This window comes from Stylophora pistillata, chromosome 4 (assembly GCF_964205215.1).
Source record: "Stylophora pistillata chromosome 4, jaStyPist1.2, whole genome shotgun sequence".
Classification (NCBI taxonomy): Eukaryota; Metazoa; Cnidaria; class Anthozoa; order Scleractinia; family Pocilloporidae; genus Stylophora; species Stylophora pistillata.
The window spans coordinates 10,004,462-10,075,683 of record NC_142522.1 but is presented as its reverse complement, the minus strand read 5'-3'; the positions used below and the strand labels follow the sequence as shown (position 1 = coordinate 10,075,683).

At 39.7% G+C, this 71,222-nt stretch overlaps 5 protein-coding genes, 1 long non-coding RNA gene, 1 other non-coding gene and 2 pseudogenes across 13 annotated transcripts in view; 5 read left to right on the top strand and 4 right to left on the bottom strand.

The window, feature by feature from the left end:
* Positions 1–7,017, bottom strand: part of LOC148732407 (uncharacterized) — a 7,926-nt gene extending 909 nt beyond the window's left edge. Inside the window, exons 1-6 of one of the 2 annotated variants that reach the window (XM_088755786.1) lie at positions 6,476–7,003; positions 6,298–6,357; positions 2,560–3,331; positions 1,343–1,420; positions 911–991; positions 232–312 (exon numbers count right to left, since the gene is read on the bottom strand). In XM_088755786.1, coding sequence (XP_088611912.1) covers positions 232–312; positions 911–991; positions 1,343–1,420; positions 2,560–3,331; positions 6,298–6,357; positions 6,476–6,478 — 1,075 coding nt within the window. In that variant the 5' untranslated portion in view covers positions 6,479–7,003. Of the gene's footprint in view, positions 1–231; positions 313–910; positions 992–1,287; positions 1,421–2,559; positions 3,332–6,297; positions 6,358–6,475 lie in introns of those variants that run through there. The other variant, XM_088755787.1, reaches the window with a different exon arrangement.
* Positions 7,018–11,549: 4,532 nt separating this feature from the next.
* Positions 11,550–29,939, bottom strand: LOC148732406 (uncharacterized; annotated as a pseudogene).
* Positions 23,684–39,922, top strand: LOC148732405 (uncharacterized). The gene is made up of 2 exons (XM_088755788.1): positions 23,684–23,777; positions 37,182–39,922. Exon 2 carries the CDS (start codon positions 37,232–37,234, stop codon positions 38,354–38,356), a length of 1,125 nt encoding a protein of 374 aa, XP_088611914.1. The 5' UTR covers positions 23,684–23,777; positions 37,182–37,231; the 3' UTR covers positions 38,357–39,922.
* A 100-nt stretch (positions 39,923–40,022) lies between these two features.
* Positions 40,023–46,028, top strand: LOC148732404 (uncharacterized). The gene is made up of 2 exons (XM_088755767.1): positions 40,023–44,160; positions 44,865–46,028. Exons 1-2 carry the CDS (start codon positions 40,214–40,216, stop codon positions 44,896–44,898), a joined length of 3,981 nt encoding a protein of 1,326 aa, XP_088611893.1. The 5' UTR covers positions 40,023–40,213; the 3' UTR covers positions 44,899–46,028.
* A 1,543-nt stretch (positions 46,029–47,571) lies between these two features.
* On the top strand, positions 47,572–51,242 carry LOC148732401 (uncharacterized). 6 transcript variants are annotated; one of them, XR_015999562.1, is made up of 6 exons: positions 47,573–47,750; positions 48,601–48,661; positions 48,978–49,015; positions 49,313–49,369; positions 50,293–50,370; positions 50,685–51,242. It is a non-coding gene; the product is annotated as an uncharacterized LOC148732401 (long non-coding RNA). The 6 variants fall into 6 exon arrangements; XR_015999564.1 differs by having other exon boundaries at positions 49,308–49,369; XR_015999563.1 differs by having other exon boundaries at positions 47,572–47,750; positions 49,308–50,370.
* LOC148732403 (small nucleolar RNA snR60/Z15/Z230/Z193/J17) lies at positions 48,829–48,902 on the top strand. The gene has a single exon (XR_016000893.1). It is a non-coding gene; the product is annotated as a small nucleolar RNA snR60/Z15/Z230/Z193/J17 (small nucleolar RNA).
* Positions 49,524–49,596, top strand: LOC148732402 (small nucleolar RNA SNORD24; annotated as a pseudogene).
* Positions 50,990–56,989, bottom strand: LOC148732400 (uncharacterized). The gene is made up of 4 exons (XM_088755785.1): positions 56,415–56,989; positions 56,225–56,284; positions 54,693–55,521; positions 50,990–52,971 (listed from the first exon to the last, which is right to left on the bottom strand). The coding sequence occupies exons 2-4, from the start codon at positions 56,240–56,242 to the stop codon at positions 52,589–52,591; spliced, it is 1,230 nt and encodes a 409-aa protein (XP_088611911.1). The 5' UTR covers positions 56,243–56,284; positions 56,415–56,989; the 3' UTR covers positions 50,990–52,588.
* A 6,323-nt stretch (positions 56,990–63,312) lies between these two features.
* On the bottom strand, positions 63,313–67,146 carry LOC148732399 (uncharacterized). Its single transcript, XM_088755797.1, has 3 exons — positions 67,018–67,146; positions 66,838–66,937; positions 63,313–64,565 (listed from the first exon to the last, which is right to left on the bottom strand). The coding sequence occupies exons 2-3, from the start codon at positions 66,919–66,921 to the stop codon at positions 63,726–63,728; spliced, it is 924 nt and encodes a 307-aa protein (XP_088611923.1). The 5' UTR covers positions 66,922–66,937; positions 67,018–67,146; the 3' UTR covers positions 63,313–63,725.
* Between the last annotated feature and the right edge of the window lie 4,076 nt (positions 67,147–71,222).

Here is a 71,222-nt window from a genome sequence, read left to right as displayed (position 1 = left end):
TATGCAGTGGAAAAATTATCTAGATTTTTTTTCCCTCAGAACTAAGTATACAAGTCAACGATAATGGTGAGACCACAAAGCTTAGAGGAGGAGAGTGCATTTAAGAGAAGAAATGCAGCATCAGAATGACTAATGGCACACTTATTCCATGAACTGTGTTGTGTAACAACAAGAATAAACATGTTCTGAACTTTGTTTACCAAAAGGCAGGATGTACAGTGAGGTCCTCACCTGATGGAATCAGATCAATTTTTGGCTGATCTTGTCTAAGGTCACCTGTGAAAGACTCATGCTCAGCAGCCTCCAGCACATCTGACAGAGAAAAAAAACCCACTTGGTTGTCCTTTAATATGATATAATGCCTTTATTTAATATATAACATCTATTTACATCCAGCAAATTGGTAATTAGAATATTATGTAAGGTCCCAAATTCTGAGAATATCATGGTCACTACACTTGATCTTTAATCAAATTTGACTGAGAAAATAAATGATTTAAATTGACAACTGTACAACTAAAGAAAAGGTTTTTAGCATTTATTGGATAACCCTATTCTAGGAAAGGATCGAGAGTTGTATTTTGGAAGTGTCAGCCAAGCGCATTCAAGTGGTTTAATTTAAAAATTTCCAGGTCTCACTGTTGTAAATAGCAAATACAAAGGTCTGCTAAGCCTGGGTCAAGACGTTATTTTATATACTTATAAAATGATCTATTGATGATTGTGATAACAACTAAAAAGCTACATAAATAGACAATGTGTCGGTAAAACGTTCAGTAGCCGGCGCTGAAAATTGTCTCATTTTCAAGGCTACAGAAAATGGGAGTAATTTTCTTTTCTTCTTTCCTCCTTTTTTTTTTTTTAAATTCAATACAGATATGAAGGAAGGAAGGAATGACTGACTCTTCACCTAATGGAATTAGTCCATTATTTGGCCTGTTATTCATAGCTTGTCTAACGGGAGACTGCTCCTGCTCATCTGCTCCATTATCTGCAAAAAAGGACAATGATTAGTCATTTATAAGTTCTGAAAATAACTGACCCTCTCTCTTTTCGGCTTAGCTCTCAAACACTAGTTTCAGGAAGGTCCTGCCAGTAACTATAAATGGTACCTAACAAAACCAATAAATGCTGGGAATTTCTAACGAAAATTGAGAGGCTCTTTACATCTGCACCATGCCAGAACACGATAAGTCAAGAATGTGCACTTCTATGCTAAATATGGAAAAATTTGAGCGGGTTTCTTCTTTAGTGTGAATGCCTCTCCAGCACTAACTGAGCTCTCACCACTATCAACTAAGTACCATGGCCAAGTTGTGAAAGTAAGTCCGACCAGCCATACCTTGAACAGTTCCACCATTGTCCTCTCTTTCCTCAGGTCTTATCACGCATAGTGGCACATGTTCAGGTGAACCTACGACTGACAATATATATGTCGACTTATCACTATAAATAGCTGGTTTGCCAATTGGTAAAATGGTGTAATACCACAATTTTAACTTAATTTAAATTTAATTTAGTCCTTTAATGTTCACTGCATTAAGTTTTGTAGTGGGGAAGGACTGGAAAGGAATTCGAACATAGGAACCATTTGTGCTAATCCACCCTCCCACCCATCCCACCCCAGGGGAGGACATCCATCACACAGTAATCTCGTGTGTGGGAAATTAACATCTCCTACCCCAACCCTGCAGGAGACAGGACCTCCATTTATTCGTTGCTATCCGAGAAGACTAGAATATCTAACCATTTCTTGATGTTATAGAAAGGTAGTAAATTCTTCTCAATTATTTTAAGACCCTGAGTGTTGGTCTGGCCGGGGCTCGAACCCTTGACCTCCCGCACAACAGTCCAGTGCTATCCATTGAGCTAACCGGGAGGTGGTGTGATTTGTACTGATAGCTAAGATCCCTATAGCTAGAGTAAATCTGAGAAGTAGTTTTGTTTTATCACTTAAACATGGTTCAATTATCCCTAGTTAATAAGGGGTGCTAGTTGATTATGCCATCACCCTTCAAGAGATCGGTTCCTTAGATTACCCTTGAAGCATCTCTCCAAGAACATTCTATTCATTGGTTTCTTTTCGTTTTTGTTTTGTTTTGTTTTTTTTGTTTTTGTGTGTTTGAGAGAGAGAGAGAGTTTGAAATAACAAGGGGTTTTAGTTTAAATGTGTGAGTCTCACATCCATTTCTCAGATTAAATCGCATTACCTCTCACATACAATCTGCCTTGGATTTTCCAAACCAGTTTTTATTCAGGGTGGGTCTATTTTAGAAACTCAAATTTTATCTTTGAATTTATCATTAGTAATTAAACTTTCAATTCATGACAGTGTACTGAATAAATTTCCCTTTAACCTGGAAATAAGTCAAATGTTTTCAAAACAAAAAATCGTTGTGTTTTCCACTGACAACTGAGGAATCATTACTACATGGACATGACTTATCAGGTTACTACAATGTGATGTTGTGTTGCAAATTATTAAAAGGAATTCAGTGCCTAAGTTAATGCCCTAAGAAAAAAAGCTAAAAACAGAGTTTAAATAAGACTCCCTCTTACCTTCAGATTGCACTGGCGAACTATTCCTATGTGCGATGTATCTTTTAACTCCAAATACAACAGCAAAAATAAGCACTAGGGTAATCACTATGATTATTCCAACTATTATTTTTCGCTCCCTTGCAATATTTTCAGATGACGACGTAGGTCTCCTAATATTATCACTTGAAGTACTGTCTGTTTGATTTGCTGCAAAATTGTGACCAGGAAGAAGAGGATCTGCAGGTGACGTAGCATAAGTTCTAACAACACTCGCTTCTGTAGAAGTTTCTAAGGCTTTTTTGCAGAGTTTGTTTCGGTGGTTCTTGGGACACTGCCAGTCCTCTCCCATTCCAATTTCTTTACATTTCTTCATTCTTCCAGTTTTTTCGACATTGGGACAACAAAAATAGCATTCTTGACAGAAACCATTGTCATCGAGGAAATGTCTTTTTGGGCACTTGGTTCCGCATTTACGATTTTGCGATGGGGTGCACTGCTGGACGACGTTCCTTAACCCACAGTCATGGCAGGACCTGCAACTCTCAATGCCATGTTTGTCTGAATATGTCTTGTTCTGTTGGCACAGTTTGCATTTAATAGTGGTGTAGTTAGTGATCTTGGTACCACATTGTGGTATGAGTCCTAACCCTACCGGGCATTCAGGACAGGCTATACACTCCATTTCAGCCCCTGGATCATCTGGGTAATACATCAGGAAGTTTCGCGCCAGAGAACATCTTGTGGGACCCCCGGTTACAAATTGTGGCCACAAGACTGATACCAGGATTAGCTGAAATAAGGGAAAAACATGATGAGAAACACAATTAAGAGATTATGCCATTAAATGCAGCATAAAATTACTTTTTGCCTTGAGTCATAAAAACATTTCGGAAAAAAAATTTTGATTTAAATATGCTTTATTCCAACCACATCTGCCCATCAAGGTGTAGCCTGAAGAACAGGCATATGTTGTATTTTACAGGCGAATGGAGTCAACAATGTTGAAATCAATACCTTCCTTTAGCTTCCATTTGCATGAAAGCATATGGTATGTTATACATATAACTGGCATTTCTTGAGAGAAAATGTTGCTTTGTCATAATAGTCATATCTAATTTAAGTCCTTCATGTGGATTGTAGTCTTCGTCGTTCTCCATTGTTGTCTTCATGGCTTGATTGCCACACTAAAATTAAGGCATTCTCTGTACACAGGACTAAAAGAATAGACTACAATAATAACAGGGCTGGACACTAATGGTAGCCCACTAGCCACAGACTAGTAGAAATTCAGTTTTGGCTAGTGGTTTTCAATTTTCACTAGCCAGTTTGGCTAGTAAACAGACTGAAATTGTCGTAACATCTAAAAACGTCTAAGATGTCACTAGCCACTTGGCTAGTAAGTTGAAAAGTTATTGTCGAGCCCTAAATAATCTAGAAACAGTGAAGTCAATGTGAAATTTAAAGCATATCCTAGAGAATCAGAAAGAAAGTGATCACTTTTAGCCAACAAATCATAATGCACCTATAAGAGTTCAATTTGAATTGTTCTTAATCATTTTATATTAAACAATTTTATCCACGTATTTCCATATAATAATTATGAACCTCTGCACCAACTTGTAAACAGTTTTGTTTGGCACGAATTGTAAAAAGGTTTTTATTAAAATTTTGTACCTTCTAGAGAAGAAAAGAATAGAAAGAGAAACGCTCCTGAAAAAATTACAATTTTGAGAGAATTTGCAAAACTTTTTTGGCTCGGCATCTAGCATCTCAAACAACAACAGATTGCGCTGTGCGAAACCTGCCCCTCGAGGGACCTGGCACAAAGTTGGCCAATCTCAACATTAATTTGGACGCATTATTATTAAAGTTGTGTTAGCAGACATTTCAGACTCATACGGTTTTGTCAAACACTAATTTTGAATACTGATTGTTGACTGCTAACAAGAATAGGACAATCACAAGACTTTTGGAGGGTATATATACAGCTTATTTGTGGCCTGAGCAGCATCATTTGCGCCCAAGTGGAGCGAGGGTGCAAATGATGCTACGACAAAAGTCCTGTGCGCATGCCCGACAAAAGTCATGTGATTATTATTATTATGAATACACAAGCCTCCCAGTTATCTCAATTGGCTAGAGCGCCGGACTGTTGTGCGGAGCAACTTGTGGCTAAGCCTATCAGATGGAGTAGTTCAAGTAACGAATCGTCACCGGACACTAATTTTATACCAGAGCCCCGCGCGGAAACATTACCGACATCAAAATATGCTGATGACTGCCAACTGCACACATCTGACGTAGACCCAGTAGCCTTGGGACAGCAGATCAATCATGATGTACAAATAGCAAATAAATGGTTCGAAGACCATGGGATGAAAGCCAACCCCGCTAAACACCAAGGGATGGTTCTTGGCAAAACCGATTACCCTTTCTCCTTCTCAACCACAAGATGCCTAACACTTTTTGGAATAATTCTTGATAATGAAGTTAACTTCAAGGAACACATATCCTCTGTATGTAAAAAATAAATAATCAGTTCAGTGTCCTCAAAAGATTTGGCAAACTTATTTCTACCGAAATTATGCTTCGCCGTTATAAAACGTTTATGTTACCCCATTTTCACTACTGTTCTATGATATGGCACTTTTGTAACTCAGAGGACTCTGTTAAACTGGACACCTTAAATAGACGTCTTTTAAGATTTGTTTTAAAGGACTGGGACTCGAACTACGATGATCTTTTAGACAAGGCAGGTGTGTGTGGTTTAGCCAACAGGAGGATACAAAATATGATGATTTGTATATTCAACTGTCTCCATCTTGGTAAATATCCGTGCTATCTGACACAACTAATCAAGCTAAGATCTACTGCTTACTCCCTAAGGGGCACGAATATTTTATCACTTCCTAAGCCGTTTACAACCACATACGGTCTAAATTCTTTTAGCAATTCATCTGTTAAGTATTGGAACTCCCTCCCTGACCACTTTAGAAAAACTGTAGACTATAGCGAATTTAAGAGCAAACTGTCAGCGCACAATTTCTGTCAATATTACATTTATATCACATATTATTATATTAACGATTATTATATTATTATATAATGAATTATTTTTATCTTTTAACCTGTTCTTGCTGTAATTTTAATTAGGATCGGAGATACTAGCTTATAAGCTAATTTAAAATCCGAGGATAAATAAAGTTTATGTATGTATGTATGTATGTATGTATGTATCAAAATATGGACGAAAGCAGGCACAGGTCGAGAGAGACAATTTACGTTAGTTGGGACAAGATAGTTTTTTGACATAATATTTCGACATCTGTTTAAAATGATGTAGATTGATGTAGACAGGTAGCTTTGGTTGTATATATAAGTTTTAGGCTTCTATACACTTCGCATGTTTGGTAACAAATAATTAAAAGTCAACTAACCGACATGGAGTAGTTTTTTCCTTGCCAAAAAAAAAACAAAAACTGTGACCCTCCCCCGGCTGTGTATCAAACAGGTCTGACCCTCCCCAATTTGTAAAATATTTACTAATGACCCTCCCCTCCGAAGCCCCGGCTCACCCCCCCCCCCCCCCCCCAATAAAAAACGTACCTTCCCTAAGAGCAACAGCTATTGGGCTCCGCAAGTATCGTCAAGAAATCTGAATCGGATGAACCGAATCACCTCATAACAAGATTGCGAAAAGGGTCACAGCTGTTTGTACCACTGAGAAACAGGGAACAGATATTGAGAAATACTCACGTTGATGGCGCTCTTCATAGTCTTCGTGGCGCCAGGGTTGTTCCCGCTTCGTTCATTGCCCTGTGCAAAGAAAATAGCACTCATGCTAAGCCAATCTATGCTGAAAGTCTGCCAGTTGAGAGTTATTATGCTGACTACACAATTGTAAAATTCAAGGAGCGAGCACTCGCTAACTTACCATTGTGTACTACTAAGCTTGCGCCTTTTCCTAATCTGGGTCTTGAAAATTATAGCAATCTCGGAGGCAGATGGTTTCGTTGATAAAAACCTCTTCACCGTAAGGCGAGAACCTACAATATATTGCCGTTGGACCTTGATAACAGTCTTAATTAAATGATTGTCAATGGTTTCACCATGTTCCTTCATGCGAAGTTGCAATAAAACAATGACGTCAGAAGTGATTAGGAAGATTCCACGGCGGTGGTCATATGTCACGTCCGCAGTGTAAGTTCCGCTTTGATTCAAGTCGCAAGTTGACGGAAGTATCCTATTGTCCTTGTCCTGAACCCACAATTCTTCATCAGGAATAAATTGTAAACACTCTGATTTATATTCCTTACGATTCGCATCAGATCATCGAAGGTAGACACCCCAATTTCGTCCGTTGTGATTAGTTCGCATCGATCTTACGGAAAAGAAATATTGTAGAACACTTTTAGCTGGATAATGTCGTAGTACTAAACGAAAGCGAATAAACGACGACATGTACAGGCAGCAAAAGCGCGCAAACAAATACAAAGTAAGCTTAACACGTACGTTTGCCTTCCTTTCTTTCAACTGCTTTTTTAGTCACATGACCAAAACGATCGCCTTTGTCGCTAACGGCAACTGTTGCGCACGTGTTTTGGCAGTTCATACTTTCAGAGTCAGGTCATACATCTTGGGAGAAGACAAAACATATTGCAACTAACTAAATGTGATGAACACTGTGGCTTTTAGAAATTACACAACAGTTTTGCTTTTAAAAATATGCTTGTTCGACAGTTCTTATGTCATCTTCAGTACTAGTTGTAATTTACATTAAGTACAAAGTTCTAATCAGAGAATGTTTAGAAATACATTTGATAATAAAAATTAACGGTAAAAAACTACGACGTTTCGAAGTCTGCATGACCTCATTATCAAGTAAAATGTTAAAACTGATGTAAAATTGTAGCTCAGAGATTATATACAAATAAAATGTGATAACTTCATTAGAATAATGAGCGTTCATTGTTATTGATGTTTAGCATGTCAGATCGTGCAGTATATGTTTAAATAAATACTTTTGCACGTATTGAGTCAGACTGCGTGTTTAGCTTTGGTTTTTGTTCGCGAATGAATAACATTTCGTGAATTAGGCAGTCCATTTTCCCGCGGCATTTCTTGAGAACAGAAAACATTTCCTCTAGGCTAGTGGACGCTACACTGTGGGCTTCTTTCAGATGCTTGCCAATGACAGAGGCTTTATGTTCTTCTATGCGTTGATGAAGATGGCGTGTGGTATAACCGATATAATCCGCATCGCACGAATCACATTTAAAAGTGTAAACAACGCATTGGTGGTTAATTAAAGCGGGCTTCTCTTCTTGTATCTTGAGCTTTCCCTCGATCTTACGACTCGTGAAAACTGGTTGTAGGTCAGTTCCGATTTTCCGGCCAAGATCTTTCAGCTGATGTCTTACTGTGTCGGCCGATTTTTGGTCTTTAAATGGTAAAGTTATTCTGACAGGTTTTTGTGTAGCCGCGTCAAGTTCAGTTGGGGTTTCGTGACGGCTTTGGATCGTAGAACTCGTGTACCAGGCGATAGCTGAGTTGACGAGTTTCACTGGGTACTTAAGCTTAGTAAACATCCGCTTGAGATGCTGGCATTCCTTCGTAAAAGATTCTTTCGTTGATGACAGGCGGTAAGCTCGGTTCAGCATTGTATTCAGCAGAGATCTTTTGTAACGCTGATCGACATGGCTCTGGTAATGTAAGAGCAGTCCTGTATCAGTTGGTTTATGATATACGCTTGTTGTCAGGTGGCAACCGTTTTTCTCAATCATCATACCGAGGAATGGAAGCTTGTTGTTTTCAGCAATTTCCATTGTGAACTGTATGGCAGGATGGCATTCGTTCAATGTTGAAAGGAAAGCTGTTGCGGCTTGAATATTTGGCATCGTGGCTAATGTGTCGTCGACGTACCTTTTGTAGAAACTTGGTAACTTGTTGTTGCGATCCAGTTGTTCTTCAATGGAGCACAGGAAAACGTTTGCCATAAGGTAAAAGTTCGGTAAGACCTGTCTTTGTGAGGTTGAGACCATGCGTTTCATTAAACCAGTTGTTTTTAAAGGCTTTTTCAGCGATGATCTCAATAGTCTCGTCGATATGTGCCACTCAACGTGCCACTCGAATGAGTGGCACGTTGAGTGGCACATATCGACGAGACTATTGAGATGAGTGGCACGTTGAGTGGCACATATCGACGAGACTATTGAGATCATCGCTGAAAAAGCCTTTAAAAACAACTGGTACAAAGTTGTAGACAAAATGCTAATGGGACATAACAGCAAAGGAAATATGAGAATGTAAGCAATTAGAGAGAAAGTTCTAAATTAACATGATAAAGTCGATGATTTCAAGTGGGTTCTTTCCCACAGAATGTAAATAGCATTTTTTATTTTACATTGGAAAGTGGTGGATGCGTTGGTCGAAGATGCTAAAGCAGTCATTAGAACCTTAAGTTCGGCACTTCTAAGAATTTGTTAATGTCTGGAGATGTGAGGTCCTATCACTGACCAAACTCTCACGCATGCCTGTGGAGAAATGCTGAGGGATTTCGCCGAGACAGCAGGCATTACAGCCCGCACCGAAAGACTTGTAAGCCACACACGGACGGAGCCCACGAAGGATAAGATCTTTCACCCCAAACATATTACCAGTTTCAAAAGATGAGAAAAACTAACTATGTTGTTACAATATTCAGTTTGAGCAAATTAAAACATGCTGCTTCATCCGATCAAGATGGAGGCCATATCGCCAATGTATTCGGACTCGCAGTGAGCTTTTGGAATTCAGAGTGAAGTTTAAGAATTCGGAGTGAGATTTTAAAATTCGAAGTGAGTTTCAAGTAGAATTAGTGGGAGTGAGTTTTTAGAATTAGTCGGAGTGAGTTTTTAGAATTAGTCGGAGTGAGTTTCTAGAATTCGGAGTCAGCTTTTAGAATTCGGAGTGAGCATTTAGAATTCGGAGTGAGTTTTTTAGAATTCGGAGTGAGGTTTAGAATTGGGAGTGTAGTTTGGAATTCGGAGTACACTTCAAGGCCACCGTAACTACACCCTTTGAACTAGAAAATTTTGACTATTTGGGTAATTTCAATTTCAGATTTTTATATGTTATGTTCAAATGTTTTAGGGGTGTTTCAGACCGTAAGGTAAATTAGCGTGAAGCGAACCAACCGCATTCAAATATTTATAAATTGTGATGACGCTGAAACTATTCGGTATCGATCGTAACTACGCTTTCACGCATTAGTCTCTTAACCTCTTTTGAGACAGCTTTAAAATAATGAAATATTCCCTGAAGGAAAAATACTTCTAACAATGCAAACAGATCGATGATTGCAAAGAGGCACCCGTTTCATTATTTTGCACACTCGTACTCGCCTCACGATAAGCGTGTTCTCAAACAGAAAAAAATATCGTGTTTATCAGCTGTTTCAGCCCTCTTTTGCATGATGTCGAACGGTTTTGATCACTTTATGACACTAGAGGCTCACAATACCAAATATTGGTGAGTTGATGCTGTTATTAGTTGTTTTTTTTTTTTTTTTTTTTTTCTCGTCTGTTATAGTTATGATAACGGTAAACCTGGGTAGGATGGTTATGCAACTCAATAGGATCAGTACTGCATTTTTTCCGGCTTCCTAACATTCTTGCTGGAGTTTTTTTTTTTTTTTTTTTTGCCCCTTGTGGTTAGCATATACATCATAAATATTGCACTTGATGCCTTCAAAGACAACTTCGAGTAACTACTCCGTCAAACAAATATCGACCCTGGTTTTAGGTCGGTTTTATGTTAGAATAAAAAAGTGTTTTGAATAATCCAGGGCTAATAACCTATTCTGAAGCCTGTTTCCAAGCGTTCTGTCGGTAAAAGGGATCGAAATAGCAGGGGGCGGAGGAGTGATTTTGGTCAGTCGGACAGGTACACGAGCCGACCCAGACCTCTCCCGCTTTTCACTCCTCTGCTGCTATAGCCCAGTGTATACTGTCGCAATTCATTTTTATCACTGAACGCCTGAGAACAGGCTACCTATTTTGAAACAAAAGTTTTCAGAAATTTCAGCTTATCGAATAAGTCACTGATATGGCAAGGCACTGCTCCATCGAGAACTCTGTAGAATAGTAAAATAATTTTATAGACCATACGATAACGGACCGGAAGCCAGTGGAGCTATTTTAGTATGAGGGTCATACGATCAAATTTCCTGGAATACGTATCATTTCGAAATGCTTGAATGGATTGAAATATTGAAAGTAAACGTGTAGATAGACCATATAGCAGTGAGTTTCAGTTATCTAATTTCGAAGTAATAAAGGCATGAACAACGATTCTAGCACTCTCTTCATCAATTTACCTTCTGACTTTGGCGATATTTCTTATTAGATAATGAGAGGACTTGCAGATTGATTTTATGTGCACCTTGAGACATTTTAAGGCTAAAGCAACTGTAAAAAAATGACGCCAAGATTATGTGCCGAGATGGTATAACGGTCATGTTGCCAATCGAAGAGACTAAAGTGAACCTTGGACGATATCTTGGGCTGAAAAGAACAACTTTAGTCTTGTTTTGATTTAATTTGAGCTTGTTGTTACCACAGAATAAAAAAATATGACAATGAGCTTCTTGCTCAGTATGGTGCAGCGGAATGAAAGACTGATACATCATTACGTATAGCACTAATGTATACTTCAGAATTTTCAAAACTTTAACACTGTTCTGAATAACTTTGTAAGATTATGATATATTGCAGATGAAAATAAAACACTTATCTTTTAAATCATGACATTACTTCGACACAACGAGCGCTCTGATTGGTCAAAAATCTATCGTTCCATAGAAAACTGAAACATCTTCCCGTCCTGTCGAACCGAGCATCGAAATAAAGGCCTAAAACGTGGGAGCAATCAGTTAGTTTGTAGTTAACCTGCATTTTGAATGCGCCTCGTGGTTTACAAACTTTTCTCGTGTTCTCCTTACATCCCGCGTGGTTTATCAGCTAGTAAACTGATACAAAGTGTGTTTTTATTGCAAAATTAAACAGTTTCTAGCACAGTTTGACATTGTAAAATTTGCATTGACAAGGAATCAAATTACATGTAAACTAGTTTGATATTATGCTGTAAGCAATTAAATGATTAAAAAAAATGCACTTTGTAGTGATCATTGAAACAGGCAAATGATACAGAAACATAAATCATCCAAATAGCTCAGACAGTGAGGGAAAAACATATGAAATACTTCTTAACACATTAATTGGTGTCCACGTTGTTAATTGTTCATTCGCCAAACTGACCATCGAAATTCGAAAAGTGAAGTTGTTTCAGCTTTGTTTTCTTATTCCAGTTTTTTTGTTTTTGTTGTGAGCTTGTGTGTGTGTGTGTATGTGTGTATGTGTATGTGTGTGTGTGTATGTGCGTGTGTGTATGTGTGTGTGTGTGTGTATGTGTGTGTGTGTGTTTTCAATAAATAGAAGCACTCGAGGCTCTCTAACGGGTATGCCGCGACAAGGAATGACATTTTAGAAGCGTGTGACGTCTACCATCTGAGGCTAGTTTTGGGATGTCACGAAACGCATAGGGGTAGGGATAGGCTAGTTTTGGAATGTCACGAAACGTATAGGGGTAGGGATAGGCTAGTTTTGGGATGTCACGAAACGCATAGGGGTAGCGTCGTGAGACATGCAAATGAACGGTTAGGGAGAAGACTATCCTCAGGCTGGTTGATGGGCCATTTCTGGTTGCTCCAGTTCTGTACAGTTACGTGTCTCCCATGGCCAGTTACAAATGTAGCTGGCCACGTCAATTCTGCCACAACTAATGAGAGCTTCAGCAAATTTTTTGATCGAGGGCTCTGGTGTAAAAGTTTTCAATTTTCCTAGAAGACTTTCTGTGGGACTTCCATTTGCCAGATATTGAAGATGTATTAATTTCAGTTCTTCATCGGTAACTTTTAAGATTTGCCCCACCGCTCGCCAACTTTTCTCTGTTGATGTCTCTACTGGATCAAGCATCCTTTGAACGTCGTGCTGCGTTAACTTATTGTTATTTCTCAGATTAAACACTTTTGAGATTTTACAATCTGAAAAACAGAGTTTGTTTCGATAAATAACCAGGCTTTGTTACATTAAAGCTGTGACATGAGAATACGGTGAATATTATCTAAGGTCCTAAATTCTTAGAATACCATGGACACTAGATCTTTTATCAAATTTGACTGAGGAAATAGATTTTCGAAATTGGCAATTGTCCAATTTAAAAAAGGTTTTTAACACTGATTGGATAACTCTGTTCTAGGGTATGATCGAGAGTTGCATTTCGTGAGTGTTTGCGGAGCGCATTCACGTGGTTTAAGTTAAACATTTACAGGTATCACTGTCGTAAATAGCAAATGCAAAGGTCTGCTAAGGGTCAAGACGCTATTTTGTATACTTTTAAAACGGCGATCTATTAGCGATTACGATAACGACTAAAAAGCTACATAATAGACAAAGTGTCGGTAAAACGTTCAGTAACCGCCGCTCAAAATTGTCTCTTAAATGCCCTAAAAATGGGAGTAATTTTTCCTCTTTTTTTTTTCCTCTAAATTCAAGATAAATATACAGAAGGAAGGACTGACTCTTCACCTGATGGAATTAGTCCAATATTTGGCCTGTTATTGATGGCTTGCCGTCTAACGGGAGACTGCTCCTACCCATCTGTTCGATTATCTGTCAAAAAAAAAAATTAATAATGATCAATTATTCATAAGTTCCGAAAATAACTGACCTTTACCTCTTTTCCGAGCTTAGCTCTCAAACACTAGTTTAACTAATGTTGTAGAGCGTTTTCAAGGCTCGATATTTCAAGCATTTTTAGGTTTACCTTTTGTTTTATTAAGTCTCGCCTTTTCGCCCCTACGTGCTATTTTGATGAATCTATAGTTTTGATCATTTATTTTTAGTGTGTGCTTGAACTTGGCTCAGCACTTACCGTGCTAGACATTTTAATCCCTTGTTATGGTTGAGGATAACTAGTTTACTAGGTGGTCATGTTTGAGTTGGTAAAACTGACCTTGAGTTTTACCCACACTGAACATCCTGTTTGGAAGTTCCCACGGTTAGCTAACCCAAACATGTCTGTGATTTTTGTATTTAATACTGGAGCACTCCTTGCTGAAAGTAGTAGAAATAAGCAGTGGAACAAGAGAGAGAGAAAATTAGCTGAAGTAGAAGCAGCAGTATAGGAGAATAAAGAAGAAAATTACAGTCTCAGTACCTCTTGTTAATTTGCCAAGCGAGTGGTAAAACCCCTCAGCACTAAAGAAGAAAACAGTCACGCCAGTAACTATAAATAGTGCCCAACAAATACCAATAAATGTGGGAATTTCTAACGAAATTGAGAGACTCTTTACATCTGCGCCATACCAGAACGTGATAAATCAAAACTGTGCACTTCTAAGCCAAATACGGAATGACTTAAGCTGGGTTTTTTTCAGTGTAAATACCTCCCCAGCACTAACTGAGCTATCACCACTGTCAACGAGGTACCATGTCGAAAGTTGTGAAAGTAAGTATTACCAACCTTACCTTGAACAATTCCGCCATTTTCCTCTCTTTCCTCTGATCTTATCTCATATAGTGGCACATGTTCAGGTGACCCTACGGCTGGCAGTATATATGTCGAGTTATCACTATAAATTGTTTGTTTGTTAAATGATAAAATGGTGTAATACCACAATATCAAGTGATTTGTACGATTAGCCAAGATCACCATAGAGTAGATCTGAAAAGTAGTTGTGTTTTATCACTTTAATGAGGTTCAATTGTCTCTGGTTAATGAGGGGTGTTAGTTGGTCCGTGCCATCACCCTTCAAGATATTGTTTCCTTAGTTTACCCCCAAAGGATCTCTCCAGAAGCGTTCTATTCATTTTTTTTTCGCTTTTTTTTTTTGTGTGTTTGAGAGAGTGTGGAAGAGAGAGAGAGAGAGAGAGAGAGAGAGAGAGAGAGATAAAGAGAGAGAGAGAGAGAGAGAGAGAGAGAGAGAGAGAGAGAGAGAGAGAGAGAGAGAGAGAGAGAGAGTGAAATAAGGGGTTTTAGTTCAAATTTGAGTCTAACATATTTTCCCAGAATGAATTGCATCACCAATCAAATACAAACTACCTCGCATTTTCCAGACCGGTTTTCTTTTTAGGGTGCGTTTATTTGATAAATTCAAATTTTATCTTTGAATTTATCACTAGCATTTAAACTTTGATGACAGCGTATTGAATAAATTTCACTTCAATCTCGAAATAAGTCAAAAGTTTTCAAAACAAAAACCCATTTTTATTGTCCACTGACAACGGAGGAGACATTACTTCATGGACATAACTTATCGGTTACTACACTGTCATGATGTGTCGCAAATTGTTAATAAGAATTCAGTGCCTAAGATACTGTCTTCAAAAAGTTAAAAACAGTGTTGTCAAATATGATTATCTCTTACCATGAGATTCTGCTCCTGAACCATTCCTATTCGTAATGATTCTTCTAACTCCGTATACAACACCAACAATAACTAGGGTAGTCAGGATGATTATCATTACTATGGTTGAGGGTGATATGTTTGCCTTCTTTTCATTTGTTAGCAGTAAAGGCAAAGCTGTGTTTTCAGATGATGATGTAGGTTTTAGGATGTTCTCACTTGAAGTACTTTCTGTTCTATTTGCTTCAAAATTGTGACTAGGAAGAAAGTCCCGGGCGGAGCATAAGTCGTATCAACGCAGGCTTCTGTAGAATTATCAAAAGCTTCTTTGCACAGTTTTGTTGGTTCTTGGGACACTGCCAGTCTTCTCCCATCCCAATTTCTTTACATTTCTTCATTCTTCCAGCTTTTTCGACATTGGGACAACAAAAGTAGCATTCTTGACAGAAACCATTGTCGTCAAGGAAATGTCTTTCAGGGCACTTGATGCCACATTTACGATTTTGAGACGGGGTACACTGCTGAGTGATGTCCCTTAACCCGCAGTCATGACAGAACCTGCAACTCTCAATGCCGTGTTTGTCTGAATATGTCTTGTTCTGTTGGTACGGTTCACATTTAATAGTGGTTTAGTTAGTGATCTTGGTACCACACTGGGGTACGAGTCCTAATCCTAGCGGGCATTCAGGGCACGCTTTACACTCCATTTCGGCTCCTGGATCATCGGGGTAGTTTATCAGGAAGTTTCGCACCGGAGAACATCTTCTGGGACTCCCAATTACAAATTGTGACCCCAAGACTGATACCAGGATTAGCTGGAACAAGGGAGGAAAAACATTATGAGACACAAAATTAGAGGCGCGGCAGTAAATTTAAGTGCTTTGTTCAATTATTGCGCAGTAACGCTTTGCTTCCGTGGCGGCATGAGGACACAAGTTCATAACGTTTATTAAGTGATGATAATTCAGGTCGGCAGGTGATGAGTAAAATTTTTTTTTAAAGCAGATGTTGCATCTTTTACTTGCGCTGTTGTAGGGTGATTTTGATGAAAGGATGCCCCATGAAATAAAGTGGTCAACGTTATTTTCTTCAAGAGTCCAGATATGTTTGCTGAGTTCAGTAAAATTTCTGTATTTCACATGTCGGAAGGATGCGATGTGGTTAATGATCTAGTTTTAAAGCCGTTTTCTGTGAGTCCGATGTATGTTTCAGTAGTGCTGTTTTCCTTACTGACGTGCAACGGTGGCTAATTCGCTCCAAGTTAACACTTGTCAAGCACTTTACAAGAATCCGCGATGGAAAAGTTCAATATTGGCTACTCCCCAGCATCCGTAATCGACTGAGTGGTTTAAAGCCATTAAAAACCAACAACTGCACAGTTTAATTTGCTTTGACATCGAAGAATTCTACCCCTCTATCAGCCAGGACCTCCTAAACAGAGCACTCGACTTTGCCTCAGCCTACGACAACATCACCGACAGCGAAAGAAACATCATAACACCGGCTAAAAAGGCTCGATCCTTACGCATAAACAGCAACCTTGGTAAAAGAAGGGCGACACAACATTTGACGTCACAATGGGCAGCTTCGACGGCCCTGAAGCATGCGAGTTAGTGGGAAGTTGCCTTCATCCCGACACAAAAAACACAGAAACTCCACCGAACTCAGCCAACATATCTGGACTCTTGAAGAAAGCAACGTTTACCACTTTATTTCATGGCGCATCCTTTCATCAAGATCACCCTACAACAGCGGAAGTAAAAGATGGAACCTCTGCCTGAAAGAAAAGCTACTCATTATCTGCCGACCTGAATTATCATCACTTGATAAACGTTATGAACTTGTGTCCTCATGCCGCCACAGAAGCAAAGCGATACTGCGCAATAGGGACCTTAAGCAGTCAGGACGGCAACGCCAAGGAAGAATCCAATTAAAAAATGAATTTCTACTCTTAGTTAGAATTTCTAACATGGCTGCAGGAGCTTACTGTCTCATATGGCGCCACAGCTCAACTTCAGCATGACGTATAAAAGTAACGTTGAGTTCCAAATGAAAATTAAAATAGTTTGACGTCGCGGTTTCGGTTCGCAGACGACGCAAATTTTGGCGATTTTACGTTGTTGTTTTGCATAGGACGGCTAAGAAATGTACAAAGTTTCAAAACGCACGTGCTGAGCTATTGTTCTGCAATGAGATCTCTTGTTTTTCCACGTCCTCGTTGCCGTCGCCGTCGTGGTTGCTTAAGGTCCCTAATAATTGAACAAAGCACTTATATTTACTGCTACGCCTCTTAGGCAAATCTGTATAGTGTATAAACGATGGTTACGAATATTCTTGTCAATAAAATCCCCTGATGGGTGAGCAATCACGAAACAGGTTTGTTTATCAGGACTTTATTTACTAGGTGGTGCTATTTAACAACCAGCCAAAAGCCAATAACACTTCCAATTTTGGACTTTTCAATAGCCAACCACAAAGGCTTTGATTAAGAATCTTTGATCAGACTTTGACACTTACATGTAGATTATTTCCATAGCTTTGGTATGTCAAGTGGCATGATCAAAATAATTATTTTTCTGTTATAAATGGTAATGCTTTATCTGGTAATAAATTACTTTAGAAAGTAACTGAAAGTAACTTGGACAGAGATCTTTATTATACAAGTAGATGTATTTTTCTTGATGCAACATATTTCTCACTGTCTTGAGTGTAATGCATAGATCAATATAATGAACAATTTATTCTATTTAAGTATAATTATTTGGGGTGTACAGGGTCAGGGTTTCCCTCGTGTACAGAATTTGTTTAATTAAAATTAGCCTGTATCCGTAATTGGATCCTCCTTTGTCATCCGCTAAGTTGACTTCGGTCGTGTATCTTTAATAGATCCATAGTTGGGTTTCATATGGGGTTATAGGCTTCCCCTACCCTGTCACCTTGAAAGTTAAATTTACCGGGAGACCACGTCTCCGATCACGTAGAATCACATCTTCGATTGCCGTGTTGCCAGCATGGTTGTTCTGATAGTCTAGTGGTCATCACACCTGATTAGTAACAGGAGGGACCTGGGTTCAAATCCCGCTCAGCGCAAATTTTCTTTCAAACAATTATTCTCTATATATATAAGATATAATCATTATTTAAGTACTGAGATTTACTCGGTACCGAGTCACTTGATAAAAATCGTCTCTCTTTGATGAAAAGTAATTAATCCCACTGGTCAAACGATTTTCCTCACTGATGAAAAATATCGTATGACCAATCAGAGGCTGATACGATTCTTTTCACAAATGAGAAGAATCGTATCGGTTTTTCCCGCCTTCCTTTTGCAACGTTCCCTGCTTGCCCAGAATCATGGCTTCAAGGTTTGCACACATTAACTCAGTGAAACAATTTATCGAGGACCAAGAAATAGAATTTATCTCAAGGTTTTTTTAATGTTCCTCGACCACATTTCATTCACCTTGTTCGGCCGCAGATTATATACATGGGCTGCAAGCAACGTTGCTCTGTACTGTGAAGCAAGTTTTGTTTTCATTTTCCAGCCAGAGTCGCATTTTTGGTTTCTTTTAAGCTAATTCCGCCGCTTTTAAGTCTTATATTTCCACTATTGTCCGAATTGATTTTTCTTAGCTTCCGTATGTTTTGTTCTCATTAGAGCTTTAAACGGTCTACCTCAATTAGGACGGACTGGAAGGTGTAGGGAAACATTTCAACAGCTTATTATCGACCTCTGCACGAACTTGTAACTGAGTTTCGTTTGGCATGAATTATAGATAGGTTTTCGTTAAAATTTTGCACCTAGAAAAGAAAAGAATAGAAAGAAGAAGGTTCGTAAAAATACAATTTGAAAGAATTTGCGAAACTTTTTTGGCTCGGTTCTAGCATCTCAAACAACAACAGCAGACCGTGCGAAACCTGCCCCTTGAGGGACCTGGCACAAAGTCGGCCAATCCCAACATTCATTTGGAGGCATTGTTATCAAAGTCGCGTTGACAGACATGCGGTGGTATTAAACAATCATTTTGAACACTGATCTTTGACTGCTAACAAAAATAGATAAGCAGTATTACACAAGTGCAACAGACACTGGGCTCCAAAAGTATCGCCGAGAAATCTGAATCGAATAAACCGAATCAGTTCGTCACAAAATTGCGAAAAGGGTCACAGCTGTCAGTGCCCACGAGAAGCAGGGAACAGAAATTTAGAAATACTCATTTTGATGGTGCTCTTCATAGTCTTCATGGCACCAGGGTTGTTTTTGCTTCGTTTGTTACCCTGTGCGAAGAAATTAGCACTCATTCTTAGCCAAGCTTTGCTGAAAGTCTGCCAGTTAAGAGTTATCCATATGCTGACTAAGCAATGGTAAAATTCAAGGATCGAGCACACGCTAACCTACCATTGTATACTGCTATGTTTGCGCCTTTTTCTTAGTCTATATCTTGAAAATATGGCAATCCCAAAAGCAGATAGTTTCGTCGATAAAAAACCTTTTCACGATAAATTGAAAACCTAGAAAATATTGACTTTAGACCTAGATTAGTCTTATTCAAATGACTGTGAATATTTTCACCTCTGTTTAAGAGGTGATTTATGCGAATTCAATTCCTATGGAGGTTGCAAAAAAGAACAAATGACGTAATCGAACAACAACAAACATATGAAACATATGTGTGAACTGCGGTTGAGACGTATATGAGAACGATCCTTCGCAGTAAAGCACTATTTGAGCAATAGTGAAAATCAGACCTGAAAAAAATTTCAGGCCTGTACGGGATTCGAACCACTGACCTCTGCGATACTAGTGCAGCGCTCTACCAATTGAGCTAACAAGCCAACTGGGAGCAGGCCATCAAATTAATTCGATATAAACCCGTAGATGATAAATCGAACAACAACAAACATATGAAACATATGTGTGAACTGCGGTTATGAGACGTATATGAGAACGATCCTTCGCAGTAAAGCACTATTTGAGCAATAGTGAAAATCAGACCTGAAAAAAATTTCAGGCCTGTACGGGATTCGATTTTTTTTTTTTCAGGTCTGATTTTCACTATTGCTCAAATAGTGCTTTACTGCGAAGGATCGTTCTCATATACGTCTCATAACCGCAGTTCACACATATGTTTCATATGTTTGTTGTTGTTCGATTTATCATCTACGGGTTTATATCGAATTAATTTGATGGCCTGCTCCCAGTTGGCTTGTTAGCTCAATTGGTAGAGCGCTGCACTAGTATCGCAGAGGTCAGTGGTTCGAATCCCGTACAGGTCTGAAATTTTTTTCAGGTCTGATTTTCACTATTGCTCAAATAGTGCTTTACTGCAAATGACGTAATATCACTATCTAGAAGATACCACGGCCGTTGTCACGTCCGTGATAAGTTACGCGTTGATCTAAGCTAATTTCAGCATAACTACATCGTCATACTTGTATCTTGCGAATCAAAATGTTTGCTTATATCAAACAATTAAAGACACCCGTCGATAACGGAGGAAGGGATCTTTAGCTTTTCATCTTCCCAACACTGGGCAGAGGAAATTAGAGATGAAGTCAACTTCGATCTTGCGTAATTTCAGAGTAAGGTCATACATTTTGTAGGCAGACTAATTAGCATTGTGTTCATTATATGCAGGTAACCATAGTTAATAGACATCCCAAAAAGTTCTGACTTAATCTTATCTTCCAAGAAAGTGTAAAAACACCTGAGCAAATATACTAAAATAACTATTGCCTCAGGTTCGTTGAATACTGTTGACCAATCCCTTCAACTTCGAATTCATTTTGGGGATTATATTTAACAACATTCAATAGTTTCAAGATCACTGCAAACACAAGAAGAATCATGTTAATAGTAAATAAACAGTGCAGTCGAAGCTGTAGCAAGTTAAGTTAAAAATTTCAGCGTTTCATTACGCTTGCTTATAAAAAACTTGTGATCTACTCTATGTCTGTCTGACTGTGCTGGCTTCCTCGTTGTTTGGACGCAAACTGGGTCCCTAATAGGCCAAAGTGTTTTACCGACCTGGGCAATTTCATTGTCTCGTTAGTAACCTAAACCTTCTTCACTTAACACGAATAGCACTCCAAGAAGCCATATATTATCTAGGGAATAAATTTAGTGTCTAAAACCTACCACAAAGACGTTCGACAATCTTCAAATCCGAGCTCCTCTTCGAAAGGAACACAGGACGTGGAGAACTAAGGCTAGTCAAGGAGAAATGGGGGGAGGGGGCGGTAAGGTAAATCAACGTTTCCGTTTCCTGTTGCTGGATTAATTTGCTTTTCTCAAAATTATATCAAAGCTAACATTTAAGACTTCGGAACATGCAATCTTAGAAAGAATTGTGCTAAATTTTCTTTCCGGTGGATAAATGTTATCGTATGACGTGACGAGGAACAACAAGGAGGGTCCCCAAGAGGGTTCTTCAATCCCGCCATCCCGACTGGAATTTTCCCTCAATCCCGAGATCCCGACGGTTTCTACCGGCTAATCCCGATCCTGGTCATATTTTCTTAATTCCTTACCTCAGCAAAAATGATCCTTGAAGTTCCGTTTCAGATTCCCTCACAGCAGACCCAAGCACTGACTAATACGTTGAATTAGCTGTATCTCTCTACTCTAAAACGATGATTTAGTTCATTTGTTTTTCTTGACTGGTTTTAAACGAGTTTCGTCAGTCAATGAGTCATTTTTATGGTTTTTCTAATTTGTTTTTTTTGGGTTTTTTTTCTTTTTTTCTGTTTTGCCTCTTTTGTTCGATAACGCCTGCCTTCTGGATCACTTCGATCCCTGAAAAAAGTGTCTCTCGGAGATGATAGCGATCAGTAAGGAGCATTAAGGGTACATATCACGACGTACCACGGCAAATTCACTGTTCACTACACCTATGGCAAGTCACCGTGAATTGCAACTCAGAAGACAGTTTGCTCATTCACAATTTTCAGCCATAGCAACGATCATCTGGAAATTCTATAAAATCGAGTACAATTGGGCTCAACAGATACAGAAACATATATTCTTTTCGACCCCAGTTTACATTTTCCGGCTCAAAATGCCGTAATCACCGGTAACCAAAGCGGTCTATAAGAGGTTAAAATAAGAGCCTGTATGGATTTCAATTTCGAACGAAAACTATTTCTGTTTTCCTTTGAAAAGCTACGATAAAGTTCGAAACTCTCTGAGCGGTTTTCTTTTTTATGTCGCCGAAACGCTTCTGTGAGCCATTTGAGCGATTTTGACGCGTATAAAGAGTACGCGTCTCTGTATTGTATCTTTCAAAGGAAAAACAGAGATAGTTTGAATTTTAAATCCATACAAACTCTTATAGTGCGCTTTGGTCACCTACGGCTAAATAATGCAACGCAGCTAATAACATCGACAACATCACGAATTGTCGATGTTAACCGACATCGCTAGGGCGCGTTAAAACTACGCAAACGATAACTTCGCGTCGAATATCCCACGTGCACCGATCAGGATCTGTATAAACTTGACACTAGAAAGATCACGGTCAAAAAATAACGAAGATCCCAAAGACATTGTCATCATTGCGGCCAAGGTGTCCAAGGTTCACGAAAATAGACCACAGGTCACCATAAGGGTCACAGAGCAGCGTGATAGGGTCGTGGAAAACGTGATGTCAACCAGGTCACTGTTCGGCCATTTCCGACCATTTCCGACGTTAATAAGATGAGTTAGCTAAGATGACAGCTTGATTTTCTTTGCATATTTCAGACTCTAAAATTCCCGAATCACGGTTTCTTTGAAGCGACATTTCCCGATTCTCGCCTGTTAAAATCGCCAAATCCCGTGTCCCGGTCCAAAATACAATCCCGAATCTCGTCCCCCTTTTCCTTCAAAATATCGAATCCCGGCCTTCAAATAAGCAAAATCCCGGATCCCGATAAACCTATTGGGGACCCTCAACAAGGGGTGATTGAAAGACAAACATCATGGTCACGTGTTGTATCGTTCTTCGGCAAGATCGTGACCTTCACTTTCTAAAGCGGACAACACGGTAAGTACTGTCTGTTCAGTTTGTTCGGTATTATAGTAATTTTGCAACTCATGAATCGATTTTAATTCAGTTCGAAATGTTTTAAGCGTAACCTGTTATACAGAGAGCTATCTTCTCGATGAATCTCTAATATTAACGTTGTGGTCGACTAAATAATTATGGAGGAAGTAAACCAGTGGTATCAAACGAGTCAAAAGAAAAGATCCAGAGAATCTGATATATTTTAAAGATATCTCGGTAAACACTTGCGTAGATCTAACGCTTAAAAAATCATCCACTTGAACTTTATTTCTTTGACTAAATCTGATGGCTCCAAGTGGGCTGATTTCGAACGAACACCAAACCGGAGTTAGCGCCCCCGGGTTCGCTGTTGAAAATTTGCTTTAGAAGTATGTACATACTGAAAATTTGCCTAAGAAGTATCGACATGGGCTATATGCGCTGTTTCCGTTTTTCATTGAAGTATTCTATGCATAAAGATCCAGAGAAAAAGAAAAACCAAGCTCGATTTTCGCTTTTCATCGAATCCGGTCTTCTATCCGCGGGCTCGTTTCCCGACCAGCGTTTAAACGAAAACTTTTACGATAGGGAGTTATCATTTCAGTTTCATGATTACGTGTCTATGACTTTAATAATACTGAGAGTGTTCACATGGTAGGTGTGTTGTGTTTAAACTAGTAAATGTAACAACTTGTTATTTTTTTCAGGAAAGTAGAGCTTCAGTATTCATTGCTTTTATCTGGATTTCAAGAAACTTATAACCGAAGGTAATTGTAGTAGAACTGTATGTTTGTCAGGCAGTTGTCCTTTGATTTTAAACCAAATGTCAGAAAGAGTAATAGCGAAAAGAGTGTTGATGTGGGCGACTGAACCGAATTCGTTTGAATCAATTAGTCACTTGGTTAACTGCTGGGAAGTTAGATTATTCGTAGAACGAATAATCAATGATGTGTCAAAAGTTAAATTCAGTTAATAGTGGTGTATAACTTATGTATTCTTCTATTTATTGTCATGTGTTTCTATTTCTGTATTTTTATCTCATACGGTCATTTCTGCTTTTAAATTAATGATTTAATATTTAATTTCTGTTTCTTGTATATTTATTGAGTCTTTTGTTGAACCGAAATGTATGTAAGATGTTTTAGCGTCCACACACTGCCCGCCGAGACTAGCTATGCTATATGTGGGTAGTGGTTGATTATGTTAAGTTAAGTTTAACGCCATTAGAATAAAGGAATAAGGAATATTTTCTTCGTTAAATAACATGAAGAGCGATTTGAGTTCTTTGTAGGAACTGTGGTAAAAATTGAAGAACAGCTCCCCAAAATATTTCTGTCGGCCGACAGTCGGCCAACTGTCGGCGAACGAAACACAGAAAATACAATGAAAACAAATTCAGAAACGCGTATATGGACTGTCATCTTGGTAAGTTTGAACGTTCACAATTACCTCAAAATGAATTTTGACAAACACTAAGCGATAGAGGTAAATTTCCAGTGTGAGGCATTATTGGGTATATCGACTGTCATTTATGTGAACTTGATGTGTAGTATCTGACTGACACATTTCGTTCTGCTGAAATTGGAAGAGTTTTGTTAATAAGGGTAAATTTTTTCAAAGACTCACAAAATTGCAGGAGCCCGTGTTTTCGATGTGTTTCGGTTGTGTTTTCGTTGCGTTTTCTATGTTTCGTTCACCGTCTGTCGGCCGACTGTTGGCTGACAGATATTTTAGGGTGCTGTTCTTCAATTTTACCGGAACTGTAGTGCAAAGTGAGAAGTTTGGTCATGCGCGCTGGTATACTCTTTCGGTGAAGTTTAAACAAATAAGACCACTGTTGAAGGTCGGAAGCAGATATATGAATAAATTTTTTCAACTCAAATACAGAAATTTATGAAGTCACTTCAATTCGGCAGAGCGATTTGACCAGCACAATACATTGGCTTTTCCCAGTTACGAGAAATCTCACGAAATAAGACCAAAACACATCGGGTTCAAAGTGTATAGGACACAATTTTTTCCGCTAATTCTTGTCGTTGGTAATGTAAGGAAAACGACTGTGAAGTTTTAAGATCTTGAGAATATTATGAAACCCCTTTTTTTCGTTCAAAATGCGCGCTACTTTCATCATAAAATTGTCCCAGAGATCGCGCGGCCAAAATGACGTAAAAAGATACTTTCTGGAGAATCCAGTCTCACTACTTTCCGAATCGCTAGACATAACCAAATTAAACAGTGCGGGTCGAAAATTAGCGTTAAATCACTCGCACATTCCAAGCCCAGAGCAATTAGGAGGCGCCTGCGCGACAGCAATGTTATCAAACACTGTGACGTAACAAGCATCGTCCCCAGTTTCCCGGCACACATTTATAAGGAAATAAGCGGTATTTCCGCCGCAAAAAAATCATCCAAATTCTTTTTTTTTCGCATTATCGAAACATTTTTCATTTACTACTTATATTAAGAAAGGAAAATACTTAAAAAAAAAAATTGTGTCATACACACGTTAACAGGAACAGGAAGTGATATAAAGGGCGAGCGAAGGAATGACTTTTACAGTCCGACCAAAACTCAGAAAATGACGTCATTTCTGAGACGAAAACGACAAAAAAACGCCATTTTAAGCCAAAATTGACCCTTAAATCCACAAAGACTCGCTCAAAAATTCTACTTAAGTTGATTTCGGGAAAGAAACATGGATTAAATTTTACCTGAAAGATTATTCTTACTTTTATTTTGGTTCTCCCGCTTTAAATAACCGCGCGCGTTCAAGACAGGTGGAAGACAATACAAACAGGCCGTTGAGAGGGTCTCGTTGAGAGGGTCTCTCAGTTGTCAGTTAAAATTTTGGCTATTAATCAGTTGTTAGTTAAATTTTCGACCATTTGTGAGTGGTCAGTTAAATGACTGCTAATGATTAACTTGGCAAGTTTATTATTACTTTCCGACTCTATAATTTGGGCTGAAAAGCACATATAGCGTAAACTTGAAAATTTAGTCGAAAACTGATACAATAAGAGCTGCTTTTTCTCAGTTCGGGCAGTTCTGGAATGAAACAGGATCTTTCAAATGACTTTCAGTCATTGTTTAAGTCAGTTACGACTCTTCTGAACGCAAACTTCTGTTTTCCCGTGCGCAACATTTCCTTTTAACACATTGACACCTGAACCGCCCATCACCGCCTGAGCCACGCGATTGCCTCGCGCGAGAACGCTTTCCCCCCTACCTCCCCTACTAAGTGGAGTTTTTTGTGCAAACTTCCTCTTTGTTTGGAGATTAATAAACCAATCAGAAACCGTCGTTTGCGCATATATTTTGATGGCTTTAGAGGGTACTAGAGGGGCATTATTCTACGAGTCTTCACTAAATGATCAAATTTGAAATTATGGCGTCCGCGCGGCCGACCCTCAATTTTCAAGTCGGATTTTTCGTTCATTTTCGATCGAGTTAGACCTTGCGGAACTCAGAATGTAAAGTAACAATGCTATAGAATACCCTGCTTGGAAAAGAATGGATATCAAGGTCTTAAAGGTGACAGAATAAGCTCTCGAGTCAACGACACTACGATTCTCTAAGGCGATGCGAATTATGGACGTAAAGGTAAAATCGAACTTTCGGACTTCTAGCAGGGCCTAGCGACAATTTGACGACTCGATGGTTCGGTAAATGTTATGTTCGAGTAACATTGTGTCCAAAAGGTATTGTTTAATAGAAGATTTTGCGTCAAATCGAAGTTTTTTCAGAATTTTCAACATAACGCGCGCAATTTCTGGCCATCAAAGCGGGTTTTGCTAAAAGCAGGCCCGCGGCCTACGGCCTAGTGGTCTGGCAGCCCAAAGGCCCAGCGGCCCGCAACGGCCTGCGACTCGGAGGCCCGGTGGCCCATTCCTGATTTTCCACAGTCTTTTTGTCCAGCAGTAAATCCACGCGCATGCACGGATCGACAATGAGGGTTTGTTGCATGTTGTTCAGATAAAAACGTTTTGATTCTCTGTTCATTAGTCTCTTTACAGAAACCGATATCACAATAGAGGACTCTCATTAACGAACGATGAAAGTTATTTTCAAACCATACTTTGAAAGTGAAAATATCATAAGTAATGCAATATGTGAACTGCGAATCTTTTCTATACAGAGACATGTCGATCTATTTACAGGAACTCCACCCCAAAAAGAAAGCGTGTTCTCAAACATTGCTTTTCGGCGATGTAAGTACCGTATTCATTCGAATACGGTAAGCGCCCTGGACGCTTATTGAATATTTGGTCCTCAAGGGCGGTGGGCCCTTATTCGAGGCTGGGCACTTCTTAAATTTGCACCATTTTTAGCAGGTAGCAGAATTTTAACTGTTCATTGAAAGTTTTTGTAAATTACTAAGGAAACTTTGTGTTCGGTTAAGTCTCTTAGTTGTACTTACTCGATTTCAGTCTCATTGTCACTAAGGTCAACAAGCGAACTGTGCTTCTCAGTCGGGCGACCGATCGATTTGCCGACGTTACGCTGTCAGACATCGAGGAGGCAGCTCCTTATTCGAGGTTTGCGAAGAAATATGGTACATTATTTCGGGTGTAAAAGGAGTACTTTTCGATCCTGGCGAAAAGTGAAAAAATCAAACCCCGCCATCAAGAGATTCAAATTTTCTTGTTTGTGTTGTGCTTCAATTTTACCCTCGGTTCGTATTTTCTTTTCCTTTGTTGTTATGATATTTTCACTTTCAAAGTATGGTTTAAAAATAGCCTACATCGTAATGAAAGTCCTCTACTGTGTTATCGGTTTCTGTAAAGAGACTAATGAGCAGAGAATCAAAACGTTTTTTTCTGAATAACATGCAACAAACAGAAACAAGGATTCAAATGATTAAATGGTAAACGAATTCAAGCTCACTGTCATCCACTTTGCACACCCAAACTCGATGCAGATCTGTGCATGCTCGTGGATTTACTGCTGGACGAAAAAACTGGGGGAAATCAGGACTGGGCCTCCGGGTCGCAGGCCGTTGCGGGCCGCTGGGCCTTCGGGCTGCCAGGCCACTGGGCCGCGGGCCGCGGGTCTGCTTTTAGCAAAACCCCATCAAGGTAAGTAAACAACGATCTAAGCATGATGAATTTTACCGCGTGGGCTTTGTACACTTAAGAAATTCGTACGTTTTTCGCTAATAACAGCAAATAAAAAACTTTTTTGAGTAAATCTGTCGTCTCGAAATATTTCTTGGCCATTTTAGTCTTGCTTCCTATTGATAGATTCCAAGGAACTTGAGATCTCTTCACCCACGGACAAATTTGCATATTCCCTTTTGAAATATGATCAACAGGCTCATTTGCACACATGCGTAAATATTTTGCGATGTTTATCTTTCATCTTGATTTTTTAGTTAAAACGTAATATGCAGCTATCGCTTTTTTCGTCGGAAATAAGTTCTTTAATTAGTCTTTTTTCAATGGAGCTTTTTTGGAAAAGATGATTTCTAAAAATTTACTGCGCATTGTGTTTGCTTTCTTGTTTTCTCCAAAATTTTGACTTTTCGTAGGCACGTGTTACACAAGAAGATCATCAGAAAGTAAACAAACTTGTGAAAAGTTTTCTAACACAATATATTAGATTTATGTTTTGTTTTACAAAGCTTCGATTGCGGTTGGCTCCGATGAAATGATCGGAAAGGAACGCTTTTTTCGTCTACTTTTCAACTAGGTTATTGGAGAAAGCGTCCCTTAGAAATCCAGGCGAAAATGGGCGCGAAATGGCCGCCCAGATCTAGACACCGTAATTGGGGTAATATCTTCATCCTCTTGGTCAGAAGAGTCGTTTCCTGAGTCTGTGTCATATTCGCCTGCATGTGTTCGCGCCTCAGCAACTGTCACTTCAACAATACGGTCATCAACAAATGTGATATCTGTCACATCCCCACCTTCCGAAGTAGCTTGAACAGCTCAGCCTTTGTCGCTGCTGAACCCTACTGACTGATCTCCCGAGTTAAAATCGTTACCTAGTCCCGCCAATTAGTCCACTTTGGTTGAATCTTGTTGTTTCGTGTAGACGGCCGGTGGTAGAGCTCCTGCCCTGTCCTTGGTAGTTTCCTCCCGAACTGTCCTCTGCCTCAAGGGACGATACTTTTCCATAAATTCTTTCATAGCACTTTCAATCTCGGGGTCGATCTCTACTGAAGGTAGAGGTCGCATAAAGTTTACATTTGCAAACTCCGTGCTGGTGTGAGGGACAGATAGTAGAATTTTTCATGAGTAAAATACTTGGCTGCCCATTTCGTTACTCTCTTCAACGACTTCTTGGTAATTAAACCAAAGTCTTGGGAATACTGTAGTGCGGTGAAGGTCTCATGCTTAAAATGTGAAACTGCATGTAGATTCTCCAAAACTACTCTGAGTAATTTGCCCAATTCAATATCTTGGAGATAATCGTTGTTGATTGAGGCTATGCTGTTGTGCAGGCGGTGCATTCCTTCTTCAAGAAGTTTAAGTGAGACTTGAGTTTTATGAGACACAGTTCCCTCGGGACCGTTTTTTGCTGTGGTTTCCTTTATACTGTGCCGTTGTCTCACTTCAGAAACGGTCTTTGTGATGTTGTCATTTACATTTGATACTTTGTCTACGGCATCTTGAAGAGACAATTGTGCTTTCTCTATGTTTTGGGCTCCGATACTAAAACTGTTATAGAGACCTCCAAGAACGACACAGGACCACTTCTAAGACTTCTAAGAATGACACAGTACCACTGAGTACGACACAGTACGACACAGTACCACTGAGTACGACACAGTACGACACAGTACCACTGAGTCCCGACACTAGTTGAATGCAACCTGTAGCCACATCCGATATAAATAGAGCCTTCTCCACAGAACAGATGCCATGAACTTGCGTAAAAGAACACGTTTCATCCGTTCCTTCACTTGCTCCTTCCTGACCAGAGCCCATTAAGGTTTTAACGTTTTTCTCAGAAGGACTGAAGAACTTTACCTTTGAAGTTGAAGTTCATTTATTTGTTTAAGCAGGTTGATTAATTGGCAGCTGTAATAGCTGATGTGGACCTGCTGTCCTAACCCACCCATCCCACCCCAGGGGAGGACATCCATCACACAGTAATCTCGTGTGTGGGAAATTAACGTCTCCTGCCCCAACCCTGCAGGAGACGGGACCTCCATTTATTCGTCCCTATCCGAGAAGACTAGAATATCTAACCATTTCTTGATATTATAGAAAGGTAGCAAATTCTTCTCAATTATTTTAAGACCTTGTGTGTCGGTCCGGCCGGGACTCGAACCCTCGACCTCCCGTACTACAGTCCAGCGCTCTATCCATTGAGCTAACCGGGAGGCGGTTCGATGCCCCGAGTCAGTGAACGCTATCCCGTCTTCAAATTCACAGTCTTTTGATTTCTCTACAAGACTCCGAGTTGTTCTTTAGAAGTTGGCTAACTTCTAAGCTTGAAAGGTCGCAAACGACGGTAAAGGCCGCCTGCTGCAAAGTAAGCTCTTCGAGAACTTCCATAGATATGATATTCAAAATGCTAGTCGGGTAGGTCACGAGTCTGACTCCGGTACCAGCAATGCCAACTCCATTGTAGTGCCGTAATGTCACTTGTATAATTCCTCTCCGGGCCTCGCTTTGCACACAACAGAACGTTTTCACTTGCAGCACAGACTGAGGTTGGCTTTTCTAAAGAAGGGCGAACTGGACAAGCTTCGAGTTTCCGAACTCAGCGGCTTTGAGTTTCCGAATTCATCACTTTTGAAGTTATCAAGGAGGCGATAAGAACAAAATGGTATATCATTGCGATTATTACTGTGAAGCCATGAGGTACGTAACAAATGCTGCATAATGTAACTCGAGCCAGCTAAGAACCTCTCTAAAATCACACAAAACCAGAATATGCCCAGCAGACAAAAATCATGAAATAAGACCAGTCAGTCGCATCACTGCGACTCTATAAGATTTGACTTTTCACAGTTATATTAATTATGCCATTATAATCTACATAAAACATAATATACTTGAATTAAAGAATGAGAAAATTCTGACAGAGCTTATAAGTCGGCATCCAATGGAGTGGGCGTTTTATAAAAAAGAGTAGGCTATTAACTTATATATATATACCAATACCAAATACCAAACCACTCCAATACCAAATACCAAACCACTCCAATATAATACTGTTTAATTCGCTTCCTGTTCTAGCCAGCATGGTCGGAAGCTCCAAATTCCATTGCATGTCCGTAGTTAACGTAAAATTATCGCTCTTGCCGCCTGATTTCGGAGCCATGTGATAAAGTTTCACATCAGAATCTCCGAGGTGATATTAACTGGACAACTCCTTTAGACTAAGGAACGAAGTAAGGTGCTTTTTCAGCGCCAGTACGGTTTTAACATCTTTGATAGGAATTCGGCTTCTGTGACGCTCAAATGCCGTTTCCGACTCGATTCGGTAAAAGCTTACATCAGCTCTTAAAATACCAGCATTCACGGCCATCGCGTAAGTTGACGATCGAGTTGGGTATCAATGATCATATAACTAATATGTGACACATGACCTTGATGTGGATGGTACATGCGGTAATTATTAACACTCTGGAGTACTCCTACTTATATGTAATAGAAAATGTACTTTAATTGAACAAAATAAATCAACTGTCCTTATTTTACATCTATTTTTTAGGATATTTTGGGCGATCCGGGCTTTTGTCAGTTGTCAGTAAAAGCCCACCACAAATGTCAGTTGTCAGTTAGTTTTTCAGCAATTTGTCGGTTGTCAGTTAAAAAATTTGGCCATTTGTCAGTTGTCAGTTAACCCATCCAGACCCTCTGTTGGGACTCACTCAAAGGTGACCACGTTCGTTTAATAGAAGTGACTGGTTAATAGAGGTGAAAATTACAGTGTTTTGGGGGAAACAAATTCGGGACTTTGTCAACCGACTGCTTCATACTGTGACGGCTATAACGGTTCGACTGTTCGAGAGCAATAGATTATAAATTTTCAAGAGCACATCTCTTGACCAGAGTAAGTCAAGCAAATGACTAAAGGGTGAAAGTTTCCAAAGAAACTGTGGTGCTGCGCGTGGGTGGGGGTAACAAGGTAATTTGGTAACAGCAACTAAGTTGAAATTGTAAATTGGCCACCGTAACGAGTTGAATACTGAGCTATTTTAAAAAGCTTTTTAACTCGTTACGGTGGCCAATTTACAATTTCAACTTAGTTGATATAGCCAACTTACTAAGTCAAGAAAAGCCAAATACATCCGGCCAATTATCCTATTGGGATCGCTGGAAATTGTAGTGAATTACCCGCCTTCAGAATCAACATATTTCTCGAGTAAATCGCTCGCGTAAAATGCTTCAATCGTCAGGGCTATCCTGTTATAATCTCCGGTATAAAAGGCGTTTTGCGATTCCCAAATGTAAGACCAAGCATTGTTGCAGAATTCTCCACTGCGTTAAGGAAAATCTCTGCGTTCCGCTAGTTCAGGACTGTATAGGACCGTATCTTTCTGGTTTATCAAGTTTATTTACGATCCGCATACGCCTCTACAATTTCCGTACAATCTAAGTTCAGTCGATCTCAATGTCTATTCCGAATGCCCTCAATTACAACATGTTATCTCTATTACCAAACTAATCCTTACCCAGACTAGTCCTTACACAGACTAGTCCCTACCCAGACTAGTCCTTATCCAGACTAGTCCCTACTCAGACTAATCCTTACCCAGACTAGTCCTTACTCAGACTAATCTTTACCCAGACTAGTCCCTACCCAGACTAGTCCTTACCTAGACTAATCTTTACTCAGACTAGTCCCTACCCAGACAAGCCCCTCCCCATACTAGTCCCTACCCAGACTAACCCTTACCCAGACTAGTCCCTACCAAGACTAGTCCCAACCCAGACTAGTCGTTACCCAGACTAGTCCCTACCCAGACTAACCCTTACCCAGACTAGTCCTTACCCAGACTAGTCCCTACTCAGACTAGTCCCTACCCAGACTAGTCCCTACCCAGACTAGTCCCTACCCAGACTAGTCCCTACCCAGACTAGTCCTTACCCAGTCTAGTCCCTACCCAAACTAGTCCCTACCCAGACTAGTCCCTACCCAGACTAATCCTTACCCAGACTAGTCCTTATCCAGACTAGTCCTTATCCAGACTAGTCCCTACCCAGACTAGTCCCTACCCAGACTAGTCCTTACCCAGACTAGTCCTTACCCAGACTAGTCCCTACCCAGACTAGTCCCTACCCAGACTAGTCCTTACCCAGACTAGTCCCTACTCAGACTAGTCCTTATCCAGACTAGTCCTTACCCAGACTAGTCCCTACTCAGACTAGTCCTTACCCAGACTAGTCCTTCCCCAGACTAGTCCCTACTCAGACTAGTCCCTACCCAGACTAGTCCTTACCCAGACTAGTCCTTACCCAGACTAGTCCCTACCCAGACTAGTCCTTACCCAGACTAGTCCCTACTCAGACTAGTCCCTACCCAGACTAGTCCTTACCCAGACTAGTCCCTACTCAGACTAGTCCCTACCCAGACTAGTCCTTACCCAGACTAGTCCCTACCCAGACTAGTTCTTACCCAGACTAGTCCCTACTCAGACTAGTCCTTACCCAGACTAGTCCTTCCCCAGACTAGTCCCTACTCAGACTAGTCCCTACCCAGACTAGTCCTTACCCAGACTAGTCCTTACCCAGACTAGTCCCTACCCAGACTAGTCCCTACCCAGACTAGTCCTTACCCAGACTAGTCCCTACTCAGACTAGTCCTTATCCCGACTAGTCCCTACTCAGACTAGTCCCTACCCAGACTAGTCCTTACCCAGACTAGTCCTTACCCAGACTAGTCCCTACCCAGACTAGTCCCTACCCAGACTAGTCCTTACCCAGAGTAGTCCTTACCCAGACTAGTCCTTCCCCAGACTAGTCCCTACTCAGACTAGTCCCTACCCACACTAGTCCCTACCCAGACTAGTCCTTACCCAGACTAGTCCCTACCCAGACTAGTCCTTACCCAAACTAGTCCCTACTCAGACTAGTCCTTACCCAGACTAGTCCTTGCCCAGACTAGTCCCTACTCAGACTAGTCCCTACCCAGACCAGTCCTTACCCAGACTAGTCCCTACCCAGACTAGTCCTTACCCAGACTAGTCCCTACCCAAACTAGTCCTTATCCAGACTAGTCCTTACCCAGACTAGTCCCTACCCAAACTAGTCCCTACCCAGACTAATCCTTACCCAGACTATTCCTTATCCAGACTAGTCCCTACCCAGACTAGTCCCTACCCAGACTAGTCCTTACCCAGACTAGTCCCTACCCAGACTAATTTTTACCCAGACTAGTCCTTATCCAGACTAGTCCCTACCCAAACTAGTCCTTATCCAGACTAGTCCTTACCCAGACTAGTCCCTACCCAAACTAGTCCCTACCCAGACTGATCCTTACCCAGACTAGTCCTTATCCAGACTAGTCCCTACCCAGACTAGTCCCTACCCAGACTAGTCCTTACCCAGACTAGTCCCTACCCAGACTAATCTTTACCCAGACTAGTCCCTACCCAGACTAATCCTTACCCAGACTAGTCCTAATCCAGACTAGTCCCTACAGAGACTAGTCCTTACCCAGACTAGTCCCTACCCAGACTAGTCCCTACCAAGACTAATCCTTACCCAGACTAGTCCCTACCCAGACTAGTCCTTACCCAGACTAGTCCTTACCCAGACTAGTCCCTATCCAGACTAGTCCCTACCCAGACTAGTCCTTACCCAGACTAGTCCCTACCCAGACTAATCTTTACCCAGACTAGTCCTTACCCAGACTAGTCCTTATCCAGACTAGTCCATACCCAGACTAGTCCTTACCCAGACTAGTCCTTACCCAGAGTAGTCCCTACCCAGACTAGTCCTTACCCAGACTAGTCCCTACTCAGACTAGTCCTTACCCAGACTAGTCCTTACCCAGACTAGTCCCTACTCAGACTAGTCCCTACCCAGACTAGTCCCTACCCAGACTAGTCCTTACCCAGACTAGTCCCTACCCAGACTAGACCTTACCCAGACTAGTCCCTACCCAACCTAGTCCTTATCCAGACTAGTCCTTACCCAGACTAGTCCCTACCCAGACTAATCCTTACCCAGACTAGTCCTTATCTAGACTAGTAACTACCCAGACTAGTCCCTACCCAGACTAGTCCCTACCCAGACTAATCCTTACCCAGACTAGTCCTTATCCAGACTAGTCCCTACCCAGACTAGTCCCTACCCAGACTAGTCCCTACCCAGAGTAGTCCTTACCCAGACTAGTCCTTATCTAGACTAGTCCCTACCCAGACTAGTCCCTACCCAGACTAGTCCCTACCCAGACTAATCCTTACCCAGACTAGTCCTTATCCAGACTAGTCCTTATCCAGACTAGTCCTTACCCAAACTAGTCCTTATCCAGACTAGTCCCTACCCAGACTAGTCCTTACCCAGACTAGTCCTTACCCAGACTAGTTCCTACTCAGACTAGTCCCTACCCAGACTAGTCCCTATCCAGACTAGTCCTTACCCAAACTAGTCCTTATCCAGACTAGTCCTTACCCAGGCTAGTCCCTAACCAGACTAATCTTTACCCAGAGTAGTCCTTATCCAGACTAGTCCCTACCCAGACTAATCCTTACCCAGACTAGCCCTTATCCAGACTAGTCCCTACCCAGACTAGTCCCTACCCAGACTAGTCCCTACCCAGACTAGTCCCTACCCAGACTAATCCTTACCCAGACTAGTCCTTATCCAGACTAGTCCCTACCCAGAGTAATCCTTACCCAGAGTAGTCCTTACCCAGAGTAGTCCCTACCCAGACTAGTCCCTACCCAGACTAGTCCCTGCCTAGACTAGTCCCTACCCAGACTAGTCCCTACCCAGAGTAGTCCCTACCCAGACTAGTCCCTGCCCAGACTAGTCCCTACCCAGACTAGTCCCTACCCAGACTAATCCTTACCCAGACTAGTCCTTATCCAGACTAGTCCCTACCCAGACTAGTCCCTACCCAGACTAGTCCCTACCCAGACTAGTCCCTACCCAGACTAATCCTTACCCAGACTAGTCCTTATCCAGACTAGTCCCTACCCAGAGTAATCCTTACCCAGAGTAGTCCTTACCCAGAGTAGTCCCTACCCAGACTAGTCCCTACCCAGACTAGTCCCTGCCCAGACTAGTCCCTACCCAGACTAGTCCCTACCCAGACTAGTCCCTACCCAGACTAGTCCCTGCCCAGACTAGTCCCTACCCAGACTAATCCCTACCCAGACTAATCCCTACCCAGACTAGTCCCTACCCAGACTAGTCCCTACCCAGACTAGTCCCTGCCCAGACTAGTCCCTACCCAGACTAGTCCCTGCCCAGACTAGTCCCTACCCAGACTAGTCCCTACCCAGACTAATCCCTACCCAGACTAATCCCTATCCAGACTACTCCCTACCCAGACTAGTCCCTACCCAGACTAGTCCCTGCCCAGACTAGTCCCTACCCAGACTAGTCCCTACCCAGACTAATCCTTACCCAGACTAGTGCCTACCCAGACTAGTCCCTACCCAAACTAGTCCCCACCCAGACTAATCCAATTAGCTCCTAGCAATTAAACCCACACCCACTATTTGCGGAGCACGTGTCGCATATTTCTATGTGTCACAGGATGTTTCAGCCCAAACGTACGCCCTAAACTCCTCTAGATAATTCACTTGCGTGTATGAGCTAACATTCTACCGATTATTTATTTTATCTATTTGTTTTTTTTTGATGATTATTGATTGTGTAATAACACTTTTCACCACAAGCGTTTCAAAAAATGTTAAGATCATGTATTAACAACAAATTTTAGTGAACGGTGAGTTTTGTAAATGAGCTCGATGGCGTTGTATATATTTTAACAGTTCAAGCTTTCATTATACTTATAGGACATTATTATTTATTTAGGACTTTATTGCTATCATTATATTATACTCGCTATTATAAGATATTATTTTATACATCATTTTACTACATTACATTATATTTTATACTATATTTTAAATACACAATTCAGCTTAGTAGCTGCAAGCTTTTTACAGATAAACTATCTATCTATCTATTTAAATAATATTTAATCGAGCGGTTGCAAACGGCGAATCTAACCCAGTTCAATTTAAAAATCCTCAGATTGACGCTGTCACATTGGATTCAATCGAGTAAGTTGGAAAACGGTCGAAATGGACAACGAAGGAGGACTTATGGTATCCGCTATAGTTCTTGGTGTTGTCACCTACCTTCTGAACACTAGCCGTGGCTTACAAGCCACGAGGTTAGGCGAAGAATGGTTGATCTTTCTAACCTCTAATGTATGGGTAAAAGAATACCACTGCTTTCCCCAGGTTTACCAAGCAACAAATATGCTAATGATCGAGGTCGCATACAAGGTCTCCAAGTACACATCTGCAGAAAGGTACGCGAAAGAACTTCTTATCATATATCACGCCTCTGGTGACACACTTATGGAAGGGAAACTAAGCTTGGTACTGGGAAAGATATATCAGAAACAAAATGAATTTGAAAAGGCTAGAGAATACTATCAAAAGGCAGCTGATATAACAAGGAGTATTGGAGACAAACAAACAGAGGCGCGATGTTACATAATGATAGGAAAATTATTTCATTTACTGCGTGAATATCATAAGGCTGAGGAATATTCCAAGAAAGCACTAACAATCACTGTGCCAAATGACGACAGAGATAACGAAGCAAACATTTACGGAAACCTAGGTACAATCGCTCAGTCGCTTGGGGAATACGACAGAGCTAAAGAATATTACAAGAAGGCAGTAGCGATCAGAAAGGAAATTGGTAACAGAAAGGGAGAAGCAGCTGACAACGGAAACTTAGGAACATTGTTTTACTCGCTTGGTGAATACAAAAAGGCTCAAGAATACACCGAGAAAGCACTAGCGATCACAAAGGAAATTGGCGACAGAAAAGGAGAAGCAGCTTACTACAGAAACTTAGGAGCATTGTTTCACTACCTTGGTGAATACAAAATGGCTCAAGAATACACCGAGAAAGCACTAGTGATCGGAAAGGAAATTGGCGACAGAAAAGGAGAAGCAGCTGACTACGGAAACTTAGGAACATTGTTTTACTCGCTTAGTGAATACAAAAAGGCTCAAGAATGCACAGAGAAAGCACTAGCTATCAGAAAGGAAATTGGCGACAGAGAAGGAGAAGCAGCTGACTACGAAAACTTAGGAACATTGTTTCACTCGCTTGGTGAGTACAAAAAGGCTCAAGAATACATCGAGAAAGCACTAGCGATCAGAAAGGAAATTGGCGACAGAAAATGAGAAGCAGCTGACTACGGAAACTTAGGAACATTGTTTCAGTCGCTTGGTGAATACAAAAAGGCTCAAGAATACACCGAGAAAGCACTAGCATTCAGAAAGGAAATTGGCGATAGAAAAGGAGAAGCAGCTGACTACGGAAACTTAGGAACATTGTTTCACTCCCTTGGTGAATACAAAAAGGCTCAAGAACACACCGAGAAAGCACTAGCGATCAGAAAGGAAATTGGTAACAGAAATGGAGAAGCAGCTGACTACGGAAACTTAGGAACATTGTTTCACTCGCTTGGTGAATACAAAAAGGCTCAAGAATACATAGAGAAAGCACTAGCGATCAGAAAGGAAATTGGCGACAGAAAAGGAGAAGCAACTGACTACGGAAACTTAGGAACATTGTTTCACTCTCTTGGTGAATACAAAAAGGCTCAACAATACACCGACAAAGCACTAGCTATCAGAAAGGAAATTGGCGACAGAGAAGGAGAAGCAGCTGACTACGGAAACTTAGGAACATTGTTTCACTCGCTTGGTGAATACAAAAAGGCTCAAGAATACATCGAGAAAGCACAAGCGATCAGAAAGGAAATTGACGACAGAAAAGGAGAAGCAGCTGACTACGGAAACTTAGGAACATTGTTTCAGTCGCTTGGTGAATACAAAAAGGCACAAGAATACACCGAGAAAGCACTAGCAATCAGAAAGGAAATTGGCGATAGAAAAGGAGAAGGAGCTGACTACGGAAACTTAGGAACATTGTTTCACTCCCTCGGTGAATACAGAAAGGCTCAAGAATACACTGAGAAAGCACTAGCGATCAGAAAGGAAATTGGTAACAGAAATGGAGAAGCAGCTGCCTACGGAAACTTAGGAACATTGTTTCACTCGCTTGGTGAATACAAAAAGGCTCAAGAATACACCGAGAAAGCACTAACGATCAGAAAGGAAATTGGCGACAGAAACGGAGAAGCAGCTGACTACGGAAACTTAGGAACATTGTTTCACTCGCTTGGTAAATACAAAAAGGGTCAAGAATACACCGAGAAAGCACTAGCGATCAGAAAGGAAATTGGTAACAGAAATGGAGAAGAAGCTGCCTACAGAAACTTAGGAACATTGTTTTACTCGCTTGGTGAATACAAAAAGGGTCAAGAATACACCGAGAAAGCTCTAGCGATCAGAAAGGAAATTGGCGACAGAAAAGGAGAAGCAGCTGACTACGGAAACTTAGGAACATTGTTTCACTCGCTTGGTGAATACAAAAAGGCTCAAGATTACATAGAGAAAGCACTAGCAATCAGAAAGGAAATTGGCAACAGAGAAGGAGAAGCAGCTGACTACGGAAACTTAGGAACATTGTTTCACTCGCTTGGTGAATACAAAAAGGCTCAAGAATACACCGAGAAAGCACTAGCGATCACAAAGGAAATTGGCGACAGAAACGGAGAAGCAGGTGACTACGGAAACTTAGGAACATTGTTTCACTCCCTTGGTGAAAGCAAAAAGGCTCAAGAATACACCGAGAAAGCACTAGCGATCACAAAGGAAATTGGTAACAGAAATGGAGAAGCAACTGCCTACAGAAACTTAGGAACATTGTTTCACTCCCTTGGTGAAAACAAAAAGGCTCAAGAATACACCGAGAAAGCACTAGCGATCACAAAGGAAATTTGTAACAGAAATGGAGAAGCAACTGCCTACGGAAACTTAGGAACATTGTTTCACTCGCTTGGTGAATACAAAAAGGCTCAAGAATACACCGAGAAAGCACTAGCGATCACAAAGGAAATTGGTAACAGAAATGGAGAAGCAACTGCCTACGGAAACTTAGGAACATTGTTTCACTCGCTTGGTGAATACAAAATGGCTCAAGAATACATAGAGAAAGCACTAGCGATCACAAAGGAAATTGGGGACAGAGAAGGAGAAGCAGCTGACTACGGAAACTTAGGAACATTGTTTCACTCGCTTGGTGAATACAAAAAGGCTCAAGAATACACCGAGAAAGCACTAGCGATCAGAAAGGAAATTGGCGACAGAGAAGGAGAAGCAGCTGACTATGGAAACTTAGGAACATTGTTTCACTCGCTTGGTGAGTACAAAAAGGCTCAAAAATACACCGAGAAAGCACTAGCGATCACAAAGGAAATTGACGACAGAAAAGGAGAAGCAGCTTGCTACGGAAACTTAGGAACATTGTTTCACTCGCTTGGAGAATACAAAAAGGCTCAAGAATACACCGAGAAAGCACTAGCAATCAAAAAGGAAATTTGCGACAGAAACGGAGAAGCAGCTGACTACGGAAACTTAGGAACATTGTTTCACTCGCTTGGTGAATACAAAAAGGCTCAAGAATACACCGAGAGAGCACTAGCGATCAGAAAGGAAATTGGTAACAGAAATGGAGAAGCAGCTGCCTACGGAAACTTAGGAACATTGTTTCACTCGCTCGGTGAATACAAAAAGGCTCAAGAATACACCGAGAAAGCACTAGCGATCAAAAAGGAAATTGGTAACAGAAATGGAGAAGCAGCTGGCTACGGAAACTTAGGAACATTGTTTCACTCGCTTGGTGAATACAAAAAGGCTCAAGAATACACCGAGAAAGCACTAGCGATCAAAAAGGAAATTGGTAACAGAAATGGAGAAGCAGCTGGCTACGGAAACTTAGGAACATTGTTTCACTCGCTTGGTGAATACAAAAAGGCTCAAGAATACACCGAGAGAGCACTAGCGATCAGAAAGGAAATTGGTAACAGAAATGGAGAAGCAGCTGCCTACGGAAACTTAGGAACATTGTTTCACTCGCTCGGTGAATACAAAAAGGCTCAAGAATACACCGAGAAAGCACTAGCGATCAGAAAGGAAATTGGCGACAGAAAAGGAGAAGCAGCTGACTACGGAAACTTAGGAACATTGTTTCACTCGCTTGGTGAATACAAAATGGCTCAAGAATACATAGAGAAAGCACTAGCGATCACAAAGGAAATTGGCTACAGACAAGGAGAAGCAGCTGACTACGGAAACTTAGGAACATTGTTTCACTCGCTTGGTGAATACAAAAAGGCTCAAGAATACACCGAGAAAGCACTAGCGATCAGAAAGGAAATTGGCGACAGAAAAGGAGAAGCAGCTGACTACGGAAACTTAGGAACATTGTTTCACTCGCTTGGTGAGTACAAAAAGGCTCAAGAATACATCGAGAAAACACTAGCGATCACAAAGGAAATTGACGACAGAAAAGGAGAAGCAGCTTGCTACGGAAACTTAGGAACATTGTTTCACTCGCTTGGAGAATACAAAATTGCTCAAGAATACACCGAGAAAGCACTGGCGATCAGAAAGAAAATTGATGACAGAAAGGGAGAAGCAGCTGACTACGGAAACTTAGGAACATTGTTTCACTCGATTGGTGAGTACAAAAAGTCTCAAGAATACACCGAGAAAGCATTAGCGATCAGAAAGAAAATTGGCGACAGAAACGGAGAAGCAGCTGACTACGGAAACTTAGGAACATTGTTTCACTCGCTTGGTGAATACAAAAAGGCTCAAGAATACACTGAGAAAGCACTAGAAATCAGAAAGGATATTGGTGACAGAAAAGGAGAAGCAGCTGATTACGGAAACTTGGGAACATTGTTTCAGTCGTTTGGTGAATACAAAAAGGCTCAAGAATACATAGAGAAAGCACTAGCGATCAGAAAGGAAATTGGCGACAGAAACGGAGAAGCAGCTGACTACGGAAACTTAGGAACATTGTTTCACTCGCTTGGTGAATACAAAAAAGTTCAAGAATACACCGAGAAAGCACTAGAAATAAGAAAGGGAATTGATGACAGAAAAGGAGAAGCAGCTTGCTACGGAAACTTAGGAACATTGTTTCACTCGCTTGGTGAATACAAAAAGGCTCAAGAATACACCGAGAAAGCACTTTTAATCAGAGACGAAATTGGCGACAGAGAAGGAGAAGCAGCTGACTACGGAAACTTAGGAGCATTGTTTCATTCTCTCGGTGAATACGGAAAGGCTCAAGCATACATGGAGAACGCACTTTCGATTAGAAAGGAAACTGGCAACAGAAAGGGAGAAGCAGCTGACTACGGAAACTTAGGAGCATTGTTTTATTCTCTCGGTGAATACACAAAGGCTAAAGATTTTACTGAGAAAGGGCTGGCAATCACAAAGGAAATTGGTGACATAAAGGGAGAAGCAGCTTTAAACGGAAACTTAGGAACATTGTTTCATTCCTTAGGCGAACTTGAGAAAGCCGAATTGTATTTTCGCGAGGCTTTCTTAAAGTGCAAAGGCATTGGAGATAGTATGACGGAGTTTAAAGTTGTTTGCGGTCTAACAGTTTTGAAGTTAGCTCAGTTTAATCTCGATGAAGCTTTTTCGTATCTTTATCAATCTATTGCAAAATATGAAAAATTGCGAAACTTTGTAAAAGGCAACGACTACTTCCAAATATCTTTGTTGGAGGAGCATGGCGTCTTTCCCTATGACACGCTCATTAAATTGCTCTCTGTTCGCGGAAATTTTACAGATGCTCTTTACGTTGAAGAACTTAGACGGGCAAGAGCTCTAGCGGACCTGATGACATCTCAATATTCTGCCAAACAGTTACAGTTTTCAGGCGATCCGCGATCATGGTGTGGAATCCATGATATTATAAAAGGAGAAGCCAGCTGTAATTGTCTTTACCTTTCGGTTGATGATGAAGATGCACGGATTTGGATTCTCAAAACAAGCGGAGAGATTCATTTCCGAAGAAAAAGATTGGATTCAGATCGTTTTGGAAATGCCGGGTCAGTTCCTGACCTGAAAGTGTTTTTTTCGGAAAGTTTCCTCCACTTTGGCATTCTACCTAGAGATGTTTGCGAAGATCGCTCTTTAAATGACGAACGTGTTTTAACATCATCTGATGATGTCAACCGATCGCCTTTAACACACAATAATATGGAAAAAAATCTTCGTTTGTGCTACGAAATAATCGTCGCTCCCGTGGCCGATTTATTGAACGAGCCTGAAATTATCATTGTCCCTGATAGCTGCATGTACCAAGTGCCATTTGCAGCCTTAATTGACGAAGGAGGAAGATATTTGTCAGAAAAATTCAGGATCCGTATTGCTCCTTCTCTGACCACCCTCAAACTTATTAAGGACAGTCCTCCTAACTACCACAGTCAGAGTGGGGCTCTCCTAGTGGGTGAACCTGAGGTGAGCGAAGTGATTTACAAGGGGCAACCGATTATCCTCCAGCCATTACCAGGTGCAAGAAGAGAAGCTGAGATGATTGGAAAAATGCTTGGCGTCCCCCCATTGTTAGGGAGATATGCAACAAAAGAGGCGGTTATTGAACAGATGAAGTCAGTTGCGCTGATACATTTTGCTGCTCACGGATATGCCGAGAGAGGTGAAATCGCGCTTTGCCCTGTTCGTACTACTAATGATATTCCACAAGAAGAAGAATACCTCTTGACGATGGCTGACGTGTCAAAAGTTCAACTTCGAGCTAAACTGGTTGTTCTAAGTTGCTGTCACAGTGGACGCGGAGAGACTAAAGTCGAAGGAGTCATTGGAATCGCTCGGGCGTTCTTGGGATCCGGTGCTCGCTCGGTGTTAGTGGCGCGGTGGGCCTTGAACGACGAATCGACAGAACAGTTCATGAATAGTTTCTACGAACTCTTGTTTCGTGGTAAGAGTGCCAGTGAGTCTCTTCACGAGGTCCGAAAGTGGATGAGAAATAACGGCTTTCCTGAAGTGGAGAAATGGGCTCCGTTCATGCTGATTGGAGATAATGTCACATTAAGGTAGGTTTTTAAGGAAATGAGTCAAGTTTGTATTTAAAAAAAACCGCAATCAAAATGACACTAAGGATGGGAATCTTCCGAGGCCTAAATGCACTGTTTATAACATGTCAGAAGGAAACAGAATTTAAGTGTGAAATCACCTACCTTGGAAGAAGTCAGCGAGGACTCTTCGCGGCGTTTTTTCTTTTTTTTATTGTGCTTTTCCATCGAGTGCGAGGAGTGTAAAGGGAGACATTGAAGTGCATTTTCTTAAGTTCGGAAGATTTAAAAAAGCCACAAGGACACAAAAGCAAAATTCAGTGGTCCTCTCACACATCTAACCTCGTTTATTTCATGCAAAGAATGTGAGCTCGTTACGGTAAAGAGAGGATTTGTGCTGTATCTTATATAGTTCCGCCATGTATTCTATTATTGTTGAAAAGACGAAGGAGACAATATGAAGACTGGCTCAATAACGACAGGCAATGAGTTACTGATAGGCATTAACTTCAAGGCGAGCTTCTCCATGTAAATTATCTCAAATTCTGCGTGGAAACTCCTCGCCAAAGGCATCTACAGTATCCGAAGTTAACAGCGACTGAACCTGTCAGTCGTAGCAGCATAAATTTTTTGAACAAACTTATTGAATTAAACAATTAATTTACTGAGGAAGTAATTCAAGATTAACACGTACCTTTACTCAAGTTGTAAATATTATCTTACAGGAAAGAAGACATAACCTCCAACGCTCACAACTGATTTGCAAATCCTGTTTCCGGGACAAAGCTGACTCTCAGTCAAGACCCTAATCTTTGCCTCTACCGCATGAAACGGAACATTTCGTGTGATCGCATGATATAACAGAAGGATTTTTTCAGTTAAGCAGTTATAAAATAGAATTTTGGGCTTTCTCCTTAGCAGACGGGCACGCCTTGTCATTTAGATGTCTGTAGTAATCTTCGTGAGAGGACCTTCATGGTAGATATATACAGCCAAGGGAATAATTAACATTTGAATAATCTAAAAAGGTTTTCATTATGATTTATGAGCCAGATAACCTTCTTTAGCCTTTCTTTTAAAGAAAACAGTTTTTCATATAGATATTTAGTGTAATGAAACTTTTTTGGAGGTTTTACAAGATATATTTTCATTTTATAAAGAAGAGGCCTTGAAAGACTGGAACGAACTTTGGGACTGATTCTTCGAAAAGGTGTAGTTCATTTATTCAGCAAGTCATTTTAGACTTTTTAGAATACTTCAGAAGTTAACCTCATCTAAATATCAATCTTGGGGCCAAAAATGTAATTTTTGTCCATCCAACTGCCATTTTTTTCTTTTTTTTGACCGTACTCGGTCAAATTTGAGTTTCCAGTATCTCGAATGAAAGATAGTCATTGTAGACCCCTTTGTAGGACTAGTTACAAGAGGAGAGCTGATCCCAGTCGTATATATCAAATAAGGGGGACAGAAATTCAATTAGAATGTTCCATTATCAAAGTCAAATTTTGTTCAACAGGTCACTGGACTATTCTTGTAATCGGTTATATTTGAATTTCCGGCATCTTGAGTAGAAGATAGTCATTGTAAGACCTTTTTAACTCGTGAATTGCGCGTGCGCAAGAACGAGTTGTAGGTATGATGTGATGAATGGCGCTTGCTCGCTCGCTCAATTGGTCGATTCCTGTAAACTGTTTTCTATTTTAGGCTTTTGAATGCATTTTATAGTTTTTGGCGAGTGATAAACAAACGAAATGGCGACCTTTGTTGCTAAGAATAGTGTTGGGGTGAAAAAGAAGCCAATGATAATCTTGAAAGAGTAAAAAAGTATACGTTTTTCATTAGTGAATGAATTAAAGTTTGCCCAATCTCCGAATACACTTTTATCTCTTGCAGCGTATATTTCATTTATGGCATCAATACTTCTATTTTTAAATGTACACATCCAGGAAAATGATTATTGTGTCCGAAAAAAAAAAAGAAAAAGAGATGAAAAGGTAAGACAAACTCAGAATATACATGAGAACGTCGCATTTGAACCACCTACGTTGCTATCCTGAGAATGTCAGCTACCGCATTGCTCTTTACCATAAGGCCACCGAATCACCTTATTACCCTGGGGCGAAACTTTATCTAGATATGAATTTTACATTTCAAACGCTAATCTTTTGGGAATTTCAACCGTGGGCTCAAACGACTCGAGTCGCTGCTCGCCATAGTTAGTCCCCTCTACTAACTATGAAGTAACGAAATGTGAAGTTGAGCGTGATGAATACTGTGACATTCAAAGTTTATCAGAACTTTTTAAGAATGTACACAACATTTTAGGTTTTAAAAACATGCATGTTCGACAGTTCTTCTGTCATCTTCAGTACTAGTTCTTATTCACATAAAGTACAAAGTTGAATTTACAGCGTACACAGAATGCTTATTGCACATAACAGTAAAAGAAACGCGAGAATGTAAACAATTACAGAGAAAGTTTTAAATTGACACGATAACATAGATGATTCAGAGTGGGCTGTTTCCACTGAATGTGAATGGCTTTTTTGATTTTACATTGGAGGGGGGTGTAAACGTGATCCAAGACGCTGAAACAATCATTAGAACATAAACCGGTGCATTGCTGAGAATTTTCGCGTAAAGGTCTGAAGATGTGAGAGGACCAAGTGCTCACACAGGGGACCCACACAAGCGGCCGTGTCTGGTCGTTTGTTCGAAATATAAAGAAATGTAAGGGAGAATATTGAAGAGTCGTAATATCGTAAACTTATATCAAGAAATGTCTATGTTAAGGCTCAAAATAACTGTAAACCTACCTCACTTGCTGTCTATTGTCGTTTCTGTGGTTCTAAGTGGCGAATTTGAGCGATTTGGTAGAATTTGCGTTGACTGTTACATATATCTTATCAACCAAGCGCGAGGGCCGTACTGGGAGAATATCGGCCCGAGGTCTTGACAGTACGGACCTCGCTGCGCTCGATCCGTACAAAAAGGTTTGAGGGCCAATATTCTTCTAGTACGGTCCCGACCAAGCTTGGTTAATAAGAGATTTATTATACGACTGAAGTTCAAAGGGAGACAAGTGCGGCATCATTTGGGACCATTCGGGACAGTGCCCGGTCCAATACTGAGAGAATATTGACCGGCAATACAGCATTTTGATTGGCTGATTTTAGTTATGGGCCTTCTGACAGCCCGAGCCGTGTAATAATATACTGTATACTTTACTGTATAAGAAGGAGACAGTAAAGTAACAGTGAACGCAAAATCTACCAAATCGCTCAAATTCGCCACTTAGAACTACAGAAACGACAATACACAGCAAGTGAGGTAGGTTTACATTTAATTTGAGCCTAAATATATACATTCCTTGTAGCGAAAAGCGATACTCAAGTGAACGGAAGTGTTGGGAGGACGAAAACGAGACAAAGCTGGAAGTCTGGGTATGATACTCCAATTGAGACGGCCATTTTAAATCGTTTTGACTCCGTTCCTAGCTTTGGGAGGTTGTAGCGGTAGCTAACTCAAAGAAAAACAGAAAAATTAAAGCTTATAATGTTAAATTTATCTCAATGGCCAGGAGTACTGACTTATGTTTCAAAACAACGTATGTGAGTATGTTTTTGCGCTTCAGATCGATCGTATGTTGCTTTCAGTGTTTTGTGCATGGTTCATCACCCTTTGGAAAATTAGTTTCCCACGAAACCCCCTACCCCTCAGAAATTACTGCCCTTGAACCCCCCTCCCCCTCAGAACTTCCAATGATCTTCCGTGGGGGGTATGGATATTTTCTGGAACCACACAATTGGTTTTGTTTCGGGGAGTTTTTGACTGGAGGAACTTGTAAAGCACTGTGTGGTTTCTATTTGGGCAGGTGATAATTTGATCTAAAAGCCTGTACATAACATGTAAATGACATTTAGCCCTTTAAGCTCTAAGATTGATTGGCTTTTAATTTCCCCTTACAGTATCACCTTTCCCCAGTAAAGGTCATGAGAAGAAGAAAAATGATCACTAATTGAGATGCTCTTGATTGTCAAACAAATTCTCTCTGATAGCAACAGAGGAAATGTGTAGAGAACAGTTGGTAGAATATTATGAATATCAATGTAAGGGTTTAAATGGTTAAGCCTCTGTAAATACGACTATATATGTGCAACAAAGTGGTTCAGTTTTCTCATCATCTCATCTATTTCTCATCTTAGATTTTGTCTTAACTTGCTCCTGTGAGAGGTTGGCCCTTCCCCATGTATTGAAAGAAAGTCTATCAGTTGTTGTCTTGTTTAGTATGGTTTGTGACAAGTTCATACATGTAGTTCAGCTGGTTGATGGTGAGGATAGTTTTTCCCCTATCTGAAACTGCCCTGTAGGTCTGACTGAAAAACTCCCCAAGTTTCTTTATTGTGTCTAACAAACACTTGCTTCCCTCATTCTAATTGAAGCTAATTGTTTTTGTTTCAGGGAGCAGAGTACATAAGAAATGTGCACAGCTTATTGTGGTTTCTATTTGTGTTACTAGTAGGTGAGGAAAAAGCATGAACATTACACTTGAATGATATTTTAGACTGCTGTAAATAATGCTCTCTCTGCTTACAACACAATGGTTAAGTCAATTGTCATCTTAGATTTTCTCTTAATTTGTGCCTCTGAGAGGCTAGCCATGAAGTTTACAAGTTGTTGCATTACTTGGTATGGTTCATGATGAGTTCATAGTTCAGCTGATTGATGGTGACGTTAAACTTCGCCCCTATCTGAAACCACCTTAGTGGTATTACTGAAAAAGTCAGAATTCCTTTCTCTGACAGTGTCTAACAATGAGTTACTTGTCTTACATGTAGGTACGTTGTCAAGACCTAACCAAGCAGGCTTTTCTGAGGTGAGGAGTGTGTGATGAACTAGGTGGCAATGTTTTTTGTTGTCGAGTTTGGTGCAAGTGATGACCTCCAGAATAGGGACATAAGAAAGTCACCCAGTGACTTGATTAGAAAATCTGGGTTTACCTGATGCACCTCTTGTAATTGGTATCCTGTTTTCAAATTGTTTTGTACATCTTATGATCTTGAAACTTGAAATCTCTTTAATTTGTGGCTTCAATTGTACCTTATTTTTTTAACCAGTCATTTTTCTTTCTTGTTTTAACTATTATTTTATATATGTTTTCATGGAAGATTAGAATACTAGCAGGAGAGGTTCAGTGACCAGAACAAAAAGAGGCTGAGCCACTTAAGTGGTAATATAAGTGTAAATTTTATTACAGATTCCTTGTTTATGACTGGCATGCATAAAAATTTGACTGGAAAAAAAATACTGGTTCTGTGAGTTACTTGTACGTGTTAGCTTAATGTATGGTTTATTACAGAATTTTGTTTCGTAATCATGGATGTGGCCAATGATGCATTATTTATTTGCTACTCTTGAACATAACTGATGATAAATATCACCAAAATAACTGAGGCCACTTTGTAGACTGAGACTGTTTCAGACATGTTCTATAAGCATGCAAGTGAAAATAAACCAATTGATAGAAGCTTTGACAAGAATTAACAGATCAGAGTTCTTGGGTTTGATGATAGATCTTACGTTTGTTACTCTTCCCTTAGAGTTTTATCCTTTGAATATTATAATAGTCTTCCTGTAGGCATTAGATCTGCTTGCACCAAAAGTGATTTTAAATGGAAACTTCAGACATTTTTATTCAGCAAGGCATTTTGTTAGTACAATTAGTTTATATTTAGATTTTCATTTAGTCTCTTTTTCTGCAAATTGCTTTTCTTATCCTCAATTGTAATTGTACAGTTTTCTTCTTTGATTTCATAGTGATTGTAAATGGTTCTTATTTTGTATAAATACATAAATTTATTGTAATGTTTGTAATGTGCATTTGATTAGTTTTAAAGAAAATGTGCAAATAAATATTGAATATTGTTATAATGGTTTATACATATTAAGTTTGTGATGCCTTTCTATATCCTGAATCGATAGTTAATTAATTTTTTCAGAATGTGTAATAATGACAGAATGGGTGAATAATGAGGAATAAAATTTTAGGAGACTTCAGCAGTTGTCTCTAATAGCATAGAGCTCTATTGTAAAGTTGGCTTAACAAAGTTTAAAAAAAAAAAAAATTGTGAAATTATTTTCATGTTTTTCTAGGTCCAACAAGTTACTTAGCTTGAATTTGTTGTGGAAATATTGAAAAAGATGGAAAATTAATTTTTTCAGAATGACAAGGTGAGAAATTTATTAAGTAAATGATTATTTTTGCACCATTGTCAACCAATGCTTGATTGTTAACATTGGAAAACAACATTGGAAAAGGTTGTGGATCAATGGTGTTTATATTAGTCAGAAAGATTGTACCTCATGTTTAAAACCACAGTTGAAAGCCAGTGATGACTATGTATATTCAGTCATAATCCACTGATGTTTACTTCTGAAGACTACTTTGATACTGAGGCTTTCATCTAATAAAATCAAAGTTCCTAACTCTGTTAACACCAAAATCTTACTCCCCCACTCATAATCTTCTTTAACTTCTCTCCTAGGTGTCTTCTAAAAAACCATGGACACAAAAGCTGTGTAACTTCAATGAATGTCTTCCAATTAGACTTTGGATGTGATTTCTACTTACTTGGTATACTGAAAAATTCGCAGTAATGATGAAATGTTCCAAAAAGTCTTTGTATGGTTTACTACTTGTGTATTGTTGACAGTAGTGTACAGTCCTGTCTGTATTACAACTGTTCTGATTTTCCATTGTCCCAACTTTTACATCTGTTGTCAAAAGGACAAGAAAGCAAGAGCTTCCAGCATACTGGGGTCATTAGTGATACAGTTCAAGCGGGCACTAATTCCAGAACCAGAATTTATTTTTCATTAGCTTCAACATTTACCACTTGACAATGCAAGCGGATTAATAATCTACTAACCATGAAAGAATGACACAGATACAAAAATTTTCTAAATTACACAGTTCTTAGAATTGCTGTTTTTAAAAATATATAGCATTGTATTGATCATTGCATTACACTCAAGACAGTGAGAAATATGTTGCATTAAAAAGGATACATTTACCTGTACAATAAAGATCTCTGTTTGAGTTACTTTCAGTCTAAAGTAATTAATTTTATCACCAGCATTACCATTTATAACAGAAAAATAATTCTTTTGATCATAACACTTGACACACCAAAGCTATGGGGTGTCAAAGTCTGATCAAAGATTCTCAACCAAAGTCTATGTGGTTGGCTATTGAAAAGTCCAAATTTGAAGTGATGTGGCTTTTGGCTGGTTATTAAATAGCACCACCTTGCAAATATATTCCTGACCAATGTTAAATATTCACCCCAATGATACTCTGGCTGAAAATATTAGAAACATATAACCCAGATGTTGTGGTGATCAATAGTACCATGTTCTGTTAACATTTTTTTTTCCTTTTTGATTTTGTTACATGCAGGTTCATTTGTTTTTGTTTTTGCCTTATTTAGTTAGCATTTTGTATCTTTCTTTTTTGTTTGGTTGTTTAATCTTCCCATTTTACTTTTTTTGGTTTTTATTATTAAGAAGTGTAAAACTTTAATACAAAAGATCCTAATAGGAGAAAATGAATAGTGAGCGTGTCTCTTTAAAAAGGATTGGAATAAGAGCAGCATGATATCATACAGGGCAATGTCTGCTGTATAAAACAACATTGCCATCAGCAAGTTAGAGTGCGACTCTTTGACTTGTCTTTTAAAGTTGAGAATATGATAATTCTAAAGGTTTGTCTGTAACTCTACTTTGTTGTTGAAATGTTATCCACTGTGACTTAATTTGAGCATTCATGAAAATCAATCACTTCATTTTCTATGGCTTTCACCATACTGGGATACAAGAAGCCTCTTTGCAAAAGTTATATGTTGCAGTTTCATAAGCCCTGGTTATAAGTATGACCTGCTTGTTATGTTTCCCTTGCACATAATGAAGCAGACTAGGTTAGATTATTTACTGAATAATAATAGTATATATCGATTTCTATAGCGCATTTCCATGTAAATGCTCTAATGCGCTTTACAACACTGTGCGGGGGACTTTTCCAGACCGCCAGCGGCAGTTTACAATTAATAAAAGAGAAATTTTATACAGATGCCTCCTCCCCCCATTCCCAGTAAACAGGCCAGACCACATCACAGTAATCTCGTGATGTGAGTTCTTTAATGTCCCCTGCTGAAATTAACTAATTGATAGGTGCAGGAGATGTCCTTTCTGAGAAGATGAAGCAATGTGAGTGAAGTGTCTTGCTGAAGGACACAACGTCAAGCCCCAGCCATGACTTACCCATGCTATTTGACCCAGAGTCCAGCGCACTGACCACTGGACTACTCGCACCTCACCCTACTACTGTAATATTTCTGTACAATTTTTTTTCCTTGGCAGCCAATAGATCAAAATGCATCAGGCTAGCTAGCTAGTTGCTTACTGATTTGCTGTTACAAGCTTGCTGCATAATTTTCCCTCGTTGTACAGTTCGTAGATCCCACGGCCAGTTGCAAATATTGTTGGCCACGTCATAGCTGTTACAAGCAGCAAGAGCTTCTACAAAGTCTCCCATTGAGGGCACTTTTGAAAAGGTGCACAGAGTAGCAATGAGACTAACTGTTGGACTTCTTCCTGCTTTGTAGTCAATTTCTATCAGGTCCAAGTCTTGCTCTGAAACTTTCAAGACTTGCCCAACGGAACGCCAGTTTTTTTTTGTTGGTGTCTCTAGGGGATCCAGCATCCTCTGCACATAGTGCAACAGTATTTGATTGTCATGGTTGCACAGCTGTGGCATTTCAGAGACTTTACAATCTAAGAGTTCAATGGAAAACAGTCTTAATAAGAGTACTGGTAATTGAGCTAGTGTGGTTGTAACATAAAATTTCCTATTTTGTAGTACTAGTAGAATGTATTATTAAGAATACAATCTTTGCTGGGAAGGAAACTTAATCTTGGTAGTCTTGGAACACTACAGGGTATGAGTTAAAATACTTGATGATGATTTTGATGATGATTTATTTAACTCAGCCCGGTTTTACAAGATATATAGGTTAAATTTACATAGCAACAGTACAGCAAAGGAATAAGGAGAAAAAATTTAGCAATAGAGAAGGTAGCTAGTTAGGATCATCCAAATAGCCAAGGCTAATCTAGTGGATGACCCTAATTATAAGATATAGTTAATTACTAAGGGCAAAATGAAGAATAATTTTTTTTTCTTTAATAAAAAATTTCCCACACATGAGATTACTGTGTGATGGATGTCCTCCCCTGGGGTGGGATGGATGGGTTAGAACAGCACGTCCACATCAGCTATTACAGCTGTCAATTAATCAACCTGCTTAAACAAATAAATGAACTTCAACTATTACTTCATGCACTAAAGTAGATAATTAAAAAGAGTAACAATTAAGTATAGAGTTCTTCAGGGTTTTGCAAAATATTCTAAGAGAATTTGAATTAATTATCCTTTTAGGTAAGGAATTCCAAAGGCGAGGGCCTGTGAATTTTAGGGACTCGGTAGGCCATATTGAGTAGTGTTAACTGAGGCTACATAAAGATTTCTGTTACATGATTGCCTCGTTGAGTAGGAATGAACAGAAGATGTAAATTTGAAATATTTATTGAAACAAGTGGGTAACAGTCTATGTGATCACTGATAAACAAAACAGAGGATCAGTAATTCAATAACATCATTGAGCTTAAGAAGATTGAGGGATTTAAACAGAGGCTCAGAATGGGATTTTGGTTCAGAGAAAGATATTATTCTGACTATTTTTTTTTTCGGATAATAAATAATTGTGTTAGAAATGAGGGAAAGGTTAAACCCCAGACATGGACGCCATAAGTGAGGAATGGATAGATAAGGGAGTAATAAAGCATGACAAGACTATCTTTGTTGACAAAGTGTCTCACTTTAGACAAGATACCTACAGTTTTGGATAGTTTCAAACAAAGCTCATTAATATGACTTTCCATGTTAAGTGAGAATCAAATGTTACGCCAAGGTACTTAGTGGTGAAGGCACAAATGAGAAGGCAATGATTGTGAAGGCACAAATGAATTCAATAATGTTACTTGGAAATTTCAGAATGGGAGTGATCACCCATTCTGTAACCAGCTTAAATGGTTCCTTGCAAAAAAAAAAGGTGTCAAATGGAAGAGAGAGGTTACTGTGCTGATTTATCAGGGAAAGAGATGGTTGTGGTCCTTCAGATCAGATTGAAAAAGAAATAATTTTGGACATAGGATGGTCATCTTATAATCACTACTTGCTTAGTCTTAACTGTGTATATCTGTATGAAACCTCACTTAATCATGATAATGAAACTTTTTAAATGATAAGAATTGATCAAATGTTGCTTCAAATTTTAATTTTAATGTTTCAATTTGTTAAAGAAAATCCAGATGAACTTGACTCTTTGACCTAATACATCAGAGAGGAATATTATTGGACCAGCAGACTCAATTTACTCAAAGGACCTATAAATATAGTACAACAAATCCTTAGGCAATACTAGATATAGAAATACCGTCAGGATGTGATTGTTTCCAACAGTAGTAGAAAAATGCTGCCAAAACAAAAACCAGAGTCGTAGCCACAATGGTAATCAAGGCTATAGATGTAGCCGACACTTTTTCCCCTTCTTCTTGTGTTGACCTCTTGTATATAACTGCCTTTGTTGTTGCTGGAAACGAATGTTTTATTTCGGATTCGAGTACAGGCTTCTTAGTGTCTTTCGTTGAAGCTGTACCACTTAAATCCAAGTTAAAGTCATCGACAGGTGGGTCAACAACAGGAGTGGGTGTGGTTACGTCATAAGTCGCTGTTGTTTTTGTAGCATTTTCCGCAGTCTCCCTTATTTCCTTGCAGAGGCTATTCTGATGGGTCTCGAGGCACTGCCATTCCCTACCCATTCCAATATCTTTACAGTTTTTCAGTCTGGCAGATTCATGAACGGTGGGGCAGCAAAAATAGCATTCCTGGCAAAAACCATTGTGGTCCAGAAAATGTCTTTCAGGGCATTTGTTGCCACATTTGCGGTTTTGATCAGGGGTGCACCGCTGAATAATGTTCTTTAATCCACAGTCATGGCACGATCTGCAACTCTCAATGCTATCATGTTTGTCAGAGAAAGTCTCATTCTCTATGCAAGGTTCACATTTAATGGTGGTGTAATTTGAAATTTTTGTACCGCATAGCGGTGTGAGTCCCGTTCCTGCTGGGCACTTGGGACATGCTGTGCACTCCGTTTGAGCCCCTGGAGTATCGGGAAAGTATCGTAAGAAATTTCCCAACTGGGAACATCTGGCCGGCTTTCCTGACGCTAACTGTGACCACAATGCTAATAACAGGATCAGCTAAGACAGGAGCCGAGAGAGAAAAATATCAGCTCTTTGCCGTTTTTTAAATATATCATGTCATTGACCACATCGTTGTGAAAATATACGGATCATTTAAGAACTTCCCCAGTTTTGTTTGTTTGTTTGTTTTCTTCGTTTTTACCGGTCGGTGGAAATCTATCGACGCGGCCGAAAAAAGGGCGCTATAACCAAATTTGAGTGCGTTTGTCAAACACCGGAAAAAATCAGTAATAGCGCACAAGGTCGCTAAAAATCTTCGTTAGGGAATGTTTGTGCCCCGAAGGCCCCAATCACCATAAAACATACGTCTTATGTGGAGACTCATTGCAGGGGCTATTGTTTGGTCAGTTTTTCACCACATAGCTCCTGACAGTAGTGTAGACGGATTCTATGTCAAATCGGGATGCATGTCAAGTTACTTAGATTTTAGCTTGGGCATAAGGGTTTGCCTAACAAATACGGCGCATCAGACGTGAGCAGGTGAAATACGTAAATTTAATTACTTATGTCGGAAGCCAATAATCGAATAACCTCTTAGATCAAAAGGCTGTGTATATTCTAAATGTTCCATTTCCATTCCCATTGAGAAACAATTCGAATCAAATCAGTTTTTTTCGATGGTTGTCGTGGAAAACGTTTTCGGTCAGTGGACATGTATTCACGAATGAAAGCTTACGCTCAGGTATCTTAAACTATTTACCTTAATAGCTCCTTTCATACCGTGCGTGTCACCATTATTGAGTTTGCATCTTTTGTTAACCTGTGGTGAGAGATAAAATGAACATTCACGCTTAACTTGATCTTGCCGAAAGTATACCAGAATACGGTAAAAAAACTGCTGATCGAGCAAGTGTAAAATAAGTGCGAATCATCAGTTTATGCTTGCCTACCGTTTGTGCTCTTCCACTCTCGATGCTGAAAACTATGGATTTTTTTCGGTCAGAAAACACAAATTTCCGTGGATGGGAAGCTGTTATAATTATAAAGCCTTCCTTTAGCCCTAATGAACGGTCTTAATGGCAGAAACAATTATTATTCTACAGAAGTCGAGAAAGTTCAATAAAGTACTCTCTTAAGAAATAGGGGATTCCCCGTTCCAAGGAGGTCAGGAAGAGGTAAAGCAAAACTACTATAGTAGGCTCGCTTTTCGGCTCGTTTCGAACTAACACGGTCCCTTGCAGCTTCATGTGGCAGACACTTATACTGAAATAGCCAACTGTATTTGTAGTAAGTGTTAAGATCATCGAGGAAAGAAAAAAATGTAGAATCACTATAACGCATTGACTACATGACGTAGTCGCGTCGGGGATTCCCCGTCCCAGTGAGATGCTAAGTGCCATGTAAATTGCCATCACGGTCATTAATGCAACATTGTACATCTCTAACGTATCAAAATAAGATTTCCAGATATCAAACGAAATGAAGCGTTCCATTAAATCGGCTTGAACGATCTTTTACTTTTTTTTTTCCAACTTTCCTCGATCGGTTTAACAATTGTTTTCCTCGATGTCAAGATAAGAAATTGCTGCGTCATTACGACAAAGCATTATGCAAATTTTAAAAGCTTTCGAGTTGCGGTCAACTACTGCGCAGACTTTATTCTTTGGGAATGTGAAGGCCGTAAGTCATACTTAGAAAGAAAGAGAAAAAATAAACAAATTGATTACTGCGACACTTTTTTCGAATGTGGCAAACGGTTTTGATCACTTTATGAAGTTAGAAGCGCATAGATGTGGCACTTACTAGAAGGGACCGGTTCTTATTTGTCACTGCGCCAGGGGGCTGGCCATTATATATTGTGCTCGTAAAAGTAGCATATTCTACTGCCAGCATTACTCGATTTTTTTTTTCCAAATTAGGCTTAAAATTATGCTCGTTTTTGAAAATTTGGCTACTTTTTCTTTTTAAAAGTATGCTTTTCAAAACAGAAATACAAAACGAGTCTAAATGATATCTTTGTGTTGATAAAGCATGAAATCTTTATTATTTTGAGTTACACACTTACTACGATAAAAAGTCATTATCTACTCCATTTAATTCCAGACTAGAGGCAGTGACTCAGTTTCCAAACGTTCGATCTTCTGAGAATTTTGTTGACTGCCGGGAACTGGAACCGACGCAATCTTTAATTAGTTTCAGTGTGCCCAGTCCTCCTGACGACGAACGACTCAGTGCTAAGTATCTAGTAAGAAATTGCAAAATCCAAGACACTGAACTATGAACCGAAATTGAAAATAATCAATCTTAGAGATCAAACAAGTCATTATTCTAGTAATTTTCCCTTCAAAAAGCTAAACATATGCTGATTATGCAAGCAGTTCTACCAATATAAACATAAGCATGTTACGCATGTTGAAGACACTTATTAACTGATGCTTTCCTTCTTGTAAAAGAAAAAGAGCATCTGCTTTCAAAAGATATCAGTGGAAATAAAGTTCAGACACACGTATGGTCTACTGCCACCGGTGTCTGAATAATTGCTAACAATAATAAGCTGAGGCTGGCGCCTCGCTTCCTGTAATCTCCTTCACAGTCGAGACCTAACAACGGCCTTCTCACAGGCTAAGACTATGCTTACTGCAGTTCCTTAGTCAGAGAAAAAATCAAAATCATTCAATAACAGCTACTTTCATCACAAATCTTCTTCCACATAATTCTGCAGTGAGAGGCAAACTGCGGAAACTCTATTTATTTCCAATAGCCTCTAACCAAATACATTTTTCGCTCTCAGTTCTTCACGTGGGCGTAACAACTAGGCTCCCTATTTCGTAGTTGTCTATCTGGACTTTACCCGGAGCGTGCGAAATACATGATAAAATGCAGGTGGTTTACAAGGAATTGACACGTGATGGAAAATTGACCGACAGTAGCAGTATGCTCCTTGTGAATTTTTTTTCAGTGAGGTAGGATTATGTCTTAAAATTTACGTTGTTTACTGGAAAATGGCTTTTCATCTGAGAAAGACTAAGTGATGGTGATGGAATAATTGATGTTGTTGTCTTTAAGTGTCCTGATGTGTTTGCTGAGTTCGGTGGAGTTGCGGTGTTTTGCGTGTCGGAGTGATGAGGTGTGGTTGTTGTAGCGTGACTTAAAGTCGTTTGCAGAGAGCCCGATGTATGTGTCTGTCGTGCTGTTGTTTTTACGTGTAATGGTAGCTTGGTATATGACAGATTGTTGGAGGCAGTTTCCGTCTAGAGGGCATGAGTTTTTCTATCGGCAGTTGCATTTCTTCCTCCTTCGACCAAGCCGTTCCTGCCTACCAGAAAGCATTAAACACCAGTGGTTACAGCTACACACTCCACTACGAACCAACGCTCACACAAAGTCGCAAGAACCGCCAACGCAACAACATCCTCTGGTACAACTCGTCTTTCACCAAGAACCCCAGCACTAACATCGGAAATAAATTGCTCGCGCTGATTGACAAACACTTCCCCAAAGATCATAAGCTCCGCAGAAACACAATCAAAATTAGTTACAGCTGCATGGACAATACAAAACAAATCATCGACAACCACAACAAAAGAATCCTCACCTCCCACGTAAAGACTAACGCCACCGCCACAACCGACACCTCTACCGCAAACAACAACAAGAAATGCAACTGCCGACAGAAAAACTCATTCCCTCTAGACGGAAACTGCCTCCAACAATCTGTCATATACCAAGCTACCATTACACGTAAAGACAACAGCACGACAGACACATACATTGGGCTCACTGCAAACGACTTTAAGTCGCGCTACAACAACCACACCTCATCATTCCGACATTCCCTAATAAATAATTGGGTTCTCAAAGCTGTCTAGATTTATACAATAAAAAATGATATTACTGAAGCGTATATATATATATACCTACAAATATACATCATCTAATATATATCTATATTTAACAATTATTCCACGAGCGCGCGTTGGATATGAGATGATAGATAGCCAACTCGGCGCTACGCGCCTCGTTGGCTATAATCATGTCATATCCAACAAGCGCGAGTGGAATAATTGTTTTATTAAAAACGTTATATTAAATTATTAAATTTTATTAAATTTTTAGCTCCCTTTTAATTTTAAGCTGACACGTACGCTTACCATATTTGTAGATTATGGTATATTGGCTGATATACCATAATGGCTAAACCAATAAAAAGTCTTGAATTGCATTATCCAATGATCTAGTTTTTGATAAATATTTAACAATTATTCCACGAGCGCGCGTTGGATATGATCCAGATTTTAATAAAATTATATATACATATATATAAAATTCAAACTGACTAAAAGGAAGCACACATGATTCGTTGCTACTCTGAGTTTCGTTCTTTCGCACTCGTCAGACAGATTTTGGAAAACATTCCTGTGGGCTAATTTATATACGCTGATCTATATATTCAAAAGGTAGGTGCTGATTACAATAGGTTGTTGTTATACAATATGCACAATAGGTGAGAAAAAGCGAAAATTACAGTTAATGTGGATATATAAAGGATAATGAGACAATGGGTGTGAGTGTATTAGCAAAAGTCTATTGTAGCAGGGAAGCGTTAACCGTTCTTTAGATAAAACTTGTTTTCGTGGCGGCACTTGGATATAAGTTCAGATCTTTTATTCAATGATTTACTGCTGTTAGACTTGATAATCATGAGTTTTTCGGTAAGGCAGAGGTCGCATCTTTTCGTTGTGTTGTTGTAGGGCCTAGCGCGCTCTTGCAATGATGGACCATTTTATGCTGAAGTTTACAGAGTTGTATATTTTCTGTGTTGGAACGTGACCTTGTGTTGGTTAAATCTTTGTTTAAAAGTTCCTTCAGTCAATCCAATGTAGTTCTTTGGAGTCGCTTTGTTATCTGTAGTGGTGACTTGTGCGTTATAGATAATGCTGGAAGACAGACAAATGTTTTTGTGCGGGCATTGTCACCTTTAGATCTGTAGTTACAAAGGCTTTCGTTGTTGTTGTTGTTGTTGTTGTTAGACAGTATTTTCTTATTATGTTTGTCTATGATTGATCCCATGTTCTCCATACAGCTGTAGCTGACCTTTACGTTGTTCTTGTTGAATCTGGATATATCAACAAAGTTGAAATGGTAAATTTCAACTTTGTTGAATCTGTCTGACGAGTGCGAAAGCAGGAAACTCAGAGTAACAGTGAATCGTGTGTGTTTCATTTTAGTCAGTTTGAATTGTATTTCGCCCTCTCTCGCTCTCTCTCTCTCTCTCTCTCTCTCTCTCTCTCTCTCTCTCTCTCTCTCTTTCTCTCTCTCTCAAGAGCCGCAACAGCGGTGAAACGCGTAGCGCAAAAGCAAAGAGAGAGAAAAAGAAAAAGAAAAAGAAAGAGAGGCTTTCGTTTTTCATTTATTTCAGTATTTTTATTCGACGCAGAAGTTTACAGTTTGTTTACATTATATATATATATATATATATTAAAGCCATAGGCATATTTCCTACAGTATAAAGCCTCTAGCTAAAACATAAAAAAAAATTCGTCCTCAGTTGCACTTAAGAGCTTTATTTACATATATTTACATATTTAACAATATCAATAATATTTAGCGATATGAAAAGTCGTAAATTCCTTTTACAAGCTAGAGGGCAGTTTCTACGGGATAGATGTCCTCTGAACATCTGCTTGTATCTTGTTTTTTTTCTGAACCAGTTTGCTATTTGGTTTGCAACATCGTTCCGTTCCAACTCTTGGAGGACGTCTACGAACTTTTTAAGAGTCGTACACTGTGAGCTGCACAGGATTGGAATCAAATATTTCATTGCGCTTCCCCCTGGCTTCTTGTTCTCATTGTCCAGAAACTGGATGTCTTTCGGAGAAATTTGAAACCAGTTTGCGACATGTTTCCAGTTCTTTTGAGGTGGCGTGGAATCAATATCCAATGGCAGAATAACATCCTCGATATCAGATTGGCAGTCAGTAAGCTTGACGTCTAACGAAAGAACAGTTAAATTGGTAGAGTTAAAAGGGAAAAAAAATCAATATGATCATTATCACCATCTGGATAATGCTCATTTGAAAAGATCCGCGGTGCTGGCCGCCAACGCCTGGAAGAAGAGAGCTTCTTGCAAGCGGGAACTGGGAGTGTGGCAATGAAGGCTTCTTAAGTTGCCTGTAACATTGGTCTTACACTCTAGAGACGGGGGGGATTCCTTTATTGTCAAACATTTACATACCTTCCTGGATATTATTCTCAAGAACACAGTCTCTGTCGTCTCCTTCCTTGACCATCATGGGAAACTGTAATTAAATGAATGGTGGTGAATTCATCGGCCAATAAGCTTCGCCAGTTGCAGGGGATTATTGCGTTATTGTTCTTAAGTTTGGCAGTTACCAAAAGGCAGGATGTACACCTCACCCCTGGAATCAGATCAGTTTTCGGCTGGTCTTGTCTGAGCTCAGCAGAGAGAGACCCCTCACGGTCATCAGCTTTTAGCACATTTTTTTTTTATAGCAGATGGCACTCCATCACTAGCTAAGCTATCATCACCGTCAATTAAGTACTTTGTCGAAAGTTGTGAAAGTAAGTCTGACCAGCCATACCATGAGCAGTTCCACCATTGTCCTCTCTTCTCTGGGATCTTGTCACGCATAGTGGCACATGTTCAGGTGAACCTACGACTGACGGTTTGTTGACTTATCATTATGAATAGCTTGTTTGTTAATTGATAAAATGGAACTACCATTTTAAGTGAATTACGATTTGTAAGAAAAACCAAGATTCCCCATAGGATAGATCTAAAATAATTTGAATATATCAACAAAGTTGAAATGGTAAATTGGCCACCGTTACGATTATAAAAGCTGACGTTTCGAGCGTTAGCCCTTCATCGGAGCGAATCAGCCTAGATCTAAAATACAAATGAATAAAGGCTGATAGTTTCGAAAGAAACTGTTTGGGGCTGCGTCGGTGGTAGTAACGAAATAATTTGGATATATCAACAAAGTTGAAATGGTAAATTGGCCACCGTAATGATTACAAAAGCTGACGTTTCGAGCGTTAGCCCTTCGTCGGAGCGAATGTAATTTTGCTCCGACGAAGGGCTAACGCTCGAAACGTCAGCTTTAGTAATCATTACGGTGGCCAATTTACCATTTCAACTTTGTTGATATATCCAAATTAGATCTAAAATAGTTTTGTTTTATCAAGGTTTTATTAAACCTGGTCAATGGGAGGTGTTAGTTGTTATGTGCCATCACCCTTCAAGATCTTGGTACTTGAGATTACCCGTTATAGCATCACTCCAAGAATCGTCTATTCATCTGTTTATTTTGTTTTTTTTTTTCGAGGGAGAGAGAGAGAGAGAGAGAGAGAGAGAGAGAGAGAGAGAGAGAGAGAGAGAGAAAGAGAGAGAGAGAGAGAGAGAGAGAGAGAGAGAGAGAGAGAGAGAGAGAGAGAGAGAGGGAGAGAGAGAGAGAGAGAGAGAGAGAGAGAGAGAGAGAGAGAGAGAGAGAGAGAGAGAGAGAGAGAGAGAGAGAGAGAGAGAGAGAGAGAGAGAGAGAGAGAGAAAGAGAGAGAGAGAAAGAGAGAGAGAGAGAGAGAGAGAGAGAGAGAGAGAGAGAGAGAGAGAGAAAGAGAGAGAGAGAGAGAGAGAGAGAAAGAGAGAGAGAGAGAGAGAGAGAGTGAGAGAGAGAGAGAGAGAGAGAGAGAGAGAAAGAGAGAGAGAGAGAGAGAGAGAGAGAGAGAGAGAAAGAGAGAGAGAGAGAGAGAGAGTGAGAGAAAGAGAGAGAGAGAGAGAGAGAGAGAGAGAGAGAGAGAGAGAGAGAGAGAGAGAGAGAGAGAGAAAGAGAGAGAGAGAGAGAGAGAGAGTGAGAGAGAGAGAGAGAGAGAGAGAGAGAAAGAGAGAGAGAGAGAGAGAGAGAGAGAGAGAGAGAGAGAGAGAGGAGAGAGAGAGAGTCAGTGGGGGAGGAGGGTTTAGAGAATAAATCACTTTACTACTCTGATACAATCTGCCATTGCTTTTTCCGATCAAGTTTTTCTTTGAGTAGCTTTTTTTTTTCCGAGAAATTCAATCAGTTCCCCTTTTAATTTATAGATAAGTATTTAAACTTTGATGACGGCGTATTGAATAAATTTCACTGAAAATAAGAAAAAAGTTTTCGAGAACCCAAATATGCAGTTGTGTTGTCCAATGCAAACAAGGAACATGACTTGTCAGGTTGCTACAATGTCATGTTGTGCTGCAAATTATTAATAGGAATTCAGTGACAAGATACTGTCCTCGAAATAAGTGTTGTAAAATATGATTGTCTCTTACCTTCAGATTGTAATCCTGAACCATTCCTATTTGTAATGATTCTTCTAGCTCCGTATACAACACCAACAATAACCAGGGCAATTAGGGTAATTATCGTTACTATAGTTGAGGGTGCTACATCTCCCTTCTTTTCTCTTGTTAGCATTGAAGGTAAAGTAGTATTTTCAAACGATGATGTAGGTTTCCTAATGTTATCACTTGAGTTAGTATTTGTTTTATTTGCTTCAAAATTGTTTCCAGGCGGAGAATTTCTTGTATGAACGCTAGCTTGTGTAGAATTTTTAAAATCTTCTTTGCAGTCCTTGTTTTGGTCGTTCTTGGGACACTGCCAGTCTTCTCCCATTCCAATTTCCTTACATTTCTTCATTCTTCCAGTTTCGTCCACACTGGGACAACAAAAGTAGCATTCTTGACAAAAACCATTGTCATCGAGGTAGTGTCGTTCGGGGCACTCGGTGCCGCATTTACGATTTTGATATGGGGTGCACTGCTGGATGACGTTAGTTAACCCACAGTCATGGCAGGACCTGCAACTCTCAATGCCATGTTTGTCTGAATATGTCTTGTTCTGTTGGCACGGTTCGCATTTAATAGTGGTGTAGTTAGTGATCTTGGTACCACATTGGGGTACGAGTCCTAATCCTAGCGGGCATTCAGGGCACGCTTTACACTCCATTTCAGCCCCTGGATCATCTGGGTAATATATCAGGAAGTTTCGCACCAGAGAACATCTTATAGGACCCCCGATTACAAATTGTGACCACAAGACCATTACCAGGATTACCTGAAATAGGGGAGGAAGAGCATTATGAGAAACAAAATTTAGAGATTACGCCATTATACGCGGCATATAATTACATTTTGCCTCGAGTCGTAAAACATTTTGGAAAAAATTTTATCTAAATTTGATTTAGATAAATATCGGTCGCTGGCACAGACCTCACTGCGTTCGGTCTGTACTGGCGACCTCGGTCAAGATTCTCCCATACAGACCTTCCGCTCGGTTAATAAGAACTAAATAATATTTTGTACATTTATCTTTATATACTGTATTTCCATATAATATTTTGTACATTTAACTTATAAGTACTGAAATTAACCCTGTGCCAAGTCACCTAATAAAAATCGTCTCTCTTTGAATGATGAAAATCAATTCCATTGCTCATACGATTTTTCTCACCGGTGAAAAATATCGTATGATCAAACAGAAGCCTGATAAGATTTTCTTCACAAATGAGTAAAGTAAGCAGTTAAGACTGCATATGGCTACTGCTGCCGCATCCCACACATTTATGAGTCAGGCTTGTTCCTCAAAAGAAAGATGATTCAAGAATGTAGTGACTAATTGACACTTAACGACCAATAATCAAATGGTAACATATAATCGTATTGATAATAATAATAATAATAGCAATAATAATAATAATGACAATGATGACGATGATAACAATAGTGATAATAATGATTACTTGTAGGGGCTAGCTCAAGAACCTTACTGTTCCTCGATCAGTCTATTCTTTAGTCTCCAATAATGATTAAACTAGGCTTCTTTTATCTTTAAGTTTGATTTTGCCAGGTAATTATAAGTTATTTTCTTATTTCATTGCAATTCCATTTTTGTGAGACTTTTGTTTCATACAACGAGGCATTCCGCGCTGTGGGTTATTCCGCCATTCCACCGTTCCACTGTTCTTAGGATCCCTGTAAACTCAAGGTATCGTATTTCGGACCTTGCTCGCTTCGCAAAAATTTAGGGGCTCTTTTTAACGTTTGTCACTGATTGAAATGGTGAAGTGCTCTCTTTTCGAATAAAGAAAGTTTTTCTTCAAAGTCTCCACGATTTGCAAATCATATGTATTTAGATATTTCTGAGAGTAAAAGTCTTTTTCAATTTCGTGTCGGAGACCCTCCTGTGAAATTGAGATGTTTATCATCTTTTGTGGTTTCATGGCAAGAACTGAAAAAATTATATCTTGACATCTACTGGGTGTAATTCGCTGATTCGAACGGTAAAATACTCTCTTTGCAAAGTAAAGCAATGTTTTTTCAAACACCATCCTGAATTAATTGTGAGATGCTTAGCATTTTCTAAAGCAGTCCGAAACAAGCAATAATTAGCATCGGGAAACCGTATGATCAAGTGCTAATTCGAGAAACATTCGAAGCGATCCGAAGAAATCGTCAACGAGCGTTGAACCACCGAAGATGTACCAAAACAGACAAAAGCCGAGAGCGAGGTATATCGGGTGAAACTCGGTGAACTTCGTTGTGGGCGAAGTGGTTGTTCGTAGTCTATTTTTACACTCACTCAACAGGACAACGTTATGGCTTTGCCTCCATGGGAGGCAGTAGCCATAAAAATCGTATCGGTTTTTCCTGCCTTTCGGGGCGGACATGCCAAGTAATTGAGAGTGAGCGTTTGCAACGTTCCCTGCTTGCCCAGCATCTTGACTTCAAGGTTTGCATATCTTAATTCAGTGAAAAATTTCTTGAGGACGAAGAATTTAACATTATCAATAGAATTTATCATTCACTTTGTTCGGCAGCAGATTATCTACATGGCCAGCAAGCAATGCCGCTCTTTACCAGAGTCGCATTCTTCGTTTCTGTAAAACTAATTCCGCCGCCTTCAAGTCTTAAATTACCATTATTATCCGAATTGATTATCCTTCGGCGTATTTTATTCTCATTAGAACTGCAAATGATCTACCTTGATAGGGACGGACTGGAAGGTGTAGGGAAACATTTGAAAAACTTATTGCGGACCCCTGCTCGAACTTATTAAACAATCTCCTTAAACATGAATTGTAAGCAGGTTTTCGTTAAAATTTTGTACCTTGAAAAGAAAAGAATAGAAAGGAAAAGGTTAGGAAAAATACAACTTTAAAATAATCTGCGAAACTTTTTCAGCTCTGCATCTTACGCAACAACAGCAAATCGCGCGAAAACCTGCCCATCGGGGGACCTGGCACAGGGTTGGTCAATCCCAGTATTCATTTGGACGCATTATCATGATACCTACGAGAAACAGGGAACAGATATTCAGAAATACTCACTTTGATAGCGCTCTTCATAGTCTTCGTGGCACCAGGGTTGTTTCTGCTTCGTTTGTTACCCTGTGTAAAGAAATTGGCACTCATGCTTAGCCAAACCTTGCTGAAAGTTTGCCAGTTGAGAGTTATCATATGCTGACTAAGCAATTGTAACATTCAAGGATCGAGCACTCGCTAACTTACCATTGTGTACTACTAAGCTTGAGCCTTTTCCTGGTCTAGATCTTAAAAATTATGGCAATCTCGGAGGCAGATAGTTTCGTCAATAAAAAACCTCTACGCCGTAAGTTGAGAACCCAGAATATATCGACGAAGTCACGTCTTAAACATTAAAGTTGCACAAAAATACAATGACGTAATATTATTGTAATACGTCAGAGGTGATAAAGAAGATTCCACGGCCGTTGTCACGGTGGTCCATGCTTATCTTAGCATAACTATATCGTCATATATCTCTTGCGAATCAAAATGTTTACTTGCGTCAAACAATAAAGACACCCGAAGAGAACAGAGGAAAGGATCTTTAGCTTTTTCAACTTCCTAACGCAGCTGAGTTACTGGAAATACAGTGAACAAAGAACATTCGAGATTCATGACGTTAAATTCTATATTTATTTTCATAGTAAGGTCATACATTCCATGAGAAGACGACAAAAATTAGCATAGTGCATCTAACGAAATTTGAGGTTGAGCGTGATGAATACTGTGACATTCAAAGTTTATCAGAACTTTTTAAGACAATACACAACATTTTTGGTTTTAAAAACATGCATGTTCGACAGTTCTTCTGTCATCTTCAGTACTAGTTCTAAATTACATTAAGCAAAGCTGAATTTAGAGTATTCACAAAATGCTAATTGGACATAATAGCAAAGAAAATATGAGAATGTAAACAATTACAGAGAAAGTTTTAAATAACGAGTTGATGATTTCAAATGGGTTGCTCCCTGAATATGAATAGCATTTTTGATTTTACATTGGAAGGTGGTGAATGCGTGGTCGAAGATGCTGAAACAATCATTATAACATAACCAAAGTAAAGCGCGCGCTCTGATTGGTCAATTTAGCGTCCCTCATTTGCCCATGGGTGTACGCTGCTGACGTGAGCAAATGCAAAGACTATTTTTTACGCGCGCGCTTGTTTTTTCTGGTCGCGTAAGATTTTTTAAATAAAAGGGAACTCTTTAGCTACAATGTATCAATGTTATGTTATAAAACAAATGGTAAACACCACAGCTTACACTATTTAACAAATGGTAAACACCACAGCGTACACTATTGAGTTTTATAACATAACCAAAGTAAAGCGCGCGCTCTGATTGGTCAATTTAGCGTCCTCCATTTGCCCATGGACGTACGCTGCTGACCTGAGCAAATGCAAAGACTATTTTTCCGCGCGCGCTTGTTTTTTTCTGGTCACGTAAGATTTGTTAAATAAAAGGGAACTCTTTCGCTACAATGTGTTAATGTTATGTTATAAAACAAATGGTAAACACCACAACGTACACTATTGAGTTATGGATGCACTTGGGAGGTTTGCTAAGCACTCAAAAGAAAGCACTCGAAAGAAGCATAAGAGTCGCTCGAGGCGATAGCCGAGATCGACTCTAGCTTCTTGAGTGCTTAGCAAACCTCCCAAGTGCATCCATAACTCAATAGTGTACGCTGTGGTGTTTACCTTTTGTTTTATAACATAACATTAACACATTGTAGCTAAAGAGTTCCCTTTTATTTAACAAATCTTACGTGACCAGAAAAAAACAAGCGCGCGCGGAAAAATAGTCTTTGCATTTGCTCACGTCAGCAGCGTACGCCCATGGGAAAATGGAGGACGCTAAATTGACCAATCAGAGCGCGCGCTTTACTTTGGTTATGTTATAAAACTCAATAGTGTACGCTGTGGTGTTTACCATTTGTTAATTAGAACACAAAGTGCGGCATTGCTGAGAATTTTCGTTAATGTCTGAAGATGTGAGAGGTCCTATCACAAACCAAGTGCTCATGCACTCGTGCGGAAAAATGCTGAGAGATTTCGCTGACTAAGCAGTTATTACAGCCCGCGCTCAAAAACTTGTAAACCATACACGTACGGAACCCACAAGGGATAGAGTCTTTCACGCCAAACATATTACCAATTTCAAACGATGAAAAAACCAACTTAATATCTATGTTATTACGATAACGTTTAGCAAAATGGCGAATCCTTTTTTAGCGCGACAACAGAAAAAGGGCCAATGTAAGGTATTTTGAAGTAAATGGTCCGTGTAGCGTCTGCGACGGAAACCGGGGGATATCAGTAATTACGGGTCAGTGTGAGATACCGATTAACAACCCCCACAACTAGATAACTAGATGAGCTGGAAAATGATTGTTTTGAAAGATTTCGATAAGCCTTCTTGATTGTCTTCTCGAAAACCCAATCAAGTGTTGTTGATCTTGTAAGCTCTATCAACAAGAGTGCGAATGAGGCTAACAGAACTAAATACATCTGAAGTCCTTGGTAACCCCGCCACGAGTCGACCAAACCAATATTGATTAGCATTGCTACTATTGAGTCCCCCCCCAGTCCCTTTTTATCGCTGCAGACTTAATTGTAAACCAATTGAAGACTGAGAGGTGTAGATTACACAGTGGCCGTTAGTCAAAGCAGAGAACTAATGGGAAACTTCATGGTAACTCAACATTTTTTCTTGTTCTGAAATATTACTTTAAGATGACTTCTAAAAGTAGATAATTACCAAATAAAGAGAGCCGATCTCCTGGACGAGAGAGTTGAAAGAAGGAACTGATCAAGATAACATTAATGAAAGTGTTCTAATTTCTGTTGTCAAAAAGTTGTTTGATTGATTCTACTGACTGCTATATTATTTTTAAGAATTGGGCACTGAAGACTTCTGCATATCTATATACTTTTTTATGCATATGGTTCTCTTGCGAAAGCAACAGACTGCCTTTGGGATTACGACTTTAAGTTTTAAACAATATTGGGCTGGACTGAAATCTTTCCATGAACTATCATGTCAAGGGTTGATTGTCTATTTAAATAACGTCGTTAAACACGCAATCGGGCTTAAATGTTTTTTGAAGTCTCTTTAAGAGAACGTCTTGTAATACTTAACTTGCCCCCTTTTAAACCATCAAATTTCAACTATTTGGGTAATTTCAATTTCATATTTTTAAATGTTATGTTCAAATGGAGGTGTTTCAGACCGTGAAGTAAATTAACGTGAACCAACCACATTCAAATATTTATAAACTGCGATGATGTTAAATTTTTAAACCATTCGGCATCGTAACTACGCTTTCACACATTAGCCTCTCAACCTCTCTCGAGGCAGCTTTAAAATAATGAAATATTCCGTGAAGGAAAAATACCTCTTAAAATGCAAATAGACCGATGATTGCAAAGAGGTCCCCGTTTCATTACATATTATTCTGCACACTCGTACTCATTACTCTTAGCGTGTTCCACTCTCTTTACTCCAGCTTCATGAGTTTTCCCAATGTCCCGTGAAAATCGAGAAAAACAGTAGGAAAATCAAGTTTTTGGTATTGGGCATTTGAATCGAAACCCCAACAATCTCTATCCATGGTTCATAAAGAGAAACAGTGGAGGGTACCGAAATAGATAACATCTAAAACATTAATAACTTGTATTCCTATTGGCTCCCTACAGGATGAGTCAAAGTTCAAGGAGTTGGCTTCTTTACTTTATTTTTGATAACATTGATAGAAAAAAAGCGTAACCTCATAAAGGAGTTTCAGAAGCACCCCAGAAAACATCACTAAGCTACGCCCGTACACACACAACTAGAAAAGATCAATGACAACCATACAGAAATCATTACTACCTTAGAATTGATTACTGGAATTAAACTTTTCAATTGAGTCGTTAAATCAAAAGCAAACAACATCAAGGTAAACAGGTCTAAAGAAGAGCTTCCAGCTCTTGGAAAAATTCCTTTTACCGAGGCGGGATTGGTTTTATCTTTGCATTTGAGCGATTTGTGGGTGGTGTGAATTTACTCCATAGCACAATGAAATATCACTAAGCCGGTTTAATTCGACACTCGACTGAAAAGTAATTGGTTTGACTTCTTAATAATAATAATAATAATAATAACAATAATTTATTATTTATATTGCGCAAATTAACATGTGGATATGATCAAATGCGCATCACAACACTTTTCGGGGGACTTTGGCCGGACTGCATCAGCAGTTTACAAACAATCGAAGGAAACTTATTTGAAGATGCCCCCTCCCCACCAATTCCCAGTAAACGGGCCAGACCACATCACAGTAATCTCTTGAGTGGGTTCGTTAACGTCCCCTGCCTAACCAAATTATCTAATTACTAGATCCAGGAGACGGGACCTACGGTTTAT

What these genes read in the sequence shown, in the direction of transcription:
- LOC148732405 (XM_088755788.1), top strand. Translation starts at nt 37,232, where the DNA reads ATGGACAACGAAGGAGGACTTATGGTATCCGCTATAGTTCTTGGTGTT.
- LOC148732404 (XM_088755767.1), top strand. Translation starts at nt 40,214, where the DNA reads ATGGCTCAAGAATACATAGAGAAAGCACTAGCGATCACAAAGGAAATT. An exon ending in GGAGATAATGTCACATTAAG is followed by an intron (nt 44,161 to 44,864) that starts GTAGGTTTTTAA and finishes ATTATCTTACAG; the next exon opens with GAAAGAAGACATAACCTCCA.
- LOC148732400 (XM_088755785.1), bottom strand. An exon ending in GAAACAATCACATCCTGACG is followed by an intron (nt 52,972 to 54,692) that starts GTATTTCTATAT and finishes TTGAACTCTTAG; the next exon opens with ATTGTAAAGTCTCTGAAATG.
- LOC148732399 (XM_088755797.1), bottom strand. Translation starts at nt 66,921, where the DNA reads ATGAGTGCCAATTTCTTTACACAGGGTAACAAACGAAGCAGAAACAAC. An exon ending in CTATGAAGAGCGCTATCAAA is followed by an intron (nt 64,566 to 66,837) that starts GTGAGTATTTCT and finishes CCCCTATTTCAG; the next exon opens with GTAATCCTGGTAATGGTCTT.